The 70,710-nt window shown below is 44.2% G+C and overlaps 2 protein-coding genes and 1 long non-coding RNA gene across 4 annotated transcripts; 1 reads left to right on the top strand and 2 right to left on the bottom strand.

Moving 5' to 3' along the window:
- Nucleotides 1-12,482: 12,482 nt before the first annotated feature.
- FOXL3 (forkhead box L3) lies at nucleotides 12,483-17,112 on the bottom strand. Its single transcript, XM_039360570.1, has 3 exons — nucleotides 16,785-17,112; nucleotides 14,025-14,193; nucleotides 12,483-12,944 (listed from the first exon to the last, which is right to left on the bottom strand). The coding sequence occupies exons 1-3, from the start codon at nucleotides 16,889-16,891 to the stop codon at nucleotides 12,483-12,485; spliced, it is 738 nt and encodes a 245-aa protein (XP_039216504.1). The 5' UTR covers nucleotides 16,892-17,112.
- Nucleotides 17,113-22,285: 5,173 nt separating this feature from the next.
- LOC120315751 lies at nucleotides 22,286-31,852 on the top strand. Of its 2 annotated transcripts, none has more exons than XR_005558763.1 (3): nucleotides 22,286-22,762; nucleotides 27,568-27,719; nucleotides 31,718-31,852. It is a non-coding gene; the product is annotated as an uncharacterized LOC120315751 (long non-coding RNA). The 2 variants fall into 2 exon arrangements; XR_005558764.1 differs by lacking the exon at nucleotides 22,286-22,762 and adding an exon at nucleotides 25,154-25,778.
- Nucleotides 25,780-68,165, bottom strand: FAM20C (FAM20C golgi associated secretory pathway kinase). The gene is made up of 10 exons (XM_039360589.1): nucleotides 67,320-68,165; nucleotides 57,090-57,268; nucleotides 48,930-49,008; nucleotides 37,078-37,170; nucleotides 36,099-36,214; nucleotides 31,694-31,874; nucleotides 30,356-30,465; nucleotides 29,141-29,222; nucleotides 28,587-28,646; nucleotides 25,780-27,738 (listed from the first exon to the last, which is right to left on the bottom strand). The coding sequence occupies exons 1-10, from the start codon at nucleotides 68,111-68,113 to the stop codon at nucleotides 27,486-27,488; spliced, it is 1,947 nt and encodes a 648-aa protein (XP_039216523.1). The 5' UTR covers nucleotides 68,114-68,165; the 3' UTR covers nucleotides 25,780-27,485.
- Nucleotides 68,166-70,710: the final 2,545 nt, after the last annotated feature.

Genomic DNA, 70,710 nt, shown 5'->3' with positions numbered 1-70,710 from the left:
AATGACCAAAGACCTACATACAAACACCCGCGAAAACCTCAGAAAACATATATATATATATATATATATATATATATATATATATATATATATATATATATATATATATATGTATTCCTCCAACTTTGATCCAATTGCTTGAGTAGATCATTGGCTATCGGAGATCAGCAACCTTGCGGGCAATCCTTGACTTACGATCACGACGGAATCCAAAATTTATGTGACAAAGGGAGCTTTGCCTCCATTTTACAACCTTTCTTGCCCCCGTTTGTTAAGTGAATCCCTTCTATTGTTAAATGAGTGACATGGTTGGTAAAGGAATCCGGATTCTCCCGTTGACTTTGCTTGTCGGAAGGTCTCAAAAAGGGATCACATAACCCCTGGGTCACTGCCAAGAGCCCTGAATTTTGATCATGTGACCTTGGGGATGCTGCAGTAGTCCTACATGTGAAAAATGGTCATGGGCCCCTTTTTTCAGCGCCATTGTAACTTTGAATGGCCACTAAACGAACCGTTGTAAGTCAAGGACTGCCTATATTTAATTGACCTGTTGCATGTTCCCAAAGCATTGGGGTGATCAGACCTGTCCCCAGGAAAGTGAGTCTCCCGTTCAAAACCCACCCATTCATCTCCTGCCCGTCCATCCTGCCTGGAAATGGAGAAATATGTTCGGACTAAGTTGCCTTCTCTTGAAAACAGCAGCCGACATTTAGGACTGTTTCCATCTTCTTCAGTGACCCGGATGCAAGCAAAACTTTGCTTATCTCAGGAGGAGAGGCACTGTGGGAAAGGTGAAACCTCCTGGGCTTTTTCTGAAACAGGTCTCTACTCGAGAAAGAGCTGACGTTCCCAGAGGAAGCTCTGAGGAGGGGGCACGGAAAGAGAGAAAAGGCAACCGACGACGACAAAAGGATCTTAGAGAAATATCCTGGGAGAAAGAGAGGGAGGGAGATTGTGAGAGAGGAAGAGAGGAGAGGAGAGGAGAGGGAGGGGAGGGAGGAAATGGAAAGATGAGAAGGAGCGGGAAAAGGGAGAGAAGGGGAAGGGGAGGGGGAGGAAGGAGGGGGAGAGGGAGAGGGAGAAGAAGGGACAGAAGGGGAGGGGAAGGTAATGGAGAGGGAGAGGGAGAAGGAGAAGGGAAGAATGGAGAGAAGGGGAGGGATGGAGGAAAGGGAGAAGGAGAAGTAGAGTAGAAGAGGGGAGGGAGAGGGAACAGGAAGGAAGGAAGAAGGGAGAAGGGAGGAGGAGAGGGAGAGCAGGAAAGGGAGAGGGAGCTTCCTCCTTCTGTTATATATTCAAGATGAACAGTATTTAATATTTATTTGCTACGTATATGTAGGGATGTGGGTCTGTACACATGTTCATAATATGTTTAGGTGTGTGTCATGTATGGGTTTCACTTTGAGACTGGGCAACTAAATTTCATTTTTGATGTGTGCCGTTTTGCCCACAGTAAAAAAAAAATGACAATAAAGGTTATAAAGGTTATCTTATGAGAGGCAGTTCCCTTAAGTACTTCTGGACATAGTAGCAAAGTCTTGGAGGACCCGTCTGAGTATCTCTTGACCTTCAGGCATGGCAGAGGAGCTCCTCCACTATTACTGTTGAGGAAAAGCTCCAATATCCCTCAGATTTTACACCCGCCATGGACATTCCTTCTTGGGCTCAGCCAGCCTTGCCAAAACTCTTTGAATCCACACCGACGGTTTCTAGGTCGCGGTGGCCCTTAATATCAAAATGGAAAAAAAAAAACCCAAGTCTTTTCTATACACAACTCATCGGGAAACATCTCTGGAATTTCTTCCGCGTGGGCCTGGATTCTGGATTCCAACACAGTTAACCTGAATGTAGTCAAAACAAAATTGCAGTCAAGTCTCGGGGGGAAAAGATCAAGATTTCCTTTGGATGGCTTTGACGGCTACGGTTTTAAAAAAAAGAATCTGGCGTGCTGAAAAAATAGGACAGTGCTGAGCAGTACTAGAAAAAAACGGAGGTTCATCTGCATGGACATGAAGAGGTCTCTCCATCATGCTGGTGATGTCTAGAAAGCATCCTTGGCCAGATTAGCTGGGCCAGTTGATGTCCCCTTCTTTAGCATTGGGGTACCATCCGTACTCCTATTTTTGACACTGTCTCCCACAGCAACAAAGACGATCAGAGGACTGGAGGATAAAACATATAAAGAACGGTGATAGGAGCTGGGCATGGCTAGTCTAGTGAAGAGAAGGACCAGAGGAGACACGAGAGCGGTCTTCCAATATTGAGGGGGGTCTTGCAGAGAGGAGCGAATCAACTTATTTTCCAAAGCACCTGAAGGCCAGACAAGGAATAACGGATGGAAACTGATCAAGGAGAGATTCAACCTGGAAATAAGGAGAAAGTTCCTGGCAGTGAGAACAACCAACCAATGGTACACTTTGCCTTCAGATGTTGTGGGAGCTTCATCACTGGAAGCTTTCAAGAAGGGAACTGGACTGCCATCTGTCAGAAATGGTGTAGAGTGTCCTGCTTGGGTGGGAGGTTGGACTAGATGACCTATAAGATCCTTTCCAACTATTCTATTCTATTCTATTCTATTCTATTCTATTCTATTCTAGTCTAGTCTAGTCTATATTCTATTCTATTCTATTCTATTCTAGTCTAGTCTAGTCTAGTCTATATTCTATTCTATTCTATTCTATTCTATTCTATTCTATTCTAGTCTATTCTAGTCTAGTCTAGTCTAGTCTATATTCTATTCTATTCTATTCTATTCTATTCTAGTCTACTCTAGTCTACTCTAGTCTAGTCTAGTCTAGTCTATATTCTATTCTATTCTATTCTATTCTATTCTATTCTATTCTATTCTATTCTATTCTATTCTATTCTATTCTAGTCTATTCTAGTCTATTCTAGTCTAGTCTAGTCTAGTCTAGTCTAGTCTATATTCTATTCTATTCTATTCTATTCTATTCTAGTCTAGTTTAGTCTAGTCTAGTCTAGTCTAGTCTTGTCTATATTCTATTCTATTCTATTCTATTCTATTCTATTCTATTCTATTCTATTCTATTCTATTCTATTCTATTCTATTCTATTCTATTCTTATTTCCCAGGGGCATAACCATCATCTGGAAGACCTTCTTGCCTTGCAGCTGACAATCACACTCTGCTCTTTTAGTGACCAAACTTTCAGCTCATCCTTGGACCATCCAGTAAGTGGGATGCAAATAGATTATGTGTTGTACGGCCCGTTCACACCACGTTTGGATTTAAAAAGCAGAGAAGAGAAAAAATACAAAATATGAAAAATAAAATGCGAACTATGATAAATTTATGTTTAGATTACAGACAGAATTATTTTTGCCTCATTTGTCGCAGCCAGGAAATCAGCAACCTCTCCATTACAGGCTCTGTTTTGACCCTCTGACACTATATATTGGATAGTTTGTTTTTCACGACCCCCAATCACAATTTGGTGGTGGTATTTTGCTCCACTTGTAGATCTACCATGGCTGGTGCAAATTTGGTTCAGTGTTGTCCATATCGCACAGAGCTTGTCAAATCCAAGTGGTTACCTTCAAGATGCAAGGGAAATTTTTGACATTTTTTTGGGAGAGGGGGGCAATTTTCTATCCAATGCTATTTCCACATGTTGTGTATGTCAAAATCATCTTCTACAAATACTTTAGCAGTAGAAATAGCTGGACGTCTGGATGCAAATAGAGACTTGTTGCTATAATAGACGTCGGTTTTGGGATATCTTCTAACTAGCTGACCTCAAGCAAGAAGTGGTTAAGGTCTGGGGGGGGGGGCGCTGGAGAGAGGCTAATGAAAACCTTTGAAAGTCAGCTTCCCTTCCAGGGTTGACCATCGGAATGACCATGGTTCCATCCTTGCGTCTACCTTCTTCCTTCTCCAATCCTGTAGCGATACTATAAATATTTGGTGGCAGGCATGCGCTTTCCTGAAATGTTTGTTTCCAGAGGTTTACTGGTGAGTCAGTGTAGGTCCACACTGGCTTTTTTGTTACCTGGTGTGTACCTGGGGCCGGCTCCAAGTTTCTGTGGGTCCACCATGAGAGGCCTCTCTCAATGAAAGCTGGCCACTTCTGCCCTTACTTTGATGTTTTCCCAAGCGTCCTTGCTGATCCCCAATTTCTGTAGGAACAGCTGGCCGGGTGGGCAAAAGCTTTGCTGGGATGAAAGCAAGAGGAGAGAGGTTGAAAGGACTCACATCTCAGATAGGATTGGACATCTAGGCCTCAACACCCAAGCAGAATCAACAGAATAACAGAGTTGGAAGGGACCTAGAAGGTCTTCTAGTCCATTCCTTTTTCATTCTCTCCCCAACCTTTTTGGCTGGGCACTTCCTTCCTTCCTTCCTTCCTTCCTTCCTTCCTTCCTTCCTTCCTTCCTTCCTTCCTTCCTTCCTTCCTTCCTTCCTTCCTCCCTTCCTCCCTTCCTTGTCTACCTCATCTTTTCTTTAGGAGCTCATGGTGACACACAACACCATACCCTTCTCTTATCAGTATAGAGCAGGTTGGTTGAGATACCAAGACTGTCCCAGAATGACCCAATGCCTGGACCTGAAGCCAACTCTCTACAGTCCTGGTCCAGTTAACACACCACACTGCCACCCAGAGTAGGTAATTCAAAACTAGCTGGACGATGAAAGATGTACTTCTCCACTGGTAAGAAAGGAGTACCATAAGGGCAGGCAGATTAAAACTTCTTGGTCTGGTGGGTTTGGGGCAGAAGGTTAAGATCCTTATAAAATGAGAAGGATATGCCTTGGTTATCTTGTGATCAATCCGTCTCTATGGAAGGTCAATAAATTAAGTTATACAATAATAGCAATAGCACTGAGACTTATATACTACTTCACAGTGCTTTATAGCCCTCTCTAAGCAGTCTACAGAGTCAGCCTCTTGCCCCCAGGAATCTGAGTCCTCATTTTACCAACCTTGGAAGGATGGAAGGCTGAGTCAACCTTGAACTGGTCAGGATTGAACTGCTGGTAGTGGGCAGAATTAGCCTGCAATACAGCATTCTAGTCATTGCGCCACCATGGAAGGAAGGAAGGGAGGGAGGGAGGGAGGGAGAGAGGGAGGAAGGAAGGAAGGAAGGAAGGAATAGCAATAGCACTTATATACTGTTTCTCAGTGCTTTACAGCCCTCTCCAAGTGATTTACAGAGTCAGCATCTTCCTCCAACAATCTGGGCCGTCATTTTACTGACCTCGGAAGGATGGAAGTTTGAAAGTCAACCTTGAGCCAGTCAGGATCGAACTCCTGGCAGTGGGCAGAGTTAACCTGCAATACTGCATTCTAACCACTGCGCCACCACAGCTCTCAGATTCCCAAGACTATCAACATGCTACGTCATGCCTCAGGAAAACCAGGTGGCTACCAAAGTAGGGGTTAAGGTATCCCTCAAGATCTGCAGATTGTAGGCTGGCCAAGCTATTTCAAAGGTTACAGTCAGAAGAGTTGCAGACTGAAGACCTTTGAAACAAAATTTTTGGTCTTCTTTGTTGACAACCAATGGATTCCCCATGGATTTTGCTTCTCAGAAGACAGCAAAGGGGGATTCCACGAACCTGCGACCATCATTAATACGAGTCAGTTGCCAAGCGTCTGAATTTTGACCACGTGGCCAGGGGAAACGGTCGTAAGGGTGGAAACGGGTCCTAAGACACTTTTTTCAGTGACGTCGTAACTTCAAAACGAACTGTTATAAGTCCAGGACCACCTGTATCAGACGCTCTTGTGTTTTCTTGTCTGAGGCTACCAGCAGTTATTGGAGATGCTCCAGAATGACTTTTCAAGACTTTTATTTCCCCCAAGGAAAAAATCACTTCATAATTGGAAATTATGTCCAGATGCTGTCCTGAAGCCATTTCTGCGGAGCAGAGATATAGGAAAAAAGGAATGGCAGGAGAAGAAGAAGAAAAAAAACCCCCACAAATCCAAAAATTATCCCTTCACACCGCCCGGCCAACTGCTTCTATCTATTTCTACCAAGAGAAGGAACACGACAGGGTTTCTCTAAAAGAATTGCTGGTGGACGGCTAAGGGATTGCTTGTTTTGCTAGCCTGACCTTCCAGAAAAATCCTTGGGCTGAAAGCTTGAATTCTACTGCCATCTCGTGGGAGGGAAGAAAAAAAAAACAACCCAAATTTGGTGAGCATCCCTTTCTTCTTTTTCACAATTTTGTCGCCTGCCCGGCTGGTGTTTTTCGTTACTGGCAGGTTTAATTGGATAGATTTAGGGAATCTATTTAAGCTCTTCCCGCTATTTAGGTTAGCTCTCCAGGTCAACAGCTGGGGAGGGACTGCTGGAAGAAACCCAAATATACCATGCAAATGGTTACAGGACTGTGTCGGCGTTAAAGCTAGGCCAGTGTGTGTATGTGTGTGTGGGGGTGGGTCTGTGTGCATGCATGGGAGTGAGGGAGAAACAGCTTGCCTGCGTCTTCTTGGGAAAGAGGAATCCAGCTACGTTCCTGAGGCACTTCCCAGCCTCTTCGAAAATGTCTGAAATTGTTGGTAATCCCTCTGAAATGAAATATTTCACAGCAGCTTGGTTACTTCCGCTGCATCGTAGCCTGATGGAGTGGAATTTCCCCCCTTGCCAGTGGGCCAGGAGATACAGATGGAAACTAGCATGAATGTTCCCTGCCATCCTGGGTTAAATTTTATCCACTATATCTTTTCCGGATTTATCAGCCAGCTTTAGAAAACTTCAGCAGGTCACGCCACCATGTTTTGGGTCTTCTGCTGTTCTTCTCTCCGGGAATATCCCAAAGATGCTTTTTCAACGAGGCAGCTGGACTTTCTTGATTCTTCTTTGAAGACGTTTCCCTTCTCATCCACGAAGCTTCCTCAGCTCTGACTGGATGGTGGGGAACGGAAGGATTTATTATAAGTTCTCCAGCATGATGTTCTGCTAAACATGAACAACCGTGTTACTAACTTAACAACTGCAGGGATTTGCTTAACAAGTGTGGCAAGAAAAGTCCTAGCATCGGGCAAAACTCACTTAGCAACAGAAACTTTGGGCTCAGTTATGGCCGTTGAATCGAGGACTTCCCGCACTCCTTTCATTGTTTAGTATGCAATGAAAAGACAGGGGGAGCCAGGTTGTTCTCTACTACCCCCTGAGGTCCAAAAATGGACTTCCAAAAACTGGACTGTGTTTAACATAAAATTCCTTAGCAGGCTACCTAACCGAAGGCCAATTTTTTTTTTTTAGAAGATAATTTAAAACAGTTCCTCTGTCTTCTTCTGTTAAATTAAATAATTGCAGTTGCGTGAAACATATCCAGAATCGAGCATTTGAAGGGATGTATTTTTCTAAAAATAAAATAAAATCATGTTACCTTTTAATGCAGATATTTCCTCTAACCTCTGGTATGTGTGTTTGTTTTTTAAAAAAATCTGGGATATTATAAATGATTACAATTCTGCACTTAGTGAAATAGTTTTTTCAGCCAATTAATAGAAGTCAGACAGCTCCATCGCTTGCCTATCAAAGTTTCAGCAGACAGGTGTAAATATTTCTTCCGTTTTGACAAGGCAGTCGATGGGGAAGGAGAGGGGAAAAAAAAGAGAACATATCAAGGAACAAGGTCATCAATCTTGACGTGCTTATATAAACAAAACAAATGACTTAATTTGTTTTGGTTAAAAAAAACGGGCCTCTAACAGGAGGAGATTTGCGAACTTATATAAGAAAACATTGCAGCGCTGACACCAAATTACGTCTCAATCAATGTTAAAAGGCAACTGACATTTTCATTTTGATTTATGGATTAACCTTTACATCTAATGCAATCTTAGAATTTATTTTTTTTCCCCATCAGCAGCTGGTGGTACAGCAACCTACAGTTCATTGTGAGGACCTTCACTAATTTAATAACTTCCACCCACACCACATGCTCCATGGTGAAGCAGCTCACACCAAGGTTTAAATCGTGGATGGTCGCTCACATTTCCCCAAATAAGTGGGTCCATTTGACAGCAGAGATGGTGAAGATCCTGGTAAAGATTCTAGAGAATCACATCCGGAGATAGAATAGGATAGGATAGGATAGGATAGGATAGGATAGGATAGGATGACAGAGTTGGACTTTGGAGGTCTTCTAGTCCAACCTCCTGCTCAGGCAGGAAACCCTATACCATTTCAAACAATTTCTATCTATCTCCATCTCCATCTCCATCTCCATCTCTATCTCCATCTATCTTCTTCTCCTTCTGCTTCTGCTTCTCCTTCTTCTTCTTCCTCTTCTTCTTTCTCTCATTTATCTATCATCTCCCTCCCTCCTTTAATCTATCTGTCTCTCAACCAAGCAGGCATGGATGTATGGCATAAAAACCGCTGATCAGGTTGAGCAAAACCAGGTTCATGAAAACAAGGGACCCGAGATCTGTCCTTTAAGCATGAGATATGCATCAAAAACTCAATCTCGATTTTATTAATTTCTGTAAGAATAAAAGGAGGCCTATGGGTCAAATTAAAATTGCATTTGTTTTACTCTATATAGATGGGCATACCTGGTGAAGTGCACTTATACCTACACACACATTTAATGGTCTGGTAAAATGACTTCCCCTTGTTTATGATTAATCTCTTATAACACAAGTTTTAGCTCAGTGAGTTCCCAGTTAATTTTGTTTTATTTCATTATAATTTTTTTTAGTTTGGTTTTGTTTTCCTGATGTAGCCTAAAGCTTATAGAAAAGTAATTGCATGAAACAGGAGAGAGAGAGAGAGAGAGAGAGGGAGGGAGAGAGAGAGAGAGAGAGAGAGAGAGAGGGAGGGAGGGAGGGAGGGAGGGAGGGAGGGAGAGAGAGAGAGAGAGAGAGAGAGAGAGGTGTGTATTGGAAAACATCTAATTTATAAGCTGTGGTTATCACCACACAGCAGACATTTCATTTTGTTCAATGGAAAAATAGTGACTTAAAACAACAAAGCTATTGCCCTGTTTCCATAATTTACACAAACCCCGTTTGGTATTTGGAGGGATACAAAAATATATAAATTTGCAAATATTTGCCTTTGTTTAATTTCATCTGCAGCAAAACAAGGCTGTAGGTAATAGGCAAAGGTTTATCCCTTGTGTTCATCTTTATTTAAAAAAACCCCATTTCTTGTGTTTTCTTAATAGGTTTTGGATTTATTACTTAGAAAGAAATTAGAAATTTCTGGGAAAAAAATCTGGAAGTTACTTCTCCCCTTCTTCATTTTTATTCTGACGTCAAGGCCACTTGCGAACGTTTGCCCACGACGTTTGCACGATGGGAACTCGCGTCTTTCTTAATGGAAACCCGCTGATCCGTAAACACTTGTGAGGGAGCCCGGTGCTCAGGGGCAATGTGATATTAATGTTCGTATCAGTGATTGATCAAAAGGATTTGCAAGGAAAGCATAAAGTATTTAATTATAATTAGACCAGGAACGACGCTGTAATGGTGCCGACATTTGAATAAGGTCATGTCTTGCCCATACACCTTTCATATTAAATGCCATTCGTTTCAAGGGCCCGAATTCATTTTGGAAATCGTCAGTAGGTAAATTAAAAAAATGTCCCTGGGTTTTTCTTTTTTTTCCCTTTCTTTCTTCTTTTTATTTCTTCTGGTTTGGAAAGATGATTGATCTCCTTTGGAAAGCAAATAACAGCATCCGGTGGCCCCAGAAGGCCTTGGAGAAAAGTGGCATCAGAACATTTCCTTGCCTCTTGGATATAAATCGGGTCAAACAATAGCGATATCTCAACATAGATTAGATTAATTTATGTAGGCTGGAGATGGATGCCTCCACCGAATGTTAACCTTTTCCTTCCTTTTGCTTCGTTGCTTTCCCAACACCCCCCCCCCCAAATAAAATAAACAGGGACTGATCTTACCAAGGTAAGCGAGCCAACAAAAAAATATTATGTGCAAAAAAAAAAAAAAAGGCCAGGCTTTGGAAGGGCCAAAGAGAATTTGAGAGGGAATTTTAATCCTTGTTTTCGTTCTGATTCAGATTCTGCATTAGCGTAATAATTGTGCATCCGGTAATTATGATACGGGTAAGCTGGGAATAACCACAAGCCAATAACCAAAGCATTGTGTGTGTGTGTGTGTTTGTGTGGTGTAGAACAGCACAATGACGCCGTTGGAGAAGAGGCGTCTCCGTTTATTAAAACAAGAATTTACCTGGAAAAATTGGAGACTGTGCCCAAGAAGCTCAACTGATCCCAAAATTTCTGCTGGTAAATGAGACTTTTGTTACGTGAATTTTAACCCACTTTACGACCTTCCTTGCCACACTTGTTAAGTGAATCGCTGCAGTTATTAAGTTACTAACACGGTTGTTAAGTGAATCTGCCTTCCCCATTGACTTTGCTTGCCCGGAGATCACAAAAGGGGATCACGTGACTCTGGGACATTGCAACCATTATAAGTCCATGCCAGTTGCCAAGCCTCTGAATTTTGATCACGTGGCCAGGGGGATGCTGCGACGGTCATGTGAAAGACAATCATGTCACTTTTTTCAGTGCTGTTAACTTCAAACAGTCGCTAAACGAACTGCTGTAAATCAAGGACTACTTGTTCCATGCTTATGGCTATCCACAAAGTGGGGAGAATATTCCACCTTTCCCCTTGAAAAAGGCCTGCTATCATTTGAAAACAGATACAGTCTTGTTGCTGAATTCTGCTAAGAAGCAACATCTCCCCATTTTATAAATAGAGGAAACGCGGCTGTCCCATTTTAGTTTTTAGCGGGTGAACTGATTTCCCAAGAAGCAGAAAATTAGGGTATAACTCCTATACTGTCTTCTGATCTGGGCTGGGATGCCCTGTCAAATTCTCTTGATGCACTGAAATAAATATTAAAGTATATCATTTTAATATATAGCTTTATTGACTCATACTCCACAGGTCAATGGAATGGAATTACCAATAAATTAGAAGTGAGGAGAGCAAATTGCCTGTCCCAAACCCATTTATAAAACTGGACTCATAGTCACACTCTCCTAAACTTAATACTTACATTAGGGGGGTTTTTTTTGTGAAAAAAAAAAATCAAAGAAAGAAAAAATGAAAACACTTTTTTAACCAGGGTAAAATGCCTACAAGCCCCCCATTGCATTGAAGACATTGGTCATCCTGCAATGAGGGAAAAATTGCAAAAATGTACAAAAATGCGTTTATGAAGAAAAAGTGCACACGTACACACGAATGCTAAACATCTGGGCTGACTTACGCACACTGGGGAAAAGTACATCAACCTGTTGAAACTCAAACTTTAATTCGTTAAAAGTTTAACCCTTTGTCCCTGATTGAACTTATGGGGATTTTCCTAGTCAGATTGTTACAATGGCTGATCATCCTGGAGTTTGACGAAGAAATGCCATTAAAATTAGACTCTAGAGTCAAATTGGGGATCCAGCAATCTTGTGGGTCCCACAGGAAATGCCACACACCCAGGAATGTCCATGGGAGAGGGTCAAAAACGTCACATTGGTCTTTGTTTTGGGCCCATGTCTAAGTTAGGGTAATGTTTGAAGAAGCAGATTCTTTAGAAAACAAAGCAGACCATTCTATGCATGAAGAAACACAGGAATGAAGGAAGGAAAAGGGGATGGAAAAATGGATGGATGGATGGAATGGGGAAGGACGGAGAAGGAGATGGAAAAGAGAGATGGAAGGAAGGCAAGCATCTAGGTAGCTATACAGAAGGAAGGAAAGAAGGAAGGAATGAATTTAGCTATATGTATTTAAGGGAGGGAGGGAGGGAAGGAGGGAGGAAGGAAGGAAGGTATCTAGCTATACAGAAGAAAGAAAAGAAGGAAGGAAATAAAAGAAGGAAAGAATGGGAAGGGAGGGAAGAGGAAGGAAGGAAGTCATTTAGCTATATGTATTCAAGGAAGGAAAGAAGAAAGGAAGGGTGGAAGGAAGGAAGGCATTAGCTATACAGAAGGAAGAAAAGAAGGAAGGAAATAAAAGGAGAGAAGGGGAAGGGAGGGAAGAGGAAGGAAGGAAGGAAGGCATTTAGCTATATGTATTCAAGGAAGGAAAGGAAGGAAGGGCTGAAGTAAGGAGGTAAGGAAGACATTTAGCTATACAGAAGGAAGAAAAAAAGGAAGGAAGGAAATAAAAGGAAGGAAGGAAGGCTTATATTTATAATGTTCCAAGTCAGCATTAGGACAGCGCTCAGCCTCCTTGATCACTCCTTGGATCCCATTAGCGGCATAGGGTCTACTAATACTGTTCGATCCACCGTGAACTATTTCCTTCCGTCCCAGAATTCAAGCAGTGTCATGCAGTCGGATGCATCGGGGACCCCGTGAGATCAGAAAGTCTTAAGCAAGGCCAGCCCGAGTCCCACTGTCCCGTCCAGCAAAGCCCAACCCCGGCAGGCGGTTTCAACCCCGGGGTCCCACAAAGCTGGACATTGCCTGGCTGCTCATTCATTTTGCGAATCTTCTCTCCCAGCCCTTGTCCCAAGCCGGCTGATTCACAAGGTCCAAAACCCAATGTTTGCTTGCTGAGCATCCGAGAGGTGGTATGTATTATCTTGCACATGGTACGGGGACCGCAGGACTGGCAGCGGGTCTGGAGATGAAAGAATGTAATCAATGCTAAATTTAATTTCGGAGTCAGATTTTCCGACGGAGGAGCTGTGTGGGCTTTGTCGGCTGGCGGCAGCTCTTGGAAAAAACTCACCGGCCTCCGAGGATTTGAGTGGTTGGGATGCCAAAGTCTCACCAGGACAGGAGAATTTGGGGAAGACAGTGTCAGCTGAAGACAAGGTGGGCAAGGCCTCTCTTCCTCCAGCCATCCTTTTTTCCCTTTTCACATTCCGCCTCCTCCTCCTCCTGTAATTCCCATTTTCAAACAAATCCAACATGGATTCACATCCGGTTGCAAAGCTCCAGTAGTTTCCTTTGCCCTTATCGTGGCCTTCTGCTCGGGGAACCTGCATGCGTTCAACCAAAAAGAGCAATACTTTCAATCATGGACATTCCAAGAGAGAGAGAGAGAGAGAGAGAGAGAGAGAGAGAGAGAGAGAGAGAGAGAGAGAGAGAGAGAGAGAGAGAGAGGGAGGGAGAGAAGGATCTATCTACAACCTGTCCAGAAACATTCATGGTTTGAGATCTTCAAACATGATCTGAAGAAGATTGGGTTCTGCCAAGGGCTTCTGTGGGGAAGGGAAGCTTGGATGATGTTGACCACCCTGAGGGTGATGACCTCAGAAGGTCGAGGGCCAGCTTTATAGAAACAGGTTGTCCACCACCGCTGCCCATTTAGATCTGTGGCCCTGACCTCTTAGCACGCATGCTGTGAATGTTGCCTTCTCCACATCTGCCTTCACTTAGATGTGAGGCTCATATAAACAGCTATGACAAGTTGCTGAAATCCAGGCTCTCTAATTATAGAAATTGGAGGTAAATAACCTCTTTAGTCTGCTGCGTACTCTCTCTCTCTCTCTCTCTCTCTCTCTCTCTCTCTCTCTCTCTCTCTCTCTCTCCTTCTTTCTTTCTTTCTTTCTTTCTTTCTTTCTTTCTTTCTCTTTCTCTCTCTCTCTCTCTTTCTCTCTCTCTCATTATAGAAATTGGAGGTAAATAACCCCTTCAGTCTTCTGCATAGTCTCTCTCTCTCTCTCTCTCTCTCTCCCTCTCTCTCTCTCTCTCTCTCTCTCTCTTTCTCTCTCTCATTATAGAAATTGGAGGTAAATAACCCCTTCAGTCTTCTGCATAGTCTCTCTCTCTCTCTCTCTCCCTCCCTCCCTCCCTCCCTCCCTCCCTCTCTCTCTCTCTCTCTCTCTCTCTTTCTCAGAGAGGACCCTTGACTTCAACCCAGAGCTACAAGTATTCTCTTCTATCAGTCCAGTAATAACATCACAGAAAGTAATTTGAAAGACCTCCTCAGACAACCAAGACCAAGACTGAGCCAACTCATGCCCTCAACCGTACGTTGGAGGAACGACCCAGCTCAGAACAGGTTGAGTGCATGGATGGAGGATATGGGTTTGCAAAGGTGTGTCTTGCTGGCTTACCTTGACAAAACAGCTGTTGAGAGACAGGTTGTGACGAATGGAGTTCTGCCAGGCGCGTTGATTCGTCCGATAGTATGGGAACTTCTTCATAATGAAATCGTAGATGCCAGAAAGGGTCACCTTGTGGGAAGGACTCTGCTGAATGGCCATGGCGATTAAAGCTATGTAGCTGCCCCAAGAAAGATGAAAAAAATAAGAACATCAGCCCCACGTGGGATGCAAAGTGGAAGATACCTAGGGACACTGAAAGTGGAATAATTCAGTAGACTTTGTAGCTACAGAGGCTGCTATCTTGAATATGTTTAGTAAAGACTAAGTAAGTTTCTTTGAACATGAGGAACTGGGCAAGGATTGGACTCACGAGCTTAATTAGCTCAATGGGGTATTTTTTGAAATTTCCAAATCAGTGACAACATTGTCCCCAGTCCTGAAACAGAGGAAGAACCATGTAGAACTCCATTTGATTTACTGAATCAAACTATAGTTTACATCTTGTAGCAAACAATTATTATTTTTAAGTTTGATCTGCTGATTAAAACACATGATCATAGATGATAGATGAGATAGAGATGCTAGATAGATTCATATCGAGAAAGAGAGAGAGAGAGAGAGAGAGAGAGATGGAGATTCAGATATAGATAGATGATAGATGCACACACACATATATAGAGAGATGATAGATTTAGATAGATAGATAGATAGATGATAGATAGATAGATAGATAGATAACCTAGATAGATAAATACCTAGATAGATCCCTAGATAGATATAACAGATATTTAGTCACATCAATGATTGATTTCATACATTGTGTTAGAAAGACAGAATGTAATTAATTTGATTTCCACAATGTTATTGGATTGATAGAGACAAATATTTGTAGCTAAGGGTTGAAATGCAAGGTCTTTCGTGCTTCTCTGAGCTGGGTGGTTTTCTTGAAGACATTTCATGACCCAACTAGGAAACATCATCAGTGTAATATTATTGCATAGATTGGTTAAATTTAGAGGTCACTCAACCCCAACCTACCCTGGGTAGCTTGCAAATAAAAAAAAATCATCAAACTAAATCAAAGAAGTACCATGTCTTGTCTACCCAGAAAAATATACACTGTAAGAAATGTGCAAAGTCAACCCTTCCCCTTCTTGATGTTACTGCTCTGTTTCTAGGTAGAAATCTGACTTTTAAGTTTTATTCCTAAGACAGGTATCTTGTGCTCTCTCTCTTTCTCAGTCCACATTGCAACCGTGATTAGTCAGGCATGTTAGCCAAACGGAGGCAACAGCTCTGAAGATAATTTTTTTAAAACAAGAAGCCAATATCCTGCTTCTGTTTTCCACAAATACAAAGTGAGCACGATCACTTCTTTGTTCTGTTAGAGAATCTGTATTTTCTGCTCCACAGGGAAGGGGGAAAAAAAAAAAGACCTACAGGATTATTTTTAAACGCTCAGATGCAACTTTATCAACGGAAAGTTCCTACGAGCTGTAACTTCTGCTAGCCGCAGCCGATTGTGACTTCAGCCTGAGAAGTCCTTGTTTGGTGGCTTTTTTGCCCAGGCAAAATGCATTTGGAGGGGTCAGCTTCTGCACCCCTGACTTCAATGGGAGTTATTTTCATGGAAAGTGAAAGTGAGGTACAAACAAGTAAAAAATTCACTCCTTGGGTTTATTGGCAGAGGCACTTTTAATCAAGGTCAGGATGAAGAAATATGTTCCACGTAAATATCTGACCTGGTGGAACTTAACAATTAAGGGTACCCTTTATTTAATTATTATTTTTTTAAAAAATGTATTATTATTATTTGTTTTCTTCTTAGGGGGAGTGATGCGTTTACACAAGAGGAAGTTTAATCATAAAAGCAAGCGCTATAAAGAGTTAAAACAGGGTGCGTCCAGCTAATTTTTGTTCGGAGCAAAATTGGAAAGCATCTCTGTTACTTTCTTCTCCAAATTGAAATAAAGCACAAATTCTCCGGGTGCAAATTTAACCTATCAGAATTAATGGGAGAGGACCAATCAGCTGCAAAAGTCTAAAACTAACTGAAAAAAATGGGATTTAAGTGATATAGCTAAGACACCAATTTTCAGACTCAATACCCACAGTTCCGTCTAGATTTGGAGGTGCGTATCAGTACGAAATGGGCTTTTTTTGACCTAACAGGAGGCAAACATAACAGTCTAAGGTTTCCAATCATTTGCTCCTTCCTATCAAAGAGCTGTTTTAAAAATACTCAGGGGCTGATTATTTGTCCACCAAAAGAAAAATCTGAAATCCAATCAACTTTCTACTCTTGCTTTGTACACCTTGTTGCTAAGATCTTTATGAAGGGCAGTGGAAGAAAGAGAGAGAAGAGAAGAGGAGAGAAGAGAAGAGAAGAGAAGGATGGAAAGAAGGAAGAAAGAAAGAAAGGAAAAAAGAAAGAAAAAAGAAGGAAGGAAGGAGGGAAGAAAGGAAAAAAGAAGAAGAAAGGAAAAGAAAGGAAAGAAAGAAAGAAGAAAAAAGAAAGAAAAAGAAGGAAGGAAGGAAAAAGAAGAAAAAAGAAAGGAAAAGGAAGAAAGAAAGAAAGAAAAAGAAAGAAGAAAAGAAAGAAAAAGAAGGAAAGAAAGAAAAAGAAGGAAGGAAGGAAGGAAGGAAGGAAAGAAAGAAAGAAAGAAAGAAAGAAAGAAAGAAAGAAAGAAAGAAAGAAAGGAAAGAATTTTTCCCAGACTCCAAAATTAGGCACACACATGCACACCCAGCTTAAAAAGTTCAGCTTACCTGTAAGCAGGTCTGGTGAATCTTTTTTCTTCGTCTGAAGTGCAGGCTGGGTAATCATCTCCATCATAATTAAAGCAGTTATAAGGGTATTGTGTGTTATCAAACATGATTTTTCCTGGATTCCTTTGAGCGCCTGAGAAGGAGGGAAGAGATGGGAGAGTGGTGTTTCTTCCAGACTGCTCCAGTCCTCCCTCCCTTGCTCCCTCTCTTTCCTTCCACCCGCCCCCCTTCCCTCTCTCTTTCTCTCTCTCTCTCTCACACACACAGACACACTCTCTCTCAAACACAGGCCATTTCTACCCCCACCCTCGCACTTTCCCTAGGAGTCTCCAATCCCAGCCCAAAATACTCACCATAGCTTGCTTGGGTTCCACTCTCCCTTACGCCAGCAAGGCAGCTACCCTCCCACCCCTTCAAACAGGGCGAACCTCTCTCTTGAACCTTTCAAGATGGTTCAAAGGTTTGCAGAACGCTTTCAACTTAGCGACTTCACCCTGGTAAACCAGGCACAGGGGGAGGGAGGGGGTGGGTGGGTGGGTTTCTGCTTGGGTGGTCCCAAGTGAGCAAGGACCTTGTAGTAGTTGACGTTGCTTGTCTCCCGTGGAGAGCCAGGCCAGGTTAACAGGCTTGAAAAAAGTGGGTCTGTTCCTTCTCGTTGTCTTCTTCTCCTCCTGAGTTCATTTTTGAAGCAAAATACAACTGGTGGGCCACGAGTTTATTTGCTCTTTTGTTTTTTTTTCTCCTTCTCCTTTTTCTCTTTTGTCTAAAACCCAAAATACGGTCTAAGGTGACCGACTTTTTTTTTAACCATGAGAAGGAGGACACAAATAAATGGAAGAAAAAAAATATCGTCAATAAAACATTTTATTCACTGCAACCATACAGAATGCACTATAATATGATAAAGGCATAATCAAAACACATTTGTAACAATGACATTTTATATTGTAATTAGGCTTACATGCCTATTAATTGTTATTTAAATGAGTACAAAAGAAGGACTGTCTTCCCTAAAGGAGGACGATTGGTCACCTTAATTAAATACCTGATGGGTCACTGTCAAAACACTCTTGGGACCCTCCAGTAGACAGGGCCCGCCTTTGGTTTAAAACAAATCGGTGATGGGCAATTTAACGGAGGGAGGGGGGGAGGCTGTGTGCTTTCAAAGGAGAACCACTGTCAGAGAGGAAAGCTTTTTTAAAAAAATTAAAAAAAAAATAGCCGCAGGCAAGAGAGCTCCATGTGTGGGCTTTGATCTAGGGGATGAATTAGCTAATAACTCTTGTGTGTTGGCATCCAGTCCTGTAACAATTTTGATCTTCTTCCTCACTTTCCTTCTCCCCTTGGCCCCCCCTCCCCTTTCCTGCTTTTCCCACCCTACATGCACACATACACATAGGAAGAAACAGATGCTTTGAGGTGGTTTCCAACAAGAGAGGGCCAATAAAAGGCAGCTTATTACAACAGTTAACAGGATAGGAAAAGGAGAGAAAAGTCCCTCGGTGGTCTAGGGCTGCTGGATCAGGGGGTTAGACTAGAAGACCTCCAAGGTCCCACCCAGCTCTATTCTGACTGGAGGGTAGGGGAGAGGAGAAGTCAAAGGTCCAGGGAGTCATTTAAAGAGGATGGCTAATGGAAATTTGGAAGACGTTTGTGGGATGTGAACAAGAATGGACGTTTGGGAACTCACAACGGGTAACAATAACAACAACAACAACAACAACAACAAAAGTCTTCCGTGTTTGCTTTAAGGTTTTCTTCTCAGGGCGAAGACGACAATGATGTGCTGGATTGGAGGATAGAGTTAAATCGTTGTCTGGGTTTGCTCCACCATCCGTTGAAGTCATGAAATGAACTGGGTTCAGAGAACAGAACAAGAAGCAGCTTAAGGTAGCTGTGTGAACACAGGGCTTGCCTCTGAATTTTCATCTGACTTGTGCTTCCTGGGATGTGATGGTTGTCATGATTTGTCTTCCAAGTCAGGTGAGGGATCTTGATTACGTGGAGACTTGACATTCTATTCTATTCTATTCTATTCTATTCTATTCTATTCTATTCTATTCTATTCTGTTCTGTTCTGTTCTGTTCTGTTCTATTCTATTCTATTCTATTCTATTCTATTCTATTCTATTCTATTCTATTCCTTTCTTATTCTATTCTATTCTATTCTATTCTATTCTATTCTATTCTATTCTATTCTATTCCATTCCATTCCATTCTATTCCGTTCCTTTCTATTCCGTTCCTTTCTATTCCGTTCCTTTCTATTCCATTCCATTCCATTCTATTCTATTCTATTTTATTCCATTCCATATTCTATTCTATTCTATTCTATTCTATTCTATTCTATTCTATTCTATTCTATTCTATTCTATTCTATTCTATTCTATTCTATTCCATTCCATTCCATTCCATTCTCCATTGCATCTATTCTATTCTATTCTATTCTATTCTATTCTATTCTATTCTATTCTGTTCTATTCTATTCTATTCTATTCCTTTCTTATTCTATTCTATTCTATTCTATTCTATTCTATTCTATTCCTTTCTTATTCTATTCTATTCCATTCCATTCCATTCTCCTTATCCTTATCCTCTTCCCCTCCCCTCCCTTCCTCCTCCTCCCCCCTCCCCTCCCCTTTCCCCTCTTTATCCTCTTGAAGACCAGTTAAAAACTGCAGTTCAATAATTATTGGTGGTTTCTGGGACCCACCCAAATCTTGTAGTATTGCAGGAAATGTTGTCCCATGTGTATTTGAAATAAGTGAAAAAAAAAAGAGAGAATCTTATCATGCTATAACCAAAATCCAGAATATCTTGAATTCTATCACCAGAAGACCTTAAATCCCTTTCTGCTGTGCTGGATATTGAAGGCTACCCCCCCCCCCCAATAAAGTAATACCTTCAATCAGTATTTTTTTTCTAAATAAAAAAGGTGCCAGAACACTCACATGTCATACAACCCGCCTTCCCTACCCTACAAAGTTCCGTCCAAAAAAGGTGCCAGGTATTCTATGAGAAAAAAAGCCCCGCCTTTAATACTTCAATTGCAATTAACATATTTCAAGTGTTTTCCAGAAAAAGAACCTGAGTCATAGTTTTTCCTTTAGCGTCCTTTCGGCTGTTATAATTTTATCAGCGTCACTGTAACCCATCCCTGCTGCTATTGTAAAATTAAGATTTTTTCCTATGCTGCTTCCCTTCCCCCCCCTCCTTTTTTTTTTTCTTTTTAGAATGCATAGCTCCAGAATGCAAAGTTGTAAAAACCATTTGATCTGGGCGATTAAGTCGAGGATAAAAATGTCGCAGAAGATTTGTTTCTAATATTTTTGGTTAAAACAACACGAAGCCAAATGGAAGTAAAAGCTTCACGTGAAATTGGGATATTTTATCATGATGACAGCTTTGGAATAACTTTTCACCTGCAGCCGCATCTCTTCAAGGAATCAGGATTTTGAGTATGTGTCTATGTGTGCAGATCATTTCATAATTGTTAGAGAAAGGGAGAGGAAAGAAAGAGAGAAGAAAGAGAAGGAAGGAAGGAAGGAAGGAAGGAAGGAAGGAAGGAAGGAAGGAAGGAAGGAAGGAAGGAAGGAAGGAAGGAAGGAAGGAAAAAGAAGTAATTTTTGTGATCAGGAAACATATTTTATTTTCATTTGATTTGATAACTGAAGAATCTTAGAGGCAAGGTGAGGATGTAGTGGAGACTGATTTCAGTCCAGTTTAGATAGTTTATTCAACTCAACTGAGATCAAACTAGGTTGGGCTATTCCACTGACTCCCTCTAAAGTATGGAATTAAAACTCGAATCAATGCTTCTGAAGCGCTCAATCCCTTGGGGGGGGGGGCACCCACTGCACTTTGACTATTTAATTCAAAAGGTTGACCTAGTTCAACCCCCCTTTCTTTCTCTCTCTCTCTCTCTCTCTTCCTGTCCCTCCCTCTTTCTCTCCTTCCCTTCCTCTCTTCCTCTCCCTCCCTCCCTGTCCCTCCCTCCCTCTTTCCCTCCCTTCCTGTCCTTTCCTCCCTCCCTCCCCCCTCTCTCTCCCTTCCTCTCCCTCTCTCCCCCTCCCTCCCTCCCTCCCTCTCTTTTCCTCCCTCCCTCCCTCTTAGACCCACAAGCTCCCTGTCAATTAAATTGAAATCAGATCAACAATTACCCATCCATCAAGCTTCACAAAGCCAAAAATTTATCGTAGTGGAATGACAGATCAGTTGTGGATCACCACCTCCTCTTTCTTTCCATCTAAGGAAGTTTGTCTATGGACAATTATGGGACAATTACGCCTTCCAGTTAGCAGGAGAAGAAGAAGAGGGGGGAACCCCTCCAAGGAAATGCACACTTAATTAGGAAACGAAGCATAGCTCCTACAAAACCACAGCACCGTGTGTGTGTGTGTGTGTGTGTGTGTGTGTGTGTGTGTGTGTGTAAAAGGAAGGGAAGGAAAGTAAAAGTTGCCTTAACAAGTGTGTGTGTGGGTGTGTGTCTTGCAAATCAGCTCTTCCGATGAAAGACACGAGGCTCCCTTTCTGAACAGGTGTGTCCCCGCGACACACGTAGTCCTCAACTTACGACAACTGAGTCCCAAATTTCTGTTGCTAAGCAAAACAGCTAAGTGAATTTTGCCCCGTTTGATCACATTTCTTGCCAGAGTGAATCAGTACAGTTGTTAGGTTAGTGACACGGTCCCTTCCAACTCGGTTCTTCTGTTAATTCTGTAAAAACGCAAACATCTCACTTGGGCCTGGGTGGGAAAAAAAGAGACAGAAACTCTTCACATCTCCCATAACCTTGTTTATTCCCAAATATCGGTCACTGCAAGCCTAGCCAGGTTTCCCACAAGGGCCCCAAAGCTGGCCCTTGCTAGGAAACACAGTAGAAGCATCACCCACACCCAGGAATAAGTATCTGGAGCAGGGGTCTTCAAACCTGGCTGAGGAATTCTGGGAGTTGAAGTCCCCAAGTCATAAAAGGGCCACGTTGGAAGACCCCTGCTTGTGGACTTCAACTCCCAGAATTCCTCAGCCAGGCACACTGGCTGAGAAATTCTGGGAGTTGAAGTCCACAGGTCATAAAAGGGCTGAGTTTGAAGACCCCCAATCTAAAGAAAAGCTCATAGCACATTAACTTGCTTTCCTCTAGATGGTGCAATCTGATAAGAGTTTGCTTTACAAAAGCCTCTCCAAGCCCTTGTTTCATGCAGCAGTGCTTCCATCCCAGCCAAAGAGAAGGATTCCTTTATAACACCAACACAACTTTTGAAAACGACAAAAAAAATAAAACAACCAAGAGAATCGAGATCAAACAAAACAAGAGAATCGATGTTGCTATGGTTGCTCATAATAAAGCTCTATTCCTCTCTGTCAAAAAAATACTGGAAAATTTATTCTATCCTTGGGGGGGGTGAAAGGGTGGGAAGGTTAGCCTTACAGACAGTCACTCATGGCATGGCTTGACTACCGCAATGCGCTTTACGTGGGGCAGCCCTTGGAAGCAATCCAGAAAATTCAACCGGGTCCAGAATGCACCAATGCTTTTCTTCTTTTTTTTTTTTTCAATATAAATATATATATTTCAATTCTTCTGCTGGAGCTTCAGGCTCTTAACCGCCAGTGTTGCAAACAGAGGGAGGGAAGCTGCCCTTTCTCAACCCATCCCAGGCTAAGACTGCAGCTGGTTAGGACCTCGCTGGAAAATTTGGAGGGGCTGCAAGTTAAACAGCATTTGAAGACACATCTGGAAACATCCTCAGAGGGAGGAACTCAGCCTACGTTCCCGTCTCCTCCTCTCTCTCTTGCAACAGAAGGCAGTCTGCCACAGGCGGGCCCAAAACGTCACCATCGGAAATGGGAAGTTGCTTTTAAAAAATGTATCAGCAGAGGACTCGTGGGCCGCTTGCCCTCATTCATAACTCACCAGCGCTTATGCAGAAAGAAGATTGGATGCAGGGAGGGGCTGTTCGTTTGTTTGCATACCAGGTCAGTGCATTTTGAGCCCTTTTTTCATTCTCCATGAATATGGGATGATCTCAAGTGAATGTGCGCTCAGAAAGTATGGCTAAAGTGGGATTTCCTCCTCCTCCTATTCTTCTTCTTTTCTCCTCCTCCTCCTCTTCCTCTTCTTCTCCCTCCCCTCCCTCCCTCCCTCCCTCCCTCCCTCCCTCCCTCCCTCCCTTCCTTCCTTCCTTAATGAATTTGCCCAATTACCTTCTTTGTGAATATCCATAGCTGTCCTCTGCAGACAACATCATTTGTATAGGGTTTCCTGCCTGAGCAGGGGGTTGGACTAGATGACCTCCAAGTCCCTTCCAAAATCATCATCATCATCATCATCATCTTTTATTCATTAGACATGAACCTCAGTCAACTGAACATTGAAATTGGTTGGCGCTGATGGTTGACACGGATTGCTACCAGCATCCTAAGGGTCAACCAGGTATCTCCTTAAAATAATAATAATAATAATAATAATAATAATAATAATAATAACAACTACTACTACTACTACTACTACTACTACTACTACTACTACTACTACAGCATTTCTGAAGCTTGGCAACTTTAACATGTGTAGACTTCAACTCCCAGAATTCCCCAGTCCACCCATCTTAAAAGTTCCCTGACATGCTGGCTGGGGAATTCTGGGAGTTGAAGTCCACACCCCTTGACGGTGGAGCGGTCTAGCAGAAGACAGGGCAGAGAAATGGGCGAGCAGAAAGAGCGAAACGACAGGGATGAAATCGTTTCATTCTTAAACCATTACCGCATACATTTTCAGCAATATCGCCTCACGTCGGAAACAAGATCCCATTTATTGCAAAAAATACTAACGCGGGTGTTAATGAGTTTAACACAAACCCTGGAGGTTTGCATTGCAATTAGCACTGGATTGTGGTTTCTTTTTCTTTTTGCCTACATCGGATGGTTCCCGTCATAACATCCTTTGCAAATCTGGAAAGTCTTGTCTACTTATGTCAAAGTGAGAGAACACCCAATACTTAATGAGGAAAAGTCCCATCCTAAAAAACCCCAAAAACAAAATTGCTGCTTTTAAGACTCATTCCCCCTTCTTGTCTCTCTTCTTGACTTTAGAAAGAGGGCAGAGAAGAGCAACAAAGGTGATTAGGGGACTGGAGGCTAAAACATATAAGGAACGGTTGCTGGAATTGGGTAGAAAAAAGGACGAGGGGGGACATGATAGCAGTCTTTCAATATCTCAGGGGCTGCCCCAAAGAAGAGGGAGTCAAGCTGTTCTCCAAAGCCCCTGAAGGCAAGACAAGAAGCAATGGATGGAAACTAATCAAGGAGAGAAGCAACCTAGAACTAAGGGGAAACTTCCTGACAGTTAGAACAGTTAACCAGTGGAACAACCTGCCTCCAGAAGCGGTGAATGCTCCAACACTGGAAGCTTTTTAGGGAGAAACTGGACAGCCATTTGTTTGAAATGTTATAGGGTTTCCTGCCTGAGCAGGGGGTTGGACTAGAAGACCTCCAAGGTCCCTTCCAACAACAACTATTTCTCAAGGTTTAATCATCTTTGTTGCTCTTCTCTGTACTCTTTCTAGAGTCTCAGCATCTTTTTTACATCGTGGTGACCAAAACTGGATGCAGTAAGTGTGGCCTTACCAAGGCATTGTAAAGTGGTATTAGCACTTCACGTGATCTTGATTCTATCCCTCTGTTAATGCAGCCTAGCACATAATTATTGTTGTTGTTGCTTTTGTTGTTATGATGATGATCCAAAGTACTGCAGAAAAATCGCCCTTACTGGCTTTTCAAGATCCCTAGTCGTCCTTCAATCACTTCCACCCCTTCTGGTTTTAATACTTGCATTGACAAACTTGGCAGGCAGGCAGGCAGGAGAGAGAGGGGATTCCCAGGAAGAGAAATACGGCATTGATTCAGACGCCATACAGATTTGCTCAGCAGATTTCCCCCTCCCATCTGTTCCCTGCACGTATCTGACCGAAACCATCACTCACCACTCTTAATTAGAAGGGATCCTGCAGTTGGAAACCCATTCAGATCAGTGGCTGCTGCACCCACCAGACTGGGCTGCGGTTCTCTTTTCATTTTTAAATACAGGCAGTCAGCTCATTTTGTGACTGTTCAAAGATACAACGGCACTGAAAAAAGGGACTTACTGTATTTCCCCCCATAATAATAATAATAATAATAATAGTAATAATAATAATAATAATAATAATAATAATAATAATAATAATAATAATAGTTGGAAGGAATCTTGGAGGTCATCTAGTCCAACCCCCTGCTCAGGCAGGAAACCCTATACCATGATTAAGTTACTTTCTTCAGTGATGTTGTAACTTTGGTCACTGAAGGAGCTGTTGTAAGCCGAGGACTGCCTGTATGTGGTCATTAAGCGAAACTTGACTTTCCCCCGTTGATTGTGTTTGTGGAAGCGGGCCGCGAAGCTCACAAATGGTGACCACGGGGCGCTGCAATTGGTTGTAAGTGCGAAATGCTGCCCCTTTTTCCAGCACCATCATTAATTCTGGACCATTGGCTACACAGTCGTAAGGATGCCTGTAAGCCAACAGTATGATTTGGGTGCAAAGCCATTTTCTAGATGCATAAACAATAAGGTGAGAAATTAAGTTGTGCACTTTAGCCCCGGGAAAGAATACGAGGGTGTTAAGAACGAACAATTCTCACATGAAGCTGGAAAAAAGAGAGACCGGTGGGGGGGAGGAACCAAAAACACAAGGGGCAGATCTGACTAGACAAAACGAGAAAGATTTCTATACTTTTGAGAGGCACCATGGAAAGGGCTGTCTGTACCAGCAGGAGGCATCTGGGGGAATTAACGTGACTTAAGATCCTCCTTTTGAGGCAGGTTCAGGCAGGTGGAAGGTGGAATGAGCTCAAATTCATGCTTCAAAACAAAAGAAAAAAGAGAGAAAAACAGGTCAGGGCCTTGAGCTGGCGCAGGTTTTTCTATCCGGACGGTTGGAATCAGAATCACGAAGGCCAGGTATTTGCCATATCTTTATTGCACTGGGACCACACTGCAAACAAATCCATGGAAAGGAGGAAAGAAAGAAAGAAAGAAAGAAAGAAAGAAAGAAAGAAAGAAAGAAAGAAAGAAAGAAAGAGGGAGGGAGGGAGGGAGGAGAAGGGGATGGAAAAAAAGAAGGAAGGAAAGAGAAGGGGATGGAAAAAAGAGAAGGAAGGAAGGAAGTGAGAGAGGGAGGAAGAAAAGGAAGGAAGCCATAAAAGTCTACAGCCGCTGAAAGCAGCTTCTTGGTTTTTTTTCCCCTTTAATCTGTGTTTTTTTTAAACTTGGATATGTATATATTTACATAAAAGAAAACTATCAAAATCAGACATGACAACAGCAGCAGCTCAGCTTCAACAGTCCAGAAAGAGAAGGATGAGCTGCTGCTACTTTCGGATGGATAAATAGTACAATTTATCTGTGGTTGCTTTTTTTGAAACTCTTGTCACTCTGTCAAACCGCATTCAAGTATTCTCGGCCGATGCACGAATCGTCCCGCTCCTACTGCCCTTCCCCGGAGGGTGATCCTTTCTGGGGTGGGGTTTTGGCTTGGCCATAGAGCTGGATCAGTCTTAGAAAGGCTGGGGGGGGGGGAAGTGGGAGACTGATGGCAGCGGGGGGGGGGGGAGCAAGAGAAAAGGAGGAAGAGGAGTTGACCCACGTGAAGGCCTTCTCCATTCCTGATCCTTCCTCTCCTCCCTTTGTTAGGGAGAATATTGACAGTTCATCCTTTCCCGTAAAGTGTGCACGGTTTCAAAACCCCCAATTCATTCACCTCTTTGGCGACGTCCACCCCCCCCCCCACAAACCCAAGACTCAGATCTAGGATAGCTTCAGCAGCCACCACCGCTGAGACTTCTCTGGAATTCTCTTGAAGAACATTTCTTGTGGGTGGTAGACATCCGTCACCCCCTTCCTCTCATCCAAAGGTCGCATTTCCCATTCTCCACTATAAATACAAAATATTAAATAAAGATGGATTTCCTGTACAAAGGAAAAGAAGGGAAGGAATGGGTTGCTCCAGCCGGTGAGGAGTTCTGGTTAACAATATATATATATATATATATGTATTTTCCTAATTTGATAGGATTTGTTGGGAAAACGGAGATGAGGACAAGTGGATGCCTTTTCCTCCAAATGCAGTCAGCTCCAGAATGTATGGATGACTTTTTAAACATTTCCTGCAAGGTTTTCTCAACTGGGTTGACGAGGTCCGATTGTGGGACTCGTGGGCTGAAGGAGCAGAAAGGAGAAAGGGGGACTATGAGACCACAGGAGGCCGCAGGAGAAATGAAAGCACGGGGGTGGGGAGGAGGAGGTGGGGCTTGCCAGAAGCTCCGCCCACATGTGGGCTCCAAAGCCCTCATTGACAATGGAGAACCATTTAGAAGCTAAGGCAAGCGAGGCCAGATGAAAAAGAGGGCAGGTGCCTGACCACGTCCACTGAGAACACGTGGATTGTCCCGAGAGCTTTTGGTGGGCGAGCTACCTATCATTCCACAAGAGATTCTAACCCGTTGCGGAGTCTACCCCTTCGCTACTTGGAGAACAATTAGAAGAGCAATTTCTGAATTCACTGAATTCAAACGTGGCCTACACAGTCCTTCAGGAGACTGTTGGGAGGGTGGCTTGGTCGACGTGTCGGTCTTCTTCCGCGGAGTTGAAGGAAGTCTGTCCGTTTCACTACCTCTCGGTCGTGACGGTGCTCCTAGGGGAGGCAAAGTCATTGTCCACCACCTTGTTGTAGCCCTCTTTTTCTATACAGTCCCTGACGGCCTGGAGGACTATCCGGAGCCTCCGATCCATCGCTTCGAGGTGCAGTTTGTACAAGATGGGGGCGATTTTATCCTCCAGCAAGGATTCTTCCATCAGCTGGCTCAGCTTGTACTCCTCTTTGGCCAGGAGCTGTAAACGCAGGTAGGTGGACTTCCGTATTCTAGGAGGAAGAAAGCCGTTGGAAGGTGAGATGTGGAGCACATTTGGACTATGGTTAAAAAAAAAAAATCCCATGTTTAGCAGAACTAGTTTCTGGAGGGACTCATTTTGGTTTCCAACTACATGGGCTACCCTAGTTCAACACTGGACAGCTAGTTCTACCCATACAGAACATTCTGCCTGTCTGACTTCCACCTCTCTATTATCTATCTGAATAGCGTTCTCTCTCTCTCTCTCTCTCTCTCTCTCTCTCTCTCTCTCTCTCTCACACACACACACACACACACACACTTGCTTTCAAGGTAGATAATATGAAGATTATACTGTTTATAAATGCTATAATAGCAAAAACACCGCTTAGGCAGCGTACATCTCTCTCTCTCTCTCTCTCTCTCTCTCTCTCTCTCTCTCTCTCTCTCTCCCTCCCTCCCTCTCTCTCTCATCTACCTACCTACCTAGCTATCTGAATCAATCTGTCTGTCTGTCTGATCTATCTGAATCTTTCTATCATCTCTCTCTCTCTCTCTCTCTCTCTCTCTCTAATCTATCATCTCTCTCTCCCCCTCTATCATCTCTCTTTCTGTCTATCCCTCTATCTGAAATTGTTATCTCTCTCTCTCTCTCTCTTCCCTCCTTCCCTCCCTCCCCCCCTTTCCTATCTATCATCAATCAATCACCGATCACAGGGGTGTTTAGACAGCCTGAATTTTGACTGGCTATAACCACCATTCCTTCCATGCCCTTGTAACAGTCAAATGCTTGTGGAATGGTCATTAAGTCAAGGACTCTGTGTTTACAGCCCCCCAAATTCTCCCCAAATTATCCCCATAAAGAGAAGAAGAAGAATACCGGCAACATTGATTTAAAGGCACCAAGATAGACAGTTCATCATGAGAATATTTCCCAAACCTGCAAGAGAGAAGAACACAAAGACGATTCACTAGAAATATACTTTCTGACTCAAAATTCTTGGCCAAAACTCAGGGCAGAGACTGAATGCTCTCTTTCATGCAATGATTTTAGCCACGGATTGAACTTCAGGTCTGAAGCCAAAGAGGTATTTTGCAGGAAACGTGGGGCATGCATCATGCCTCAACAGAAGCCTTTAAAGAAAATATCATGTTTTCTTTACGGCCTTCACAAGTCTGTAAAGCAACGGAAGGTTGAGCTGAGATCATAAGCACAGTCATGGTCTCACTTAGTAATTGCTTCACTTAGCCACCAGCCCTAGCTGTGGTCGCTAAATGAGGACAACCTGTATAGGTTGCCCATCTCTGAACTAGAAAAAAAACCCCAATGCTCAGGTAAAGTGACATATGGACAGGTTTACGCTTTTTTCAGGAGAAAGAAAAGTGGTGAAGAATAAACAAGGAAGATTTAAGGATGATCCACCAACCCCTTACCCTCTTCCATTGTCTAAGTGGATAATAAAAGTATTATTTCCAAACTTCTCAAAGGTCTCGTAATGGTGTCGATCCATATTACCTGCAAAGAGCAGGAGAAATAAGAAACAAGAAAAAAAATGTTTAGCAGAACATCATGTTGGAGATCTTATAAATCCTTCCATTCCCCCATCATCCGGTCAGAGATGAAGAAGCTTCTTGGATGAGAAGTGAAACGTCTTCAAAGGAAAAACAAGAAAGTCCAGTTGCCTCGTGAAAAAGCATCTTTGGAGATCTGAAGCAAATTATAATATATGATCATAGAACATAGATGAATAGGGCTGGAAGGAAACTTGAAGGTCTTCTAATTCAACCTCCTGCTCAAGCAGAAGACCCTATACCAGGGGTAGGCAACCTTGGCTCTTTTATGACTGGTGGACTTCAACTCCCAGAATTCCTGAGCCAGCCATGCTGAGGGGAAAGGGAGAGGTTTCCAAGCTGAACCATGCTGGCCCAGGAATTCTGGGAGTTGAAGTCCACGAGTCATAAAAGGGCCAAGTTTGAAGACCCCTGCTCTATACCATTTCAGACAAATCTTCATCCTAGGATAGGGGTAGGCAACCTTGGCTCTTTATGACTGGTGGACTTCAACTCCCAGAATTCCTCAACCAGCCTGGCTCAGCTTGGAAACCTCTCCCTTTCCCCTCAGCATGGCTGGCTCAGGAATTCTGGGAGTTGAACTCCATGAGTCATAAAAGAGCCAAGGTTGCCTACCCCTGTTGTATACCATTCTGGAAAAATGGCTGTCCAATATCTTTCAAGAAGAAACAGGATTGCCTTATAACCCTTAATCTCATTATCAAAATCAACCTAGATCTAAGAAGAAATTTCCTGACAGAACACTTAACCAGTGGAACAACCTGCCTCCAGAAGTTGTGAATGCTCCAACACTGGAGGTTTTTAAGCAGAGATTGGACAACCATATGTCTAAAATGGTATAGGTCTCCTATATAGAGCAGGGGATTGAAGTAGAAAACCTTCATGGCCTCTTCCAACTCTGTTATTCTGCTATTTGTATCACCTAACAAAGTCATTAATGGTGCGTCACTGCAAAATAAGCCAAAAAAACTAGCAGCAAAAAAAAACAAAAAAACCCCAAACAATTATACAAGTTCTACCACTAAAACTGCCCAAATTCTAAGAGTACGACTCCATTTCAGGAAGCGACACACATACCCATCAGAAAATCAAATATGGTCATGTCCATTATATCCAAGATCCTGGTACCCCGGTCGTAAGGTGGCGTTTGCTTAACCTCTTCGCAATAATCTGGATCAACTTCCCACCTGGATGAGAAGGAAAAATACAGATTAGGAAGTTTAGCCACCAACCGTGCTCTCCGTTTTGAGGTCTGCAAGGATTGCGTGGCTGGTTTTGAGTTTAACAGAGGAAATAAGCACACCAATATTTAAAGATATGATCCACCACTCACTTATGATCTTCTAGAAGGAGCAGAAGCTTGCTGAGCTCCCGGGGGGGAAATATATTTTTTTAAAAAGCCTCGGTATTAATAAAAGTAGCTTGAAAGGGCTCAGAACAGACTCCATATTCCTATCCCACTTTCTGGACTGGACTAACAGATACCTAAAGAGGTGAAGGGAGCTTCCTTCCCTGCCACCATTGTTAATTCTTAAGTCAATTTTAGTGTTAATATTTGCTGTTTGAATGCTTTCATGTTTTATCCATGGTGGCGCAGTGGATAGGATGCAGTACTGCAGGCTACTTCTGCTGCCTGCTGCCTGCCTGCAGTTCGATCCTGTCCAGCTCAAGGTTGACTCAGCCTTCCATCCTTCCAAGGTCGATAAAATAAGGACCCAGATTGTTGAGGGCAATTTGCTGACTCTGTAAACCACTTAGAGAGGGCTGTAAAAGCACTGTGAAGCAGTATATAAGTCTAAATACTACTGCTATTGCTATCCTGCTGTTTTATTGGCTGTTAGCTGCCTGGAATCATCCCTAGGCAAAATAGGTGGCATACAAATGTAATTAATAAATACATTCATTTATGACCTATGGTTGTTAGCTGCCAAGGGTCACCTTAAACCACAGATAGTCAGCAAATAAATTTGATAATATTAATTGAATGAATGAATGAATTAATTAAACAAGGAACGAATGAACGCCAGGGGGAAAAATGCAGGGAAAAATATTATTTCTCCCAGAGCTGCAAAATAAGTGCAAAATTAAGTTGGATTCTAATTTAATGGGTGCTAAAGTTTTAGTCCAGCTGTGTGGAAACCCCGAGGTTATGGTGTTTTGGTTTTAGATTTTAGAACAAACTCAACAGCCAAATCGTCTGGGTTAAATAAAGGCGTGGGCCATTCAAATGCCTCCACCCAGTCTCTGCTCTTTGTCTTCCCACGGTGTCTCTGCCGCGTTGGGCAGACCTATGACTTTGTTCTGCTCAGCGGTGGTGGAATTAATGTCTAGCTGGGCAACAATGGAGAACTGACGGCCTGCTGCATGGGGGGTGGCAGCAGAAGCCACAGGCTGCCTCTTAACCACAACACTTACTCGGCTTTCTTGCGTTTATGGTAGGAACGTCGCCATGGGTTCCTCCAGGTTTTCCGTTTGGCTAAAGACAAGTCGGGCAAGAAGGCAGCCATGGAGCCTTCGATCTGGTCCGGTTTGCCACAAAGGGCGTGTTCTGTCGAACAGTAGTAGGAGCACTCTCCATAGAAGCAGATGTTGTTGGCTGCAGAAAGGAGGAGAAACATGATGGACAAGCAACCTTGATGGAAGAGAAGATCTGTTGCTTAAAGTTGAACTGTGGGGTCCTGGGTGTTCTCTGAGTTTGGTTGGTTTTTATGGATTTGGGGTTTGGGATGAGGAGGAGGAAGAGGGAGGAGGAGGAGGAGGAGGAGGAGGAGGAGGATTGTGAGGTCCAACCTCTCTGAGGTTGGATGTTTTCTTGTGGATGTTTCAAGACCCAACTAGTAACATCATCAGTGCTAGAAGAGAGTTGTGTTTGTGGAGTAAAGGAAGAGGAGGAGAATTGTTCACTTCTTGATTATGGGTCTAGTGTGGTGTTAATCTCTGCTTAGTTGGGTGTTGATTGCTGCCGAAGAGGCATTTTTTTTTCTTTTTCTTTCCTTCTGGCCTTTTTTATTGTCTCTTTTGAATGGTATGTAAATGTTGTTCATTGCTATGTGCCTGTTGATGGCTGATATATCTGACTGCCAGACTTCCAGGAATTCTCTCAAGTTTTTGGACCTGGCTTGGTTTATCAGGGGAGCCATCCCCACTCCCTTCCACACTGATGATGCAACCTAGTCTGGTAATGAAACGTTTGCAAGAAATATTAGAAAGCACCCAGGAATCCACAACCAACACCATCTAGAATCAGAAATTAGGGAGACGCTGAAGAGGAAACTCAACTCCTTCAAAAGAAGTAAGTTGGAGACGAGTAGAAAAAGGAGACGCTCTAAAACAGTTGCAGCAACCTCCCTGAATCTATATAAAAATAAGAGCTTGTGATCTGATGATTAAAAACATGAAAACCATCTTCCAATCTTTGAAGTCATTTTTTCAGTGCTGGAAGGGATGATCCCATGACTTGCTGAGGACCAGCCGACACACCTAAGTGGATTTGTTTGATTTCACTTCTTTTTTTGTTGCCAAAATCACCTTCTTTGACAACTGATGACTCAGACAAACAAGTGTGAACTGACTCGGCTTTCAAGCTGGCACCAGAGGGTGTGAAAACGTTGCCAGCAGTCAGGAATCTGTGAATGAGGGCGACTTGTGAACCAGCTGTCATACGTTCAGCTCCCGCGCGCTGACATTTCTGAACCCCCAAAGGTGGATTACATTTACTGTAATTGCTGATACAGGTAGGTCCTCGGCTTACGGCCGCAACAGAGCCCAAAATTTTCGTTGCTAAGCGAGACATTTGTTAAGCGTGTTTTGCCCCATCTTACGACCTTCCTTGCCACAGAATCGCTGCTGTTTGATCATAGTAACTCGGTTGTTAAGTGAATCAACAACGCCACTGAGTTTGCTGATCAGAAGGTCGCAAAAGCGGGTCGCACGACCTTGGGACATAGCGGCAGTCATAAGTATGAATCAGTTGCCCATTTTGATTTACATGATCATGGGGATGCCGCAAAACGTCCCTTTTTTCAGTCCTATTGTAAAAAGTCCCTTTTTTCAGTCCTATTGTAACTTTGAACGGTCAGTAAATGAACTGGTGTAAGTCGAGGACCACCTGTGTAGTATAGGTGTTATTGGAAGTGGGAAATTTAGAAAGCTAGAGTTAGGTTTAAAAAATGGGGCCCTTTGATTTACTAGAGAGATCCTAAAGGTTACTCTACTAGTAAGGTGTGATGTACTAGGATGAGAAATAGAAAGTGTTTATGAAATAAAATCAGAATATATTTAAGTACATATTATGTATATTCTACACATTATAGCTCTTGTGTAGTGAAATAAAGGACATTTGGGTTACCAAAATGTGAATATCATGGATGTTAAAGGGGTAAATTGGAATACTGTAATTAAAAACTAAGAATTAGGTAAAATTTAAAAACAGGACAGGGATATGTATAAGTAAAAAATAGACTGATAAATGCTTTAACTGAGCTTGTTATGGTTAGAAATTTACTAGTTGAAGTATGTTATATTAAATATTATGGGAAATAGAGAAGGAATTTTTGATAACGTAACCTGAGATATGTACTAAAATTTTTGTTACTGAATTATCAATTACCCAGTCACCACGATGCTTTCTAAATACTTGGATGTTAAATTGGAAAACTAATAAAACTTGTTATATAAGAAGTGGGAAATTTATCCCCTTCCACTCTGACAGTTTCTGAGAATTTGAATTCCCATAATGGCCGGTGAGTCTCTCCTTTATGTCTGTGTTACAGTTAAGCCTCATCTTCTTCTAAAAACATGCTCAGGGCTTAAATGTAAGTAGTCCTCAGCTCAGCAACGATTCATTTAGTGACCATTCCCAAGTTGAAAGTTCACTGGAAAAAAAAGTGATTTACAATCTTGTCCTTGCAATCATCGTGGTCAAGAGATCAAAATTCGGACACAATCGCAATGTATTTACCGACAATCACACTGCCCACGTGATCCCCTTTTGTGACCTTCCCAGACAGCTTCTGACAATCAAAGTCAATAGGGGGAGATGGATTCACTTAACGCCTGTGTGATTTGCTTAATAACTGTGCCAGAAAAGTCATAAAATTGAACATATCTCCCTTCCCAATTGCCTTGCTTAGCAACGTAAGTTTTAGCCCCGACTGTGATCCTAAGTGGTGGCCTGCCTGTTTGTCTGACGTGAGTTCACACAACATGGTATGTAACATTTGAAACAACCGTCTCTGAATAATTCCCAATTAGCCGCGGTTCTTTCTTTCTAGCGTCAGAACCCAGGGAGTGTAAATAATGTTGAGCATTTTCTAAAAAAAAAAAAAAAAAAGTGAAAAGATTCTAATCTGCTTTTCTCTTTCAAGTGATTGGAACAGAGCTGCTATTGTCGATTCCCCAGAGGGTGGACGGGGTGATGGTGGTGGCGAACGACAGGGGTGGAAATCCATAAACCTCTGTGATTGGTCAAGGGGAACAAAAGTCCCAGAACGCACACTGATTTCGGCAAATGATTACTTTGAAAATTACAGCCGGAGTTATTAAAGTTTCTCTCCCACCTGAGTGCTAAGAAATCATTTCTTCCAGCCATTCTTTTAAGGCAAGTGGACCACCAGCAAAATACAGAAAGGCATTTTAAAAATGACTTGAGTTTTTTCCATTTATTGCATTTTGTGGCTAATGTTTTCCTTCCTTCCTTCCTTCCTTCCTTCCTTCCTTCCTTCCTTCCTTCCTTCCTTCCTTCCTTCCTTCCTTCCTTCCTTCCTTCTTCCCTCCCTCCATCACCTCCCTTCCTCCCCTTTTCTTCTCCATCATCTCCCTCTCTTCTCTCCCTTTTCTCACCCCTTCCTCTCCATCATCTCCCTCTCTTCCTGTCTTCCTTCCCTCTCCTCTCCTCCCTCCCTCCCTCCCTCCCTCCCTCCCTCCCTCCCTCCCTTTTCTTTTCCCATTTAAGAAATTTACCAGTGGACTTTTTCTTGTTTTGACAAGGAATAAGAGTTAATGTAGTGTCTTCTCCTAATGCCTGTCTTTCTCGCAAGAACTTTTCAGCTAAGTCGCCAGAATATAGCACCAAGAGATTTTTGCCCAGCAGCACCAATCAAGCTGCAACCTTGCTGCTAAAACAGAGAGCTATACTGCACTCCAAGGTCTACCTGGAATGGTTTCTAAGCATCACCAAAGCAACTGTGGACTTTAAAAGGCGTGAAAGCCACATTGTTGAACAATTTCCCCATCCTCTCCGGAAGGTGATCTAATTCAGACTTTGCCCAGGAGAGGCAGCTCATTAAGCCTTTCGCCTAGCTGTAAATTGGGATTTTCTTTCAAATGTTTACATGATCATCTTCCCGATGTAATTTCTGTAGTTGCTGCTGTTGCCGTTATTAAAGGAAGTCAATGGGGTCTCCTTGCCAAATGCCCAGACTGATTAACATAATGAGGAGAGTTCGGAAGCCTGCTTTAGCGGTAGCAGCAATTAAGATGGAGGCAGGAAACAATAACAAAGCACAAGTGAAGAAGCAGGAAAGGCAGGATCCAGCGGGAAGCCAGCATTTCCTACTGGATCCTGCTCACTGGATCCTTGGGTTCCCCCCTGGATGGAAATTGCTCGTCAGTGGGGCCCCTGCAAAGCTTTGAATTCCCCGGCAATTTTGCTGAAGGAGTCTGAGATGCTGAACCACAAGGCTGACAAATTGGCCGCAAACTTTTTCGATTGAATTTGAATGTTGACATATTGCGATAGTTCATGAGCCTCATTTTAACTGCTGCCTGTCACTTGGAACCTGTTTTTGGTGCACAGGTGGTTAACTAAGTCTTCCCATACCTGGCGAGATAAAAAATGTCCTCCAGAGTTTCTTGTCGCGAGTAACGTCCCTTATTTCTCTGGTCATATTAACCAGTCTGCCTGCAACTGGTGGGACGCGACGGAAATCTAGGATCCTGGAAGGAAAAAATAGGAGGAGACGGCTTTAATCTGCTGAATTCCACACAACAAAATCTTCTGCAGGATGGGCTGTAACTATCGTAACAGGTGACTCAGTTAGACCTCATAATGATGTGCAAAAGAAAAATGCAAAAAAGAGGAGGGGTTGAAGTGTTCAAGATTAAAACCTGGCTTGTTCCTTTTGCTGGTTGGACTTACTGAGATTTGAACCAACGTGGCCTTAAAGAACCCCCTGGTGGGACCCCATCCAAGGATGGACCAGTTCAGTCCCTGAGACTCTGAGAGCAGCTCCACTCTTTAGTGCTAATGATGGGCAATTTCCAGGGGACGGTTCCCCGAGGGTAGATTTTCCCAGTGCTAGTATCCATTTTGTGGAATTGTCCACCTTTCAAGGTATATCAGATGTCATCATCATTTCTACTTCACTGTGGACCTCCATGTGATGTTTTCTGATATGGGGGGGAGGAGGAGGAAAGGGAGGAGGAGAAGGAGAAGATGAAGAGGGAGGCGGAGGAGGAGGAAAAGGAGGAGAAAAAAGGAGGGGAGGAGAGGGGGAGAGAAGGAGGAGGAGGAGAAGAATAGGAGGAGGAGGAAAGAACAAGGAGGAGTAGAAGAAGAGGAAGAGGAAGAGGGGAAGGAAGAAGAAGAAGAAAAAGAGAAAGAAAGAAAGAAGAAAGAAAGAAAGAAAGAAAGAAAGAAAGAAAGAAAGAAAGAAATGGAATGACCTCCCATAGAACACCCTGTTGCAAAAGACCGAAAAATTGACTCAACTGTTCCCAGTTAGGACGTGCAAACACTGCATTCAGCTCACTTCCTCCCCATTTTTTCCTCCCCTCGCCCCCTCCCATCGTTTGTTTACCTGTCCAGGTGAAATGCTGCAATCTCAGCATTGTGTCTCTCATAGTCGGAAAAATAAAAAAAGTCAGGAGGGGTTTCCTGCTCTCTCGTTTGCCTAGAAAGGAAAGGACAGAGAAAAACAAACGCTCGCTTTACATAAAATGGCAAAGAGGGAATCACTGGTTTTTAACCATCCATAAAAAAAAGGTGCAACTTTGTAGAGATTTTTTTTTTTAAAAAAAACTGTACAAAACATAGTTTTGCTGCATTAATTTTGGGGGTCCTTTTACCCCCATATTATCACCTCCAGGTTGGGGTGCAGAAACTAGATGGTTACCCAGCTGCCCCGAAACCAGAAACTCGGTTAGACAAGACACAGAGAAGAAGGAAAAAGGTTTAATTTGTGTTTCCGTACGTGCCGGCTTAATTCATCCTTTCCCATCAAATATGCAACCCCTTCCGTTCTCCTACCCGTTGAATTTCACTCTGCCTTTCTGAACAATTAGCAACTCCTAGGACTGCTTGGTGTATTAAATTTCTCCGCTAGGAAAACGGCACACAACAAAGCACACATTCAGGAAAATTGCTTACAGGATTGGGGAAATTGTGAGAAAGCATGTGACTTTTGCGGGCGCAGGCTTTTTAATAAAGCCGTGCACGTTGGCGTGGAAGCAGGAGAGGGCTAGGGTGTGTTTGGAAAACAAACCAACCAAGAAAAAAAAGAGAGAGCAAAGCAAAATAATTTAAAGTCACAAGACGGAAGGCGTGTTCTTCCTGGCTGCAGCCTTGAGGATAACCAAAGTAAGTAGGATTAGGACAAACACCAACGTCACTGGATTTTGCTGAGTCTGGACCGTGACTTAAAATCAGCTTCAATTCCACCATCACAAAATTTGTTGTGTCGTCTTTTGTTTTTTTTAAAAGAGGCCGTTGTGCTCACCGGATAGAACTAGCTTTATGTAAAGAAGGAGGTTATGCCCTCTAGCTTTAGGTAAACTAGCTTTACAACTAGCTTTATATAAAGAGGGAGGTTGTACATACAATGATTTTCTGACTTACAATGAGATAGAAGCCAGATTTGATGGAAAACTTCAAAGTTTGCAACCCATGTGAGTGGCGCTGGCAACAGTAAATGTTAGCGTAACTGTTAGAAGGGAATAATTGTAGCTTGGGGATAAATTGTGCAGTCCTTGGTGGTCTCTGAGCTTGGTGGTTTTCTTGCAGACATCTCATGACCCAACTAGGTAACATCATCTGAGCTAAAGGGAATGGGGTTTATAGAGATGAGGAGGGGAAGTAATGGTGATATGAGAGAGGGAGAAGAAAAAGAGGGAGGAGGAGGAGGAGGAGGAAAAAAGAAGAGAAGAACTGTGGAATCCTTGGTGCTCTTTGAGTTTGGTTGTTTCCTTGCAGATGTTTCATAACCCAACTAGATAACATAATCAGCGCTAGAAGGGGGTGAGGTTTGCAGGGACGATGAGGAAGAAAAGGAGAGGACCGTGGGGTCCTTACTACTCTGGTTGCAGATGTTTCATGATCCAACTAGGTAATGCACTGAGTAACTCAGTGCAGTGCACTGATGATGGTACTTAGTTGGGCCATAACTTGTCTTCTGTAGGGGAGCACCAAGGAAAGCCCTTCCCCCCAGTTAGAGTAACCGTTGAGTCACAGACTTGTCGGGTTTCTGGAGAGTTTTATGAACATCTATGAGCAAGTCTCTCTACTATGGGTGAAAAAAGCAGCCTCCTCACTGGTTCACAGACAGTGGGTGCAAAGGAGTAGAAGGAAGTCTCCCCTCAGATATAACTAAGTTGGAATTAGCTCAGAGGCTCACCTTTCTGCCACCCTTTCACCTTGGGAAAGGTTAAGGGAAAGGTTGTTAAGAACCTTGCTTGGGAGACTTCCTTTTCGCTGAGTCAGCTGCCCACACCAACACAGGCTCCACTTGTCCCCACAACTCATTTCCTGAGATTGCACAACGTCTCCAACTGCCACTGTTCACCCAGGGAGCGAGGTTTTCCAACATGCTTAAGCTGTAAAGATGACTGTTTAACCAAGCATAACATGTTCTGGATTTGTGGAGAGAATCTGAATCTCCGGTGTCAAATCCAGGTAAAGCCTTGGGTTGTTGTGTTAGTGCTGCTCCCAAAAGTACACACAACCACAATCCAGTTTTCCCCACAGACCCTCATGTTCAGGTCTGCAAGCCAGGATGACTTTTTCTGAGAAGCTTTTGTTTGATAAATATTTGGGACACTTTGGCTTTAAACCAGCCTAAAAAACAAAGAGTGTGTTTTACACCAATGTGTGCAGAAGGACAAGGGTTGGGGGATTTAATCTCTTTTGTGTGTCAGAACTTTGTGTGTGTGTGTGTGTGTGTGTTGTGTGTCTTTAGTCCAGAGGGAAAACCACTTAACAAATTTCTCACCTAGCAACATAAATTCTGAGCTCAGTTGCAGTTGTAAGTTGAGGACTGCCTGTCCTGTAATTTGGACTTATTTTCTGCTACAAAACACACAGAGATGCACAACCCAACAATCCCATTCTTCTCCACCGTCTTATCATCTCGTTGGTGGGTCAGTTGGGTTGGTTTTGTTTTAATCTTCTCTGTCAAAAGAATCCCGCAGACGGAGAGCGTTCACAAAGCCAAGCTGGCATCCTTATCTCATCTCCCTTAGAGGGCATACGAGAGGATGGGGGGGGGGCTCCAAAAGACATTTTCGAGGGGAGGGGAGACTCTTGCTTCAAGGGCAGAGTTTTATCTGGAAAGCAACGGTTATTCCTTCTCACTATACACACGAAGTGCTCATTATCTCACTGCGGGAAGGTTGTATTGTCAGAAATTTAACTTTTTCTATTAATTCCCTGCTGAACCTAGCCAGCCACAGATTCCAATTCTCTGCAGTAAATGTGGTTTGGTGTTCCCACCCTGCTGTTGCTCTGGTTGATTGGATTTAAGTTCATTACATTTTGATACAGTCCTATCTATCTATCTATCTATCTATCTATCTATCTATCTATCTATCTATCTATCTATCTATCTTTCTATCTATTTATCTATCTATCTACCTACCTACCTACCTATCTATCTACATCTTTATCTCTCTGTCTGTCTATCCATCTGTCTCTATCTCTCTGTCTCTGTCTCTGTTTTTTTTTTTTCTCTCTTTCTATATCAGATACATATTGTACAGTATTCATCTGGACAGTTGGGTTTTATATTCATTGCATTTTTATATATTCATATTCATTCATATAAATAAATAAAAACAAACATACATACATCTTGTTGGTTGGGCTTAGGTTCATTATAATTTCATACATTCATCTCTCTCTGTCTCTCTTATTTATCTAATCTACCTAATCTATCTATCTATCTATCTATCTATCTATCTATCTATCTATCTATCTATCTATCTATCTCACCCTCACACACATTGTTATTAACTGGTTGATAGGGCTTATGTTCATTGTGTTCATTCAGATTATTCAATCCAATGAACAAGGACATACATCCAATTTTGCAGCTACTCAGATTGTTGGATGAGCAGGTACAAAAACAGCCAGGGAAATGAGGGAAGCCCAGGAAATGGGCTGCTGGTCAGTCAACAGGGATGCTGATTTATCACCAGCTTATCAACTACTTAGGAGCCAAAGACATGGCAGCACAAGGAAACAACAGCCAAGGACTTAATAGCCAACTACCAACACCCCTATCAACAACTAAAAGCCACATACAACAGGCACCCTATAAATACCACACACAGAATAGCCCAAAACACACATTCTGCTGGAGAGAAGTTCCCTGAGGATGGGCTTCAGCACGAAAGCTCAGAAACTAAATCTCTGGTTCAGGTGACCGACCCAGATTGGATCCTGCAACGTTATCCTGGGACGCGTAGAGTTGCCTTCCTTCGTTAGAATATTCATGTTCTAGGATGCCCCAAAATCTGCTGTGAAAACTCCCAGCAACAGCCTGAACACGGTGGGGAGATCCTAAAGCTGCTTTGCAATGGCCCGACCCACTTTGACTGTACTAAGAACAGAAGCGACAACCCAGAGCTGAAACTGACACAAGCGACAAACTCTGCAATTGTGGCAAATTTATTTTAAGGCCAATCGGCCCACCACTAATAAAAATAGGAGTGTTATGTAAACTACCTGGGTCTACTATGGACTCCAATCATCTCACGAATAGAAGAAGGAAGAGGAGGGGCGACTTATTTTCCAAAGCACCAGAAGGCAGGGCAAGAAATAAGGGATGGAAACTAATCAAGGAGAGAAGCAACCTGGAATTCAGCAGGAACTTCCTGACAATGAGAACAATTAACCAGTGCAATGACTTGCCTCCAGAAGTTGTGGGTACTCCATTGTTGGAGGTATTTAAGAAGAGACTGGACAGCCATTTGTCCGAAATGGTATAGGGTCCCCTGCTTAAGCAGGGAGTTGGACTAGAAGACCTCCAGGGTTCCTTCCAACTCTTGTTATTGTTACTGAATGAAAGGACGTTCTTATTTTCTATTGAGAATTGCATGAAATTCCAAAAGACGGCATGAAATCAGCCAAGAACTGCACAAAATTACAGTCAATGTCCCTTGGCCCCTGAACCTAAAAAATGTCCATCTTTGTGGTCAGAAACGCCTTCATGAAGAAGACAAAATGCTATTGATTTCCATGGACCTGGTTGTCCTCAGATATCTTCCACAATGGTTTCCTCCGAACACCTGAGCAACTGTAAATTGGCTGTGTGATCATTTGCTATTATCCTGCTTTTAGCTTGACTGTCAAACAAAATCTTTCATTTCTCTCATTTTTTCCACCACTGGATGTTTGCAATTCCAGGAACCTTTTGAAAAAGAAAAAAAAAGCCTTGGAAAAAATTAGGCAGGATGAAAACACAACACACACGCGCGCGCGCGCGCACACACACACACACGCTCCCACCCATACACAAAACATGGAAGATTATTTATGCGTCAAGTGTCAGCAAATATTGTTGCCTTCTTCTTGGTTGATAAATACGTTCATTATGCAGATGGCGTTCACAAAATACTTGGCATGTCACTGCAGGAATTTAATCACCACCTGTAAAATATATGTCTACTTCTGGATGTTTTGGGGGGGGAAGGGACAGGATGATGAGATGGTTCCTCCAAACATACCCAAGTCATCCAGCAATCTTGACGGGTTACGAATTATAGAAGCACCACTGACGGATCAGGACAGGTGGCGTCAAAGGTAATTAATCAGAAGAGAATGCTCAGACAATGCTTCATGTTATGACTATTTTAGAACATAAGTCCACGAATCGGGGACACAACAGTACACCTTAATGAGTAGGCATACACAATCTGAGTTTTGAGTTAACAGAATAACAAAAGAACAAAGTTGGAAGGGGCCTTGGAGGTCTTCAAAGTCCAAGCCCCGACACAAGCTGTGAAAAAAAATTAATTCTCCCCAGTGGAGCTGCATATACATCCCATTCCTTCTATTCTCTTCTATTTCTTTTCTCTTTCTATATTCAGAATAACAGACTTGGCAGGGACCTTGGAGGTCTTCTAGTCCAACCCCCTGCTCAAGCAGGAGACCCTAGACCATTCTGGGCAAATGGCTCTCCAATCTCAAAAACCTCCAGTCTTGGAGCACCCACAACGTCTGATGGCAAGACGATGCACTGATTAATTGTTCTGTTAGGAAGTTTCTCCTTAATTCCAGGCTGCTTCTCTCCTTGATTAGTTTCCACCCGTTGCTTCTTATGTCCTGCCTTCAGCTGCTTTGGAGAATATCTTGACCCCCTATTCTTTGGGGCAGCCCCTGAGATATTGGAAGACTGCTTGAGTTGGTTAACCTCTACATTTTTATTGTTCTTGCTTTTATACATAAGCTGCTCAAAGTCAGTTGGAGTTGAGTGGGCTCTACATCTAATAAATATGTGGATTAAAAAGAAATTAAATAGAAATAAGAGGTGTATCTACCTCTTGTTTACAGATATATTTGGGCTAGATGATGGTTAACGCTTGGGGCCTTCACTTAATGTTAACGTATAAAAATGATAAATCATCACTTGATTTTGATCTTCATTGTTTATATGCCCTTTTTATTTTTCCTCCAAGGTAGCTCATGTTATATTATAGATTGATTCTCTATTTTTCTTCCTCCGGGTAGCTTTTTTTATTATAGATATATACTTTACACCGGTTCTTAACTTTTTAAATGATTTCCAATCCTTCTGGAGCAATAGGTTCAAGGCAAGCTATAACCTAATTCATTCTGATAGATTATCCAAAACTACTTTCTTCAGAGCTGAGCAATATTTTTGGATCCTAGTTAACAACAGCTAGAACATTAGGTATATTCAAATATTTTCTTTGTGAGGTATCTTTAATCAAACAGACTTAATTGCTCCCCAATGCCATTAAAATTCTGGCATTCCTTCGAAATTTGGAGATACAGTGCTGGAAAAAGGAAATGTACACAAGCCTTTGCACAGAGGACTAAATTGTATATGAACAAGCCTCTTTAAAAAAGAAAGGCTTTAAAAGCATGTGAATTTTTGAGCATTTCTTTAAAAGCCCCACGGATCAATGCAAAAACGAAATGGGATGGGCTTAAAAAACAGGGGTCAAATGAACGCAGACTGTGACTTAGACAAAGCCAACTTTGTATTTGTTTGTTTAGCTGAACAGCAGGTGAAATCATTAAAGCCGTTTCGTGCTTTGAAAATAATTCAGGAAAGATCAGAGAAGAACAGGCAAGCCTTTCTTTGAAGGCTTTTTTTTTTTTTAATGAGCAAATTGGAAAAGTGAGGCGGCTGCTTTAAGAACCACATCTGAGAATGTAGACGCTTTAAGAGGCCAGCTCTTTAAAGCATCCGCCTTGAAAGGAAGACTGGGAGAGGTTGGGTTGTGCTCTGCACTCCCACACAATTCCAAAAGGTTTCTTTTCAAAGTATGCATAATCCAGTCGTAAGGCAAGGATGATTGAGATAGATAGATAGATAGATAGATAGATAGATAGATAGATAGATAGATAGATAGATAGATAGATAGATAGATAGATAGATAGATAGGCAGGCAGGCAGGCAGGCAGGCAGGCAGACTAGATAGATAGATAGATAGATAGATAGATAGATAGATAGATAGATAGATAGATAGATAGATAGATAGATAGATAGATGGATGGATGGATGGATGGATGGATAGATAGATAGATAGATAGATAGGCAGGCAGGCAGGCAGGCAGGCAGGCAGGCAGGCAGACTAGATAGATAGATAGATAGATAGATAGATAGATAGATAGATAGATAGATAGATAGATAGATAGATAGATAGATGGATGATAGGTAGGTAGGTAGAAAGATAGATAGATAGATAGATAGATAGATAGATAGATAGATAGATAGATAGATAGATAGGAGAGATGATCTAAAGATGATAGGTGATATATGATAACTGATAGAGACAGACAGACAGACAGATGATAGGATGGGTGGCTGGCTTAATGGATGGCTGAATGGATAAACAGACAGATAGATTTTTCTCCCCTGAAACTGCCCTTCCCCAAGGTTTTGCAAATTTGGCTTCCCATGTTTTGGAAAAAAGTCTGGCCACAGGACTTTGTTAGGAGCTGCCAAACACTCTTTTCCTTTTAGTCCACAACACTCTGTAATTTCTGCCCTTGTTTTTTCTCTTTTTCGATGGAGCTGAGCCACAATTGCAGGGTGCACCCCACGCTGCAAAGAGACTCAAGTAAACACCCTGGCTCGTCTTCTTTCGACCCAGTGGAGAAGACATTTCTCGGGATGAACGTGGTTGACCTACAACCAGTTGACCCTCTGAAGATAGCAACCTCTACCCTCAACGCCTGGCAGCTCCTGAGCCTAACTTTCCACGAGCCCTCGGTTCCGCTTCCAAGATTAACTTGCCGTCTATGTTTGCTGTTGGGTTACACCACAATTGTGGGAAGGATTCTGGGCATCCTAAATAAGTCACGGAAATGAGGGGACGGTCAAGAGCCTGAAGGGAGGAAATGTGGGCTGAGAGTAAATAATGTCCTATAAAGGCAAGAAGAAGATGATGAAGCTCCCCTGGGTCCAATGTGGGCGAGGCCATGGAGAAGGACCAGGAGAACAGAGTAACAGAATAACAGAGTTGGAAGAGGACCTTGGAGGTCTTCTAGTCCAACCCCCTGCTCAAGCAGGAGATCCTACACCATTTCAGACAAAGGTTTAAGACGAGATTGTACAACCTCCATAGAACTAAGCACTCAACAGCATATAGGTTCGATCAGTTGCGTGTACCCCATCTCTCCTCTGGAGAAAAGTTGGTGGAAGGGAAAGCAAAATTAAAAATAAACTTGGTGTGCTGGAAAGACTATCCTTCCCTGGGCTGTGGTTGAAGACATACACCCCCCAAACCTCTGTGCAATAGTTTGTTTGTCTTTTCCGGGCTTTGTGTGGGAGAGATGCTGTCCAGAAGATGCAAAGGAGCAGAAAATATATCTGGTTTGGAGAAAGCTTGGGAATTATGGAATAGAACAGCATCACTTTCCTTGACATTTGGGGACAAAGAATGATCAAAACATATCAAGAACGGTTGCTGGAATTGGGTAGGTCTAGTATAATGAAGAGAAGGATGAGGGGGGACATGATAGCAGGGTTCCAATATCTCAGGGGCTGCCCCAAAGAAGAGGGAGTCAAGCTATTCTCCAAAGCCCCTGAAGGCAGGACAAGAAGCAACGGATGGAAACTCATCAAGGAGAGAAGCAACCTAGAACTAAAGAGAAACTTCCTGACAGTGAGGACAATTAACCAGTGGAACAACCTGCCTCCAGAAGCTGTGAATACTGCAACACTGGACGTTTTTAACAAGAGACTGGACAGCCATTTGTCTGAAATGGTATAGGGTTTCCTGCCTGAGCAGGGGGTTGGACTAGAAGACCTTAAAGGTCCCTTCCAACTCTGTTATTCTGTTCTGTTATTCTCTTTGTCAGATGCAAAACCTCCTTTGGAGTGGTCCAAAAGGGTTCTCCTTTGCCTGGATTCACACCGGATTAGCCGCAGAATTTACAACGGGCGTTGGGATTTGTAAACAAAACAGGGTAACCCCCCCCACCCCTCCCCAAATGGAAGGAAGTGGTTTTTGCCAACTTGGCTTCGCTCGCTGCAAAAGTCTTCTAAGATCCATCCCCCCCCCCCCGCTCTGCTTTCAGAAGGATTTCAGATCAACCAGAAAAAGCAGATTATTCCCACCCACCCCCCAACGTTCAGATAGTCCTCGGCTTATGGACACAACTGGGAGCCCAAGCTTTTTTTTGTTAAGGGGGGCGGTCCTTACACGAGGCATCACCATCCCCGATTTTACAACCTCTTTTTCTTTTTTTGCTGCGGCGGTGAAGTGAATCATGACCGTCATTAAGCGAGACCTCCTACAGCCGCGACTCGCAGCCTTTCCTGCTGGCTTCCCCAATGAATTTGCTGATCAGGTGCAGAGTGTGGTTCCTTCAGCACAGAAGTTTGTCTTTTTGCAAGCCAGCAAGAAAGATCTTCAGGTCAAGCAAGGACACTTGCCAATCACCTTCTGGGCTTTTTGGGGGGGGGGGAATCTTCTGAGACACCGCTGGAGAACCCCTAGCTGTCTAGAATGTTTACTGATTGATTTATTCCATTTATATAGCTACCTCCTCGTGAGTGGGGCTCTGGCAGGCTGCTATGCATTAAAAGCAACCCTCAACAATCAAGATCATTTAAAAAAAAAAATTCCCCGTACAATCGCATCTTCGAAAGCGGGGGCTCAACCAGCATCCTGGCCTGCTGATATTGCTGTACTACAACACCCAGCAGCCCCAGCCAGCAAGGATGGGCCGGAATGGTTCTACCTATCTGCTCTGGCTAGTTATATGATTTTTGATTTTTATTTTTTTTCCTGAGTTTGCCAGTGGCCTTGCTAGGGACAAGGAAATAAATTCACCTATTATTTGGCACAAGAGATGGAATATTAAGTAGGTGCTCAAAAGTCCTTCTCTTCCCCCTCCTGAGTTCTGCAGAACCACTTAAAAGGAAATAATAATTTTGTTCTCCTGCAGCAGAAACAAAGCACGGGGAACAAGCTTATTATTCCGGGGATGACTAATGCCAGTTCTGAATGGCTCCGTTAAGCCTTCGGGAGCCTTAAGTGACTTTGCTGAAATGCGGCAGGAACAATGCTCCTTCCTTCCTTCCTTCCTTCCTTCCTTCCTTCCTTCCTTCCTTCCTTCCTTCCTTCCTTCCTTCCTTCCTTCCTTCCTTCCTTCCTCCTTTCTCTCCTCCCTCCTTTCTCTCCTCCCTCCTTCTCATGCTCCCTTCTCTATCTTCTTCTCCCTCCTTCCTTTCCTTCCTTTCCTTCTTTCCCCTCTATCCCTTCTTTATTTCTTTCCTTCATTCCTTTCCCTCTCTCTCCTCTATCTTCTCCTTCTTTATTTTTCTTTTCTTCCTTCCTCCGTCCCTCCTTCCTCTATCTTCTCCTTCCTTCCTTCCTTCCTTCCTTCCTTCCTTCCTTCCTTCCTTCCTTCCTTCCTTCCTTCTTCCCACCCTCCCTCCCTCCCTCTCCCTCCCTGCCAAGTGTACCTAAACACACCATGCTTTGTCCCTCCATTCCTGTTCTTTGATTGCTATTCTAATCCTCTAATTTGGAAGGGCAATCCCACCCAGGGAGCAATCAGAACAGAGGCCAGCTCACCGCCTTTATTGCCCAGCGTGCTTCCTCCTGCCCTCTTTGCATTTCCAGCAATACAAGCCTTGTTTCAAAAATGGCCCTTGATGGGCATGTTGCAAACTTCAAAACCTCACTGGTGTTAATTCACCTCTAACACCAATCACAAATTTTATAAAGGCAAGAAGAAAGAGACATCAATTCAAGATGTGGAGGAGATAAATGCTGCTGGAGGTGTCTTCTGTTCTACGCCACCTTGCTATCACTCTGACATCTCCTAGCTACTTATACTTCTCTGAAAAAATGGACCCACGAAGAGTTCCTGCATAAGTCTTCCCTTGGCATCTATCAGAAGCATGAGAAGCCATTTTACCTATTTGAGGAGACCCTGTATGATGAAAACCAGAAGTCTAACCTTTGGGCCACCATGTTGCTGAGAAGGTGAAGGAACACAACACTTCACCCTGAAGGACCTCACCAAGATTCTCTTCTCCTTTGAAGACCACTTAGAAGACCAATTCTCTAGTTGGCTGAGAAGACAGAACAACCTGCTTTACACAGAATCTAAGCCAGGTTTAAACATTCAAGGGTTGAATTCACCTATTTCCCTCAATCAAGAGCAAACAAACCATCTCATGACCCAACATTGCGTGTGAACCCAGACCCAAGGAACATGTTCTCATGTGTTCTCATGTGTGAACCCAATGACCCAATGTTCTCCCTAAGCAGAAACTGGTTCCCGGATCTCTAGTCTGAGTCCATCAGAGACCAGAAATGGTTGATAAGTCCACATTTTGCTACAAAGGTGGACTTTGTAGTTTGGACAATTCTGAAAACCCAAACATCTCCCACCCCTCACTCCTGGATGTTAGGCTGAAGATCAAGAAGACCATTGGACTATTAGACTTGTCTTCCTTCTTGAGCCATGTAGATTCCTCCGGTTGGGATGAAGGTGGCCAACAAGCCTGAAGTCCTCTCTCAAATGAGGAGGTCATTCTGCCAACAGTTACGTTTCAAGTTTAAAAAGACAACTATGCCTGATCAATACATGCATGTGACTAACTTCCATTTTTGGTGGATGCAAACTCATGGTTGTCCACTGCTGGTTATTTATTCATAGCCAGAGAGACTGCTCAAATAATTTTGTCAGACAGACAGACAGACAGACAGACGATTCCTGACTTACTTCATTGGCTTGAACAAGGCCTGTCCATAATTCTGGAATGTCATGATGAGTTTGAGCTGGGTGCCTCCCGACTTCATGGCTAGGGAAAGAAAAGAGGAGAAAAAATTCAGAAAAAAAAACATAAAGCTGCACCATATGGCTTGGCTGACACCTAGCAATGTTAACTTAGAAAATTACCCATCTGGGGAGATATGGTTAATGTTTATTTATGCTTCAATCAGTATATATATATATATAGAGAGAGAGAGAGCATTGATTTAAGCATGAATATGTTGACTTTTCTTTCAGTCTGTTATGGAAAGGGGGAGAAAGCAATCGTAGAACATAGAATCAATTGCATGGAAGGGACCTCCGAGGTCTTCTAGTCCAACCCCCTGCTCAAGGCAGGAGATCGTATAGCATCCCAGTCAAATGGTTGTCCAGTCTACTCTTGAAAACATCTGCTGATGGAGCACCCACAACTTCTGGAGGCAAGCTGTTCCACTGATTAATTGTTCTCACCGTTAGGAAATTTCTCCTTAATTCTAGGTTGGATCTTCCACCCTGAAGTGCTTTGGAGAACAAACTGACTCCTTCTCTCTGACATTTATGGAGGATCTCAGTCATCCAGATCATGGTTATCCCAAAGATGCTTTTTTGAAAAGGCAACTGGACTCTGTTTTTCCTTGAAGACATTTCAGTTCTTTAGTTCTGGAGCTTCTCGGATGAGAAACAAAATGCCTTCAAGGAAAGGTCTTCAGGAAAGCAAAATGTCTCAAGGAAAAAACCAAGTCTGATTGCCTTTGAGTCTTCTCTGTGATAGCCCCTCAAGTATCCCTAAAGACTTCTATTCTGTCCACCCCCCCCCCAATCCTTCTGAAATGTTCATAGCAAGAGGGGCAAAAAAGCCAACTGAGCATCTATAACCACACCATTAATGTAATACAGGTACAAAAAGGTGTGGAATCTGAATCACAGGAACAAAAAAAAAGGGAAGGAAGGATTAAAATCTGACCTGGCCTGCTTATTTTGCATTCTAATTTGCTTTTACACTTCATCCCCTTTCCCTCTGCACATTCTATCTCACCCTCAAACTGGAGCCATTAGATATACATTCCTTTAATTACTCCTTTTGGTGTAATCTTTCTTTCCCCCCCCTTCCCATGCTATAAAATATTATGCAAATTTGGTCCATTTAATTACTCTTCTGCTCCAGGAAAGAAAGAGAGAGGGGGGGGGCAGGGAGGGAGAGGGGGAGAGAGAGAGAGAGAGAAAGAGAGAACTTGTAGCTTTGGGGTTTTTGCTGATCCCAGCTTTCTCTTCTATTTTACCCACTCATCCCAAGCGAAAAATAAATAAATAATTAGAAATGAAAGGGCGTCCAGCAATTGGCACTGAAATGACTTGGAAGGAGCATGTAGACTTCCCATATTAGATTAAGCTGATTTGCCGAGTAGGCTAAATTTTCGGGGAGGGCGTTTAAGGTTAGACAAACACACCACAATGCTTTTTTGTTTTGTTTTGTTTTGTTGAAAGAAAACAACAGCTCCAGGAGTTTGCCAGGTTTCACTCTTAGTTCTCTCTGGCAAAAACTCATAGTTGCTCGGAGCACTTGCTTAGTTCTGGCTAAGACATGCTTCATCTTGGAGACGTGCACAAAAATAGATTAGACATTAAAAAAACATGATCGGGCGCACTCGGGTGGGTGGAGTTGCTAGAACATGTCTCGAGCGGTGTAAGAGGTGGCCTAATTTCCAACCTGAGTTAACTGAACAGGCAGCAAAGTTTGGGAGAGGCAGGGGAGAGATGAAGTGGTCCACCCCAGTGACAGCTCCAGCTTCCTGAGAACCCAACAGAGATGGCCAACGTTGAACATTGAATCAGCCAAGGGGCAACTGTTTGGAAGCAACTTGGAGAAGGCAGCAAGAATGGCCTTGAGGAACAGGTAGAAGAGTTACTATCGAGATAATGGTCAAGATAAAAGAAAGTAACATCAGAAAAACGTCTTAGACAAGAGCAATAACAATAGCAATAATATTTAGGCTTATATGCCACTCTTTAAAGCACTCCACTGGGCAGTTTACAATGTAGAAGCATATTGCCCCCAACAATCTGGATCCTCATTTTACCAACCTCGGAAGGATGGAAGGCTGAGTCAACCCTGAGTTGGTTAGGATCGAACTCCTGGCAATGGGCAGAATTAGCCTGCAATACTGCATTCTAACAGGAAGGAAGGAAGGAAGGAAGGAAGGAAGGTAGGTAGGTAGGGAAATAGCAACAGCACTTAGACTTATATACCACTTCACAGTGCTTTACAGCCCTATCTAAGCGGTTTACAGAGTCAGTCTGTTGCCCCCAATAATCTGGAAGGGTGGAAGGCTGAATCAGTTTTGAGCACCCATCAGGATCAAACTCCAGGCTGTGGGCAGAGTTGGCCAGCAATGCTGCACTTTAACCACTGTGCCACCACAGCTCTTCTAAGGCAAGGGTCGCTGGGAGTCCCCAAGGGTCACTAAGAGCCTTCTTAGTTCTCATGAAGATAAAGGGAAGAGGGAAGCACATTCAGATGTGCAAGGTTTACTACAGGTGGTCCTTGACGTACAACCGTTTGCTTAACGGTTGTTCCAGCTTACAACAGACCTCCCTAAGAACCATGTTTAGACTTATGATGACCACAGAACCCCGAGGTTCATATGATGACATGTCTGGCACTTGTCTCAAACCAGCTCACTTTTACAGCTGTTTGCAAGATCTGCAGTCACGTGGCCACAATTTGTGACTCTTTTTTGCTGGTTTCTGCCAGTTACTTTCGGTTTCCAGCAAAAAACACCCAGTGGGGAAAATGGATTCATTGAACAACTGCATCCACCTAACAAGTGTTGTAAAAAAAGCAGCTGTAAATTCAGATCTGATCATCTGATGCTTCAACTTAGGACTATAATTCCAGGCTGAATGAAGGTCATAAGTCAAGGCTGACACAGATTGTTTTACAATAAAAGTCATCTAACCTGCATGACGTTGGATTCCTAGTTTGATCTCCCTGAAGGGTTGAATGACCCACAGAGATGTTTCCCCAATGACTCAGGAATGGTCCTAAACTGGGACATTCTGGGAAGATCTGCCCTTCCACAGCCGAGCTTGTTATTCTGCAGGAACTCTTAGGAAAACAGCAGTAGACATGTTTTCATGCCTGCAGCCTACTGGGATCATATATTCTGATTTATTTTTATTTGCTATGTTAAGCACTTCGAGGTCATCCGTCAAACGGGGCCTCCCCCAAAGAGATGTGCCCATTATCATTCACCCAGTAACCAATCATCTCCCTTTCCCCAGGAAATTAATGGATTGCTTTCGCTACCGGTAGCTTAGTATCCTCTGGGGATACTTAAAAAAGCGAAAAGCAAAATGAGAGGCGAATCTGAATGGAAAGCCAACTACGATAAAATCGCCAGGCTTGAAATCCAAAAATAAACAGACAAGAACCCTAAAAGGAAAACCAACCTAAAGCACAAAATTACGGTCCTAAGTTAACGTCAAAAATGCCTTCAGGTGCTCACATGCCACCTAATGAAAACAGGAATGCTTATGTCACTGCATAGAAAAGGTGGAAACTTCTCCAGGTCAAGAAAGGGGTATAGAGCCAAGATAAAACAAAATAATACAGAACAATAGAGTGGGAAGGGAGCTCGAAGGTCTTCTAGTCCAACCCCTTGTTTAAGCAGGGGACCCTGTACCATTCCAGACAAGTGGCTGTCCGGTCTCTTCTTCAGAATTCACTATTGCAGGCTAACTGTGCTCACTGTCACCAGTTCAATTCTGACTAGTTCAAGGTTGATAGCCTTCCATCCTTCTGAGGGGGGCACTATGCTGACTCTGTAAACTGCTTAGAGAGGGGCTGTAAAGTACTGTGAAGAGTTATATGAGTCTAAGGGCTATTGCTACTGCTTGTGGGAACATAAGGACTCTAAGCTAATTACTTGCCTGACTCCGACCCCAGTTCTTCCTGTTCTTCTACACTGTTCCTTCCTTCCTTCCTTCCTTCCTTCCTTCCTTCCTTCCTTCCTTCCTTCCTTCCTTCCTTCCTTCCTCCCTCCCTCTCTCTCTCTCTCTCTTTCTTTTTCTTTCTTTCTTAAAAAAACCTTCAGAGATGGAGACACCCATCCACAAATTTAGAGGTAAACTGCTCCACAGATCAGAGTCTTTTCCAATTGGAGCCATATCCCAGCAACCTGGATGATCTGGGAAGTGAGAGGGCAGATGACTCAAAGAAGAATGCAAGGGCTGGGTAGCAGATTGTAATTAAGGCTTGGCTCATAACCGGTGAGAGTCGTGGAAAAACCCTCCACTGTGCAATGCTGCAAGCTCTTCCAGCATTCTTTTTAGTCGGAAAGCAATAAAGGTTAAAAAGTCAGCTGAAATTCAAAACTGCCTCTTAATCGGCTATGACTTTTTCTCTGCAGAATATGTTGGGGGGGGGGGGTCAAGCTGATCGCCTGATCTTGATGGGTTTTTTAAAAAAATTTTTTTGCCTTTGGTTAACCTTTGTGTAAGATTGCCTAACCCCATCTTTAGTTTTCCACTCACTTGGCCCAGGGGCTGCTGAGATGGCTACAGATTAAACGTATTGTTTGCATCTTTATGGGCTTTCAAGATTGCGTAAACAGTCCTGGATAATCTTTAGCCTGAGTTAAGCATACATACTGGGGAACTCTGAAGGTTGTGTGTGTGTGTGTGTGTGTGTGTGTGTGTGTGTGTTTGTGTGTGTGTGAAGAGGGGGTGGGAATACTCATATGTTTCCAGATAATGATATAAAGGGGCTCCCAGATTAGCAAAAACTTCAAGATTTAAATTCAACTGATTAGAATAGATAACGGAATAATAGAAGGGACCTTGGAGATCTTCTAGTCCAACCCCTTGCTCAGGCAGGAAACCCTACACCATTTCAGACAACTGACTGTCCAGTTCTTAAAAACCTCCAGTGATGGAGCACCCACAACTTCTGGAGGCAGGGTGTTCCACTGATTAATTGTTCTCACTGTCAAAAAATTTCTCCTTAGTTCTAGGGTGCTTCTCTCTTTGATTAGTTTCCAGCCATCGCTTCTTGTCCTGATTCAGCTGTAGAATCCTATTCAAAATCTCAAAAACAGTGGGGTAGGCCCTCTGCCATTGAGTTTTATATCCAGATGTTTATCAACCATTTTGAGACCTTTCCACTCCCTTCATAATCTAAAGAAAGTGGAATCAATCAGTAAATCAGTCAATCCATCAATAATATTTATTCGGTCAATGACCCACAACATTTAAAATTCACTCAGCTAGTTGTCAGTGTGTTATTGTATTTATTTGGTTTGGTTCTGTTTTGCTTTTTTACAGTAGGCTTTGCATCTTGAAAGGCAAAAAATTACACCATATGGTTTTGCTTTTATGCAGAGTGGTGGGATAGGAACCACTAACTCCTGTGTTGATAAGACATTAGATTCCAGAACATGCAACATTTCAACTTGGAGATAGGATATTCCTGAGTCCCTGGATCAAATCAGCTTTCCTAACTGAGACATCTAATCAAGGGGTTAGAATAAGTGCCTTTCAATCAATCTGATAGGTCCAAATAATGCTTTTCTTCTCTCTCTCTCATCAAGCTTTCAAATCAAATCAAAACTCCGACTTGACGTATGAAGTGATATGAAAACACGACAGTCTGGCTGGCCCACATCTCGGATCTCGTTTGGTCTGGATTCTAGTTCAGCTCTCAGGGAAGACTTGGGTGGAAAAGGGCAAAGGAGGGCAAAGAGATGCCTTAAAAAATGCCTAATTTATCTGTCTATGGAGACTGGCAGTCATCCAGGTGCTGGTTATCCCAAAGTTGCTTTTTCAAAAGACAACTGGACTTTGTTTTTCCTTGAAGACAGGACTTTTCCCCAGCCTTGGACCAAAACATAGGACTACTTCATGAGAAGAAGCTGGATCACCTAAACATTCATCGTAAGTGTCACATGTACAACGTTTAGAACAGTGGTTCTCAACCTTTCTAATGCCGTGACCCCATAATACAGTTCCCCATGTTGTGGTGACCCCCAAGTGGGTGTGGCCACCAATAAGAGGGAGTAGGACAGCTAGGGAAAAGGGAACAAAATGGTGGACAGCATGGTTTGGTGACCCCCATGAAATGGTCGTTCGACCCCAAATGGGGTCCCGACCCACAGGTTGAGAACCACTGGTTTAGAACATCCCACGTCTTCTGGACTCATTTGCTGGAAGTTTCTCCCAGACACACAAAGTCCTCTTCCTTTCCATAACTCTGCAGTACCCTTTTTAATTACATGACCCACCCAAGCGAAAAATGCTTGGGGATGTTAGAAATGAGCTGATTCCATTTATGAGCACATTCTGGCCAGGTAGGAAGATAAAAGAAGCCTTGCAGACGTGGAAATCAAGGGTGATCTTCCTTCTAATTTTAATAAGGATAAAAAGAGGCGGCTGGAATTGTTAACATGTTGCGTCTCGATGCTGTGCACCACGCACGCAGGGTTTCTAATTAAGGAGCCTGTTGGCTCACGCTGGTGGCGTTATTAGAGATGCAAATTTTCAATTGCACAAAGAAATGGCTAATTATGGTCATTTCTGTACTTTGGTTCTGGCAATTAAGAGGCACACAACGCACCTCACCTTTCCTTGAGCAAAGTCCTGCTTGCATTCGGTTGAAACCTTGACAGTCTAATTAAATCTTTTAAGAGAGTCGTGCCGAATGAAACAAAAATAAAAATAAAAGGAGAAACGGGTCTTTCAAGAGACAGAAGCCTCTTCCTAATCCTTCCAAATTTCAATCTACTGCAGGATTGGGAGAACTCAATCATGGCTTCTGCAACACTGTTGATCTCCACTGTTGATCTCTTCATGTTTGCTTATCCCATAGGCTGAACTCAGCCAGCACCTAACCTGGTTAAATATGGAAAGTTAGGCAGCACAGAAAGACTTGGTCTGAATCCAAAACTGCTTTTTTTTTTTTTTTTTTTTGCAGAAATATGGAGTCTCCATCTTTCTCCTGGAAAAGCCTGAATGTTCCAGTAGCTCTTACTATAAAAGATTATTAGAGTTCTTTCCACCAACGGCTTTAGGCAAGGCTGAATCATTGCAGTAAACACTGGTTATGGAAGGATTTTGGAAAAAAGGAGGAAGAAAACAGAGGTTTTTCAGGCTAGACATTACCTAAACCAATTTAGGCATTACCTAAACCATGGGTCTTCAAACATGGCCCTTTTATGACCTGTGGACTTCAACTCCCAGAATTCCTCAGCCAGACATGGGGGAACTATGGCCCCTTCATGACTTGTGGACTTCAACTCCCAGAATTCCTCAGCCAGCGTGCCTGGCTGGAATCCTGGGAGTTGAAGTCCACAAGTCATAAAAGGGCCAGGTTTGACAACCCCTGACCTAAACCAATGTTTGTCAATTGCGCCAGCTTTAAGAAGTGTGGACTTCAACTTCCAGAATCCTGTGGGTACATGGAGAAACAAAACAACTCCACAGGCAGCGGCCAAAAGTATAGTGCTAAATACACATGGTATAATACCTGTTATATCCTGGAGATAAAGTGGAGCACAGTTTAATATGTTTGGTTAGCCTTGAATGAAAACATGGGTGGGGTGAACTACCTTCTGCCTACCTCCATTTTATTTGAGACGAAAGCCCAATAAACTTCATTCAGACATAGAGTTGACATAGATTTTATGGGTCGGTCTAATTAAGCATTATTCACCTTCATCTGTTCTCAGGTGTGAAAGTCACAATTCTCCAGGTCTTCAAACTTGGCCCTTTGATGACTTGTGGACCAACTCCCAGAATTCCTCAGCCAACGTGCAAAGGGCCAAGTTGAAGTTGAAGTCCACCAGTTTTCAAGGTGCCAAGTTTGTAGACACCTGGTCTAAGACCTGAAGGACCAACTCAACAGTTGCATTCTAAAGGGGGTGTGGCCAGGGGACCTGGGTGGAACTAAGGGCCAAGGTGGGTGGGGCAGTGCATAAAAAAAAGACTCTAAATATCATAACTATAAATATAAATGCCACCAACAGTCAAACTCAACTCATGCAAAAGAAGCATCTCCCAAATCCAGCCCGAGAAGATGCAGAGGCACCTACCCACAGATGGCAACAGTAACTTGAACTACAAGGCGCGTCAACTTACCAACACTGGTGATTTTCTGGGCAGCCAAATCGTGTAGCAAAATGCCAATCGCTGGGTTGTGCCTGGAATATAGCTCGTACCGATTAATACCAATGTGGAATTTGAGCCAGTTCGGATAGGAATCGACGGACGTTTCGCCCGTGGGCAGAAAGTCCTCATCTTCATTAGCTTCATTTTGCCTGCCAAAAACAAACAAGAGAGATTCAGTAGAGAAGATCAGGTTTTGTTCACGGGCCAGCAATGGATCTTGCACTGCTTTGGGGACATGGATGCCAAGCTAGAAAGATGCTCCAAATAGATCTGCTCTACGTTAGAAACCAAGAGATAGCCTGGGCTCAAGGGAGACCATGCTATATCTCAGTGTTTCTCAATCTTGGCAACTTGAAGATGGGTGGACATCAATTCCCAGAATTTCTCAGCCAATCATGGTCTATCTCACTGTTTCTCAACCTTGGCAATCTTGGAAGAGGGGTGGACGTCAGTTCCCAGAATTCCTCAGCCAACCGTGGTCTGTCTCTCAACCTTGGCAACTTGAAGATGGGTGAAGGTCCAAAACTGAATTCTGGGAGTTGACATCCACCCATCTTCAAGTTGCTAAGATTGAGAAACATTGGTCTATCTGACCTAAATTGTTCATGCTGATTGTTTGTTCATTGTGGACCACCACTTTGGCTACACTGCAACCCCTACATGGGACTTTCAACCAACTGCAAAAGAAGCCCACCAGTCTCTCAGGAGATGTCCTTCAGAGGAAGTCATGCTGCTATCAAGGCTTCTCCATTTCTTGAGTTTTTAAGAACAGTTTGGACAGATACTTATCATGGATGATTGAAAATGGTTCTGATGCCCATCTAGGCTAAAGGCTGGCTTAGTTGACCTTTAGCAACCATCCACCACCACAGTTTTATGTCTCCATTTCTTCTCAGTGTACAGGGAGAACATTGCTTACTTATTTACCAACTTACTCCATTCCTATTTGCAATCTAAAGAAGTTCAGCCCAGCTCAGAAGAAGCTGTACCCCTGGACACCCCCTTAAAAAGTCAGGAAATAATTGCTAGAGAGCATCTGGAGGAAATGACCACTTACTGAACCTAGACAGGATTGCCCCATAAGGGATTAAACTGGAGAAAGAACTCAAGAAAGAAATTAAGTAGTTGCCCCCAGACTAGGTTCCTTTCATCAACAAGGAACTGGAAGTCCTTCTGAAATCATTTCAGAGCCTCATGGCTTGCATTTCTCCCACTTTTAAAAAGATCAACAAGCATCTCGCCATCTCAGCTGCTTCCTGCACTGCCAAGAAACTGTAAGCATGTTGGAAAGCGACTATATAAACAGAAGAGTCTCAGTTCCTTAGGAAGAGAGAACGGTTGTGTCAAAAATCCTCCATTTGTGTTTGAAAGCAGGCCAAGGGCAGAGCAATCCAAATCTCTCTCTCGGTGCCTATGTTTACACTGAGACAGAAGCGCCTAACAACACAACCCAAACCTCAAGCATACCCTGGAGAACTCTGATGCTCAGAAAGTCTGACTCAATTATCCCCCATCACGAGAGGAACCCCTTCAGGTAAGCTACCAGCAGATGCATTCACACAGCAGGCTAGGTTGGGTAAGGGGTCCTCAGTTGCTCTGTAAGAAGCTTGCAGAGATTTCATTACTGCCAGGACTAGCACTGGTGAGGTTCTCTAGTTTGGGCAATGCAACTTCTGCAAGAAAAGAGGGACCCTATGTCCTTCTCATCTTCCTCCTCCTCCTTCTCCCCCCCCCAACCCTCCCTGCCTTCTAACACTGATGACGTTACCTAGTTTGGTAATGAAACATTTGCAAGAAAACCACCCCTCATTTCAACCCTGGGCTACAAATATTCTCCTTTATTGGTAAGCTGGGTGAGACTTCATGTTGGTTAGCTTTCCTGTCATCTTCTTCAGTGGCTTAAGATACTCCGTTTACAAAGACCTGCTGATCCAGTTGAAGGCACACTGCATTTTGCAAAACCAGAACATTGGTTTCTTCAGGGAGTGATATGAATTTAGCCACCATTTTAAGCAATCCCTGTGCTTTTTCTTTTTAAAGTGACCTTTGATACCTAACCTCCCGTTGCAAGGGGGAGTTAATATTTGACTGCTCTGTCCTTTCTCCTACTCATTTTTACCTACCGGTATGTATATTTAACTTGGGGACAAGAATCTAGTTGATAGTTCTGGAATTTTAATGTCGTTGTGTTGGAAAACTCCAAAGAAGCGGTAGGAACCCACAATCAGATGTGAAGGGTCATTAACATCACAGGGAGTGAGATGAAACAACTCCCAAATATCACAAGGTATGGTATCTGGAGGTGGCTTGGAAATTACATCAGGAGAGAATGTGATGGCCACACTGCTCCAGGCAAATCTAGTTTGACATCACTGGAGTCGTTGCTATCCATACGCTATTATTGGTTAGTCCCGTAAGGCCATAGACAACTGCAGCAGCAAGATACAGTATATCAAAAACCGCCTTGCCAATTGTGACTTAGCTCCACCCAGTCCAAACATCTAGAGAAGGTCTCCTGAGGGTTCCACCTTGCAGGAGCTACGTGGTCTCTGATTCAAGGTTAGGTCTTCTCAGAGGAACGCTTTGGAGTATACCCTTCCCCCATGGAGACATGTTTGGTCTTGATGCTCTTCGTATTTCAGAGGGAAGCCAAGAACATCTAGTTCAAGCATCCCTTTGACTTACAAGGCTGATGGACAACCATCCATTATTGTGCTGCTGTTGTATCTGTGTCAGCTTTATCAGATAGAGCAGACAGGAAACACGACCAAGTAAGCTAATTCTACTCCATTGTAAAGCTACATTAACAGAATCTTGCACGTCTGGAAACACAGTTCTCCTCTCCGCTTCCATTACAGCACAATAACCAGGGAGGATCCCTCCCGATCCTCTTTCTCCACCCTTTATGCAGCGGTGGGCTATGCCGTCTATTCGGTCACCGCTCCTTAGGCAGCATCTCTGCACCTTATCTCCCAAGGTCTTTCTCGCATACCATTATAATCTGGAAGATGGATTGTTCTTTCTGATATTGTTTGGGATTTGAGTCCCTCGGTCTTCATCGCCCAGATTGTCCCAGAAATACGGGTAAGCCTTTGACTCACGACCATAGTGGAGCCCCAAATTTTTGCTATTAAGTTAAGACGTTCGTTAAGTGAGCTTTGCCCCATTTTACGACCGTCCTTGCCAGAGCTATTAAGCAAATTGCTTCCGTTAGTTACATTAGTAACACGGCTGTGAAGTGAAGCTAGCCCCCCCCATGGACTTTGCGTGTCGGAAAGTCGCAAAAGGTGTAGATTGCGTGACTCCGGGACGCTGCAGCCGTCATAAATACGGACCCAGCGTCTGAATTTTGATCACGTGACCATGGGGATGCTGCAACGGCCGCAAGAGTGGGACAACTGGTCATGAGTCAATTTTTTCGGTGCCGTTGTAACTTCAAAGGGTCACTAATGGTTGGAAACTGATCAAAGAGAGAAGCAAGCTGGAATTAAGGAGAAACTTCCTGACAGTGAGGACAATTAACCAGTGGAACAGCTTGCCACCAGAAATCGTGGGAGCTTCTTCACTGGAGATTTTTAAGAAGAGACTAGACATTCACCTGTCTGAGACGGTATAGGTTCTCCTGCTTGAGCAGGGGGCTGTCTGTAGACCAGGGGTTCTCAACCTTGGCAACTTTAAGACTTGTGGACTTCAACTCCCAGAATTCCTCAGCCAGCTTGGCTGGCTGAGGAATTCTGGGAGTTGAAGTCCACAAGTCTTAAAGTTGCCAAGGTTGAGAACCCCTGCCATAGACGATGGCCAGTCTTTGCATCTGACCTTAAACCAGGTGAGTTTCTATCGCTTTAACTCTAGGCTGCCCCGTGGAAGGACAGGGACTCTCTTTGCCAAATGCCTGCAAGGAGATCTGGAAGCCAAGGAACAAAGGAGAGATTGAGAAGCAGCTGAAAGAACAGAGCCAAAAATTTTATCCAGTTCAGCTGTCTTTTCTTCAAAGAAGCGCAGTGACGGGGAAGTAAGCTAACCATGCATCTCTTATTGCTTTCCTCTTCTGCCATTTGGAGAGACCTTGCCTGGGAATAGGCAGGCTCTATCGAAGGAGGAGAATAGAAACCTGGAGGGCTTCAGGCAGGTCCTTTAGCATCGCCTTGGTGAAGTCAAGCTCCTTCCTTCCTTCCTTCCTTCCTTCCTTCCTTCCTTCCTTCCTTCCTTCCTTCCTTCCTTCCTTCCTTCCTTCCTTCCATCCTTCCTTCCTTCCTTCCTTCCTTCCTTCCTTCCTTCCTTCCTTCCATCACTCCCTCCCTCTCCCTTCTTCCCACTTCCTTTCATCACTCCCTCCCTTTCCTTCCTTCTCTTCCTTCCATCACTCCTCCTTCCCTCTTCCTTTCATCACTCCCTTTTCTTCCTACCTTCCTTCCTTCCTCCCACCCACCCTCCCTCTTCCTTTCTTCCTTCATCCCTACCCCCCCTTCCTTCCTTCCTTCCTTCCTTCCTTCCTTCCTTCCTTCCCCATGCTCCCTCCCTCTTCCTTTCTTCCTCATCCCTACCCCCTCTTCCTTCCTTCCTTCCTTCCTTCCTTCCTTCCTTCCTTCCTTCCTTCCTTCCTTCCTTCCCCATGCTCCCTCCCTCTTCCTTTCTTCCTTCATCCCTACCCCCCTTCCTTCCTTCCTTCCTTCCTTCCTTCCTTCCTTCCTTCCTTCCTTCCTTCCTTCCCCATGCTCCCTCCCTCTTCCTTTCTTCTTTCTTCCCTACCCCCTCTTCCTTTCTTCTCACTCCCCCTTCCTCCCTCCCTCCCTCCCTCCCTCCCCTCCCCTCCCCTCTGCTCTTCTCCCCTCCCAGGCACCACTCAGTAAACAACCACCTTCTTTGGTAACGGAAATTCTTGTCCAGATTGTGGTCATAAACTGAGGACGATCTGCAAATCTTTCTTTCAACACTTGTTATTAAGAGGCAGCCTTCGGAAATGAGAACCAGTTTCTCTAATGGTGACAAACCACAGGGAGACCCAAGTTCTAATCCTGCCTGAAGCACCAAGCCAGCTGGGGGATTATGGGCCAGTCTTCTCTCTCAGCTCTGGGAAGAAGGAAGCAAAACGCTTCCCTTCTGAGCATCTCGCCAAGGAAACGTCACCGCGAATCAAGATAAACCCGAAAAAACGCATCAGCCACCGGCTCAAGAAGCCGCCACCAACAGGCACGCACAAAATGCAATTTTGTCCTCCAAAGTTAAAGCCGAACGAAAAAATCTGCCGGGCATCGCATACATCCTAAAGGCTCCATTCTTCTATTCAATGTTATCAGACCAGCTGCCTCTAAATATGGGATGATTGATAGGTCTCTAATAGACACACACTGCTAAGGCATGTACATATGATTAGATGGTTAGGATTCGGAAATAAAACAAAGAAAACCACCCCCTCCACCATTATGCCCACCGGTATTATGTTGGCTGCCCTATTTTTTCTTTCTTTCAAGTTTTCAAGCTGCAGCTAAGATTTCAAGGCTGCAAGCAATTTGCCTGAATCGGTAAATAACAGGAATAGACCCTCTTTTTCCCAGACTACACTTCCAATACAATTTACTTCAGAGGAAACATGGGCAAAATGTGTCCCTCTGGGTTTATAATATTTCTGCACTGCACTATTTCAGGAGAATGGGAAAAAATGTAGAGAATTTTTTTTTTTTTTTTTTTTTTAAAGAAGCAGCATTTTGCTGGCTGGATATTACCAGAAGCTAGAGACTCCGGGTTTATCTGTTCAAGTAGTCCAGCCACAAATGAGAACCAGGTATTTCTATGATTAATCAAGGTGGTTGTTAAGAGAGTCACATCCAACTTTATGACCTTTAAGAGAATCGCTGCCATTAAGCGAATCATGCAGGTCTTAGCGGGTCCAGCTTCCCCACTGAACTTAGCTTGCTGGATGCCATTTAGGAAGGACCTAAATGGCAGTCCTGTGGCCTCAGGACACTACAACCCGTTGTAAACATATAAAGAACGGCTGCTGGAATTGGGTATGTCTAGTTTAACGAAGAGAAGGACGAGGGGGGGACATGATAGCAGTGTTCCAGTATCTCAGGGGCTGCCCCAAAGAAGAGGGAGTCAAGCTATTCTCCAAAGCACCTGAAGGCAGGACAAGAAGCAACGGATGGAAACTCATCAAGCAGAGAAGCAACCTAGAACTAAGAAGAAACTTCCTGACAGAACAATTAACCAGTGGAACAACCTGCCTCCAGAAGCTGTGAGTGCTCCAACACTGGAAGTTTTTAAGAAGAGACTGGGCAGCCATTTGTCTGAGTCGCTGATCCACCAACACTATTTCTTCATGCTAGCTGAAGAACATGAGATCCATCATCAGACAACCCTGGTGGGCCACGCTGAGAAGAAAAGACCAAGAGAAATATTTTTCAGTCCCAGTTCTGAGGTTTACAAAACCAGAATGATTCCATTCCTGGGATGGTTGGGATGACTAGTACGAAGTTTGACTGGTTGAAAAGTTTTAAAAGAGGGCATTTTCTCTAGGTGTAGATTCCAACTGGATTTATTTCACTCTTTTGCAAAGGCAACACTGAGGACATTAGAACGAAAAACAAACAAACAGCCTGGAAAAAGAACAGCTTGGTTGTTGACTCAAGACAAAAAGATTCTCCACTTTTATAAATGAATGAATTTTCCGGGCCAAGATAGAGATCAAGGAGACGGTTCTTTCTTTGGCCTTTTTTTCTTGTTTTGTTTTTTTGCTTCCTCCCCCCCCTTCCCAGAGTTGGGCAGGAAAAGCATTTAAATATTTTAAGCACTGAGATGTTGATGTTTTGCAGGCTGCTCTGGTGAGCCTCTAATTCAAAAGGCAAGCTATGCATTTCCATTCATAAATAATAAGAGACGGTTGACCCTCAGCAAGGAGAAGAAATGGACTTCTACAATCCTGTTGTTATTAATGTTACTGAAGGAAGAGGGCAGCCTTGGATGAACAATCACATCTGAGGTGCCTTTGAACCCCAAAACAACTAAAAAAAAAATCAACCAGCCATAAATGGAAAGAGGCAACTCAGTCCTTGTGTCAAGACTTCAAGTTGGACTCAACTGCTGAGAAGGTCACAGATACGTCCGAGTGATTTTTCTTGCTAATATTAAGAAATGATTTTCAATCTTCTAGTTAGTTTACAGCCCAGAGATATCCTAGGGATCCATCCAGGAATTAAGAATATCCAACTTTGATTTCCTTTCCAAGCTCAGTTAAGGACTATTGGATGCTGCCTTATGGGGTACGTAGACAACTCTCATTGTCTGTCTTTAATAGGAGCGCAGATAGTTCAACCATGTTTGAATAAACCACAGCTGGCTGAGTTCAGACAACATCAAAAGTGTTGTTTACAAGTCACAAAGGCTGGATTCACACAGCACAGCGATCCCGGCTCTAACTGAACACAACATATCTCCACATTGACCTCCAGAGGCTCACGTGGTATTTTTAAGAAGTCGTATTTGTTGATTATACCTTCAGATCAAGAATGCTGATGTTTTTATGGAACTCTTGGGAGAAAATAAGAAAAGTCATAAAAAGACTGGTTTTTTTTTTTTTTCCTCTCTCCCACAACGTCCCTTTCATCTTGGAAGGTGACGTCAGCAAGATCCTGTCGTAAGAACCATGGTCATTTAATGAGATGCTTGTAATTTTAGAACGGATGGGGTGGAGATTATACAACCACAATGATCGTAAGAGAGACCTGGGATGGGCTAAAAAGAAATACTTTGGTAAGTTTTTTTTAATTATTCCTGCTTTTGGGATGCAAGGTTTAGCAAAAAGACCAGAATGTTTACCTTTTCTAGGAAATAAACGCCTTGCCTGGTCTACAATAGCTCTATCTTTGCAGAGGAGGGAGGGGCAAGCTATTTTTTTCCTTTTCTTCCCGGGGTTCATCTTCCTTTTTTCCTTCCCCTATTAGTCAATTTCATTCGTCAATTTCAGCGGTCAATTTCATCCATTGTCCTGCTTCCTATTTTATCCCACAATAATCCTGCCGGGATGCTTGGGTGATGGATCAGCCCAAAGTCAGCCAGTGAGCTCACATGGATGAAGGCAGGCTAATAAAATGAACTTCTCCTTGATTTCAGTCCAGTTCTTTTAACCTATCAAAACACACTAGCTTTTTCCCTTCTTTCCATGAATTCGCTTCGCCAGCTGCCTTAAAATAAAATCAACCACTCTAACAATTGTTTCCACATTCTTCCTGGATAATGTCCTATTCAACAATGCCAAATTTTCCTTGTCTTCCTAAGGTGGCACTTTCCCAATGACCAGATGATCGTGTCTATATTCCTTGGACAGCTCGGCTGAGGATGATGAGGTTTACAATCTGGAAGATACCAAGAGGGAGGGAGGGAGGGAGGGAGAGAGAGAGAGAGAGAGAGAAGGAGAGAGAAAGAAAGAGGGAGGAAGAGAGGGAGAAAGGAAGGAAGGGAGAGGGAGAGAGAAATATTTTCTCTCTTATATGTCAATGAAAAAGAGCTGATTATATTTTCAAATACTGTTTTTGGCAGAGCCACCTAATGCAAGATCAAGAAAGGGACAGAGCCTTTGATGGAGGCGAGGCCCATCAGCCACAACAGAGTCTTCTTTTTAATTTTGGGCAAGGGTGTGCTTGACTCTTTCAATATTTTTTAAAGTCAAAAGCAGAAAGACAAACAGAATGGGAGCAAACACCATTCAAGGTTAGCTTAATCTCAATCAAGGTCCACAATTGAGAGGTGGGGGTGAACCTAATGACCCCCACACACAACATTTTCAGATATATTTTTTTTTAAAAAAAAAGATTTGGGGACACATTGCCTGAAAGTAGATAGAGAATATTCTGAAATCCCCTCTCCTATTGCTTGCAAAGGGTGTGTATTGGGGGGGGGGGAGGTGTCAAACAATACAAAGCAATCTTCTCTCTTTCAATGGGGGGGGGGAACAAGAGCTCAGAATCCAGTCAGCTTTCTCCTGTATAAAGCAACCCCCTAGAATGATCCATCCAGGCAAAGCTTCTATTATATATATATATATATATATATATATATATATATATATATATATATATATATATATATATATATATAATCTTAAATGCAGCAAGGAGAGAAGGAAACTGTTTTCTTACCATCCTTCTTTTCTCTGGTTCTCAAAAGGGGCTTTTTTTAAGGGGGAGGGTGTCAGAATGAGAGGTAGAAAGAGGAACATTCCAATTTGATGGTCCAGTGGGAGAGTACTCAAAGCCAATTATTCTGCATCTGTGGTTTTTCAAGGCAGACTAGCCCACCCAGCACCAATGTCAGCCATTCAACATCAGCCACGCTTCATCCTTCAGAAGGAACATCTCCACGATGTGGGGAAGGAGAAGTGGGTGGGTGGGGGAGGGTTCCTGCTCCCACACTTGAGCTAAACTTGGCTTTAAGGCTAGGACCTGGCTCAGACATCCATCGAAAGCCAAAGATCATGATTTAGTGAATCCATTTCAGTGAGTTGTGGACTTCCCAAAGACATAACTAGGTGGCCAGATATGTTGAGGTTGGGTTCCTGCAGGGCCCTAAGGGGCCCTGACCATCGTGGTGTGGAGACTGGTACAAGGCAAACGGACACCCATTTGGGTTAACACTGTAAAACCTTGGCTGATCAACCACATGGCTTGACACACAACAGCCTCCATCTTGATGGGCAAGCCACAACTTTCTGGGTTCCCATCACACCTTAAAGTCCGCTTGACCAGCTGTCCCACTTCGCACCTTCAGCCTTGGCGAACAAAACCCCGATAAGGGGATCCTTGTTGCTCCCTGAGCTCAGAGCACCCCAAGGACCCCTCATTTCAACCCTGTGCTACAAATAATCTCCTTCATTAAACCCCTCCATAGCTCGCATTCACAAGTTACCCGATAGCTCGCATTCACAAGTTACCACCTGGTCAACAGTTCAGAACACCTGAGGACGAAGGGGCACCCTCAAGTCTGCTCTCCACCGCCCAGGATTCTCTCCTCTGGCTTACCAAGCCCTACAAACACCCCCATCCCCCCCCCCCGTCCCGAGGTTCAGCCGGTCGTGCGAACCCAAAACCTTTGCCCGTCTCGCAAAGCTGTATACAACCCCCCATCCTCCTCCTCCTCCTCCTCCCCTCTCTCCCCCAACCTTGTCTCTCTGCCTCCCCCCAACCCACCCCTCCCTTACTCACTCACCACTCGGGATTCTCCGCCGCCTTGGGGTTGAATCGGATGTCGCTGTTGACGTTGAACAGGAGGTCGGCCTCGTCCAGCGGCGGCACGGCCAGCTGGTAGAGCGGGTGGGCGAAGAGGGCGGCCAGGCGAGAGCCGGCGCCCGCGGGCCCCGCCACCCCCGCCGCCTCCTCTTCCTCTGCCTCCTCCCGGAAAGCCGGCAGCAACGGCGGCGAGTGGGGCTCGTTCTGCAAGCCGTCGCCTACTCTCCTTTTCCCTTTCGCGCGGAACGCGCCGCCCAGCTCCGGACCGGCGCTGAAGGCTCGAAGCGGCGACGGTGGCGGCGGCTGCTGCTGCTGCGGCTGCTGCTCGGCGTGGCCCGGCCCTTTCTCCCCGGAGCGCGAGCTGAGATTGGAGCTGGGCTCGCTGCTGAAATCCTGCAAGAGGCGCAGCGTGTGCTTGCTAGGCCAGCCCGCGGCTGCCGCGGCCGCCTCCGAGGCGCCGGCTTCGGGCCGGCCGGGTTCCTCCTGAGCTGCTGCTGCTGCTGCAGCCGCCGCCGCCGGCGGAGGCGGCTCCGGCTCCAGCGAAGACGGCGGCGGAGCCTCCTTGGGCCAGCTGCCACGCTCTTGGCCCGGCTGGGCGGCGGCGGCGGTGTGCGAGCAGGAGCAGCCCTGACTAGCGTCCGCCGCCCCGGCCTCGGCCCCCGCGGCTCGCTTCTCCAGCTTGGGCAACAGATCGACGAGGATGTGCAGAGTGCACGCCACCAGGAAGACCAGCAGGATGAGAACGCGGAATTTGCGCACCAGGATCAGCTTCATGGCTCCGGAGAAAATGGGCTGGGGGCAGTGGGGGGGGGTGTCCCAATGCAAGCTGGAAAAGAGACCGTGGGTGGGTGGGGAGGGTGAGGTCAATTCAGCAGCCTGGGCTCGGAGACCGGGAGAAGCAGGGTTGGGTGGGCTTTGCAAGCGCTCTCTCTCTCTCTCTCTCTCTCTCTCTCTCTCTCTCTCTCTCTCTCTTTTTTCCTTCCCCTCCTCTCTTCTTTTATTCACAATCCAGTCGTCTTCCTCTCCGGCTGCCGCGCTCCGTCCATCTCGCGAGAAAGGCCTGAATAATTTCCCCGGCCTCCTTCGGCCACCGCTGTCTTCCAAAGATCCTCGCGGCTTTGGTCCCCACAAAAACACAAAATACGAAGCGAAGCGAAGCGAAGCGAAGCGAAGGAAGGAAGGGGGTCGTGCCAGCCAAGCCAAGCCAGCCAGCCAGCGGTCAGCGAGGCGAGCCTTTCCAAACTGGACGATGCCGCTTCCAGGCTGGCCAACGCAGCATTTATTGCCTTTGGTCCTGGGGGGTCAAAAGCAAGCAAAAAGAAGAAGAAAGGGGGAAAAAGTCCTCGGAGCGCCCCAGGATGGGTGGTGGTGGTGGCGGTGGCTGTAATTCAGAGGGGGGGGGCGGGGGTGTCAAAGCAGCAGCTGCAGCAGTTCTGCGCCCCCAAAGCGCACCGTCTTCCGAAGCAGCAGCTTGGCAATCGGCCCCGGGCGCCCCCGATGCTCGCCAGCCGCTTTGCCGGAGCCTTCCTTGCCAAGCCAAGGGGTGCCGCAAGCCCATCCGCCGGCGCTTGACCCCCCCGAGAGGAAGGAGGCGGCCCCCTCCTGTGCCCTGGGACCGGCTCCCCGCCAAGCTTCTCCGGCCCGGTTTGGAGATCCTCACCTCCGGCGCGCCTCGGTCTCCAAACGCGGACCGGCCCGCCTGCTTCTCCAGCCCTTTCCGGAGGCTGCAGCTGCTGCTGCTGCTGCCGCCGCTGCGAAGGCTGGAGCGCAAGAGCAGCCGCTTGACAGCTAGGAAAGGGGGGGGGGAGAGGAGGAGGAGGAGGAGGAAGAGGGAGGGGGAGGAGCGGTGGAGAAGCAAAATTTCAACTCAACCCCCCACCTCTTGCCGGAAAATAAAATAAAATAAAATAAAAATAAAACTCAGCGCTCTGCGGTTCCCATCCCGGCCACTTCCCTGCTCTCTCTTTTATTCCCCCCTGAAACCTGCAAATGTTCGCGCGCTCCCCCCCCCCACTTCTAAGGGCAGCCCTGAGCCGCCGAGGGGACCCCTAACCCGAATGCAAAGAAGAAGAAAAAAGGAGGGGATGGACAAGGAAAGGAGCCCCCCCACCTCTCCTTTCCCCCTTGGAAAGGTGGTTCCTTGCAAGCTATATAGTCAAGCAGCCAGCTGGCTCTGGTCGGATTTGGCTGGAAGGTGGGCGGGGGGGGGGAGCGCAAGGTGGGGGCGCTGGTAAGTGCAGCGGGGCGGGCCTCCCCCCTGCCCCCCCTTGCCCGTTTGCAGCCCCGGTGAATGCGGCGGCTAGCGCGTTGGTAGGTAGGTAGGTAGGTAGACAGAGAGAGAGAGAGCCGCTCCTGCCTCGGGTGGGTGTTAAATAAGAAGGAGGCAACCGCTCGCCCACACGTCACAGATGAAGACATTGGCTGGAGAGTCAGAGGGAAAAACTCAGCCCGAAGCTGGCGCTGCCCCCCTCCCCATTTCACCTCAACCTTTCTCCCCCTCCCCTTCTCCACTCGCTTTCCTTTTCATTCGAAAGAAAAGAGAGCTGCTGGGTCCCCGAGGGTGGAGAAGAAGGGGCCAGAAAGCGCGCTCCCCCCAGCCCCCCAGCTCTGGGAATCAGCCGTTGGCGAGCTCGGGGAAAATAGAGGGCAGCAGGTGGGGGGGGGATTGTCTTTGCAATGTCTTTATCTGATAGCTTTTAAAGACTAAGCTAGAGAGGGACAGCTCCCCCTAGTGCAGAGGCCCCCCCAATCTTTTGGGCACCAGAAACCAGTTCCGTGCGGAAAGTTTTTTTCCGTGGACCGGAGGGTGCTGCGCTTGTTTGTCCGGACCAGTTGCTGGTGCACGGATCAGAGGTTGGGGATCCTCTCCCTAGTGTACAATGGGTTTTTCAGGGTTGGGTAGGAAGTGGAGCTCAACTTTCGGCCCCTCTCCCTTGCAGTTTTCCTTGTGAGGATACAGGAGCGAAGTGTGGTGCTGCTGGTGTCTTTCTCCGGCTTCCTAGTCTGCCCTCCAATGTGGGATTTCATAGTGGTCTCCTTTCCAAGTATTATCCAGGTCTCTGGTGCTTTGCCTGGAGAGATAAACCAGGGTTGGCCAAGTGCTGCCACCTGGTGGACAACATGTTTTTATATGTATGTCTATATATCAACAGTTGATGTAGATAGTGAGATGGGCAGCATACAAATTAAAGTGCCCATCCACTCACCTATTCATCCACCTGTCCATCTATCCATCCGTTCTGTATATTGTTCAACTCAATACAATTATACCTAATAATCTCCCTATTTATGACCCAGTAATTGCTTAGTTCGGGGTAGAGCCGGGACAACTGGATAGAGTTGAGCATTTACTGGCTGGATGCCCTTCCTGA

The sequence above is a fragment of the Crotalus tigris genome, unplaced genomic scaffold (assembly GCF_016545835.1).
Source record: "Crotalus tigris isolate CLP2741 ecotype Arizona unplaced genomic scaffold, ASM1654583v1 scf7180000019173.45859301935:6455823, whole genome shotgun sequence".
NCBI lineage: Eukaryota > Metazoa > Chordata > Lepidosauria > Squamata > Viperidae > Crotalus > Crotalus tigris.
This window is presented reverse-complemented; position numbering and strand designations above follow the sequence as displayed.

What these genes read in the sequence shown, in the direction of transcription:
- FOXL3 (XM_039360570.1), bottom strand. Translation starts at nt 16,891, where the DNA reads ATGTTTGATAACACACAATACCCTTATAACTGCTTTAATTATGATGGA. An exon ending in TTCACCAGACCTGCTTACAG is followed by an intron (nt 14,194 to 16,784) that starts GTAAGCTGAACT and finishes TTCTTGGGGCAG; the next exon opens with CTACATAGCTTTAATCGCCA. An exon ending in TCAACAGCTGTTTTGTCAAG is followed by an intron (nt 12,945 to 14,024) that starts GTAAGCCAGCAA and finishes GAACGCATGCAG; the next exon opens with GTTCCCCGAGCAGAAGGCCA.
- FAM20C (XM_039360589.1), bottom strand. Translation starts at nt 68,113, where the DNA reads ATGAAGCTGATCCTGGTGCGCAAATTCCGCGTTCTCATCCTGCTGGTC. An exon ending in GCGGCGGAGAATCCCGAGTG is followed by an intron (nt 57,269 to 67,319) that starts GTGAGTGAGTAA and finishes TGTTTTTGGCAG; the next exon opens with GCAAAATGAAGCTAATGAAG. An exon ending in GCAGCATTTCACCTGGACAG is followed by an intron (nt 36,215 to 37,077) that starts GTAAACAAACGA and finishes TTTTCCTTCCAG; the next exon opens with GATCCTAGATTTCCGTCGCG.